This window comes from Danio aesculapii, chromosome 19 (assembly GCF_903798145.1).
Source record: "Danio aesculapii chromosome 19, fDanAes4.1, whole genome shotgun sequence".
Classification (NCBI taxonomy): Eukaryota; Metazoa; Chordata; class Actinopteri; order Cypriniformes; family Danionidae; genus Danio; species Danio aesculapii.
The window spans coordinates 25,205,856-25,277,944 of NC_079453.1; the positions used below are offsets into that span (position 1 = coordinate 25,205,856).

A 72,089-nucleotide genomic window follows, 5' to 3' on the forward strand; every position below is an offset into this window, starting at 1 on the left:
GATCATTTTCCCATCTAAAATACATTTGCGTCACAATATTATACTTTAGACGATAGTCCTTAATAACAATATCACTGCATGCAACAATGCGTCTGAACCTAGGTCTGAACAAAATGTTCATGAGGGATTAAATATTCACAATAGCTCCGAGTCTCTCAGGTGTCATGGGCTATTGGGAGAGTCGGTTCATACACAAAAGCCTAGAGTAATGATAGGAGGCCACGCCCCTTCGTCACAACACCGTTTAATAAACGCTCTGAAGCACCATTCATTTTGACAGAGTTGACGCGTTAGAATATTTTTTACGTACTGCGTTTATGCAAATACTATATAATAATACTCAATAGAGAGACTTTGATTATCTTTACGAATTGATTTCCAAGCGTTATTTCAATTTAAGTAGTTGACTGTTACTATAAGTCTTCTATTAGGCTATACGTTTAAGTATATTTGTGATTAGTATGTGTTGTTGGATTTTTTTAAAGTGTGTTTTACGCTTATTAAAATGACAATATTTTTATCTGACTGATACTGTGCTTATTCTAACCTATCGTCGACCTGTAAAGTTTTTTTATTACTATATATAAAGTTTAATAGAAAATGATAATAAATGCAATTGTTAATGTATAGATTACTTTAATAAATCAGATTAAAATAATTAAACGGTAAACATTAAAAAATAATTAAACATTACAAAAATCGTATAGAAGAACTATAGTCTGAAGGAAACACTAAAATAGATTAATTGTGATAATTGTCAAATAGTTAAATTTAGTGCACTACAGGATTCAAATAAATCAGTTTTAAATGTTAATAAATAACAATACGATTAAAATAATTCACGGAGATGTGCATGCGAAATGTGCGTGCTAGTTTGTACATCTTTCATTCAGATCACAGCGTTTAGTGAATTGTTTCGAATGAATCGTTAAAAGAGTCGACTCCAAAGAACGACTCGGACAATTAAGCATAGAAACCGCGGCGCTAGAGAGTTCACCTCAGTTCAGTCTGCCTGGAAGAGCGTCGACATGGACGCGGCTCCCTCCGCTGCCAGACTGAGAAAGCACGACGAATTCTGCTAAAACTGAGACGGACTTGTTTGTATGTCATGGTATGTGTGAAGTCGCAGCTTTAAATAACAAGTTCGTACATTTGGATTAGTCTATGTGCCACCAGGGTCTTCCACGCACAGCGTGTAACGTTAGCGGTCCGGACGGGTTTCATTCTCAGTTCGCGCGCTGAATCACCGACACACATGGGTGGGAATCTCGGGTGCCACCGGTCCATTCCCAAGGACCCTACGGACTTCTGCCAAGGCAAGCGCAAGTTCAGCGCGGCGTGCAACTTCAGCCACATCCTAGTGAATCAGGAGCGGCTGAACATCAACACCGCCACCGAGGAGGAGCTCATGACTCTACCGGGCGTAAACCGTGGGGTGGCTCAGAACATCGTGGAGTATCGGGACTGCATCGGCGGATTCAAGAAAGTAGAGGACCTGGCGCTGGTCAGCGGTGTCGGTGCGACTAAACTAGAGGCTATAAAACTAGAGATTTGCGTGTCGAGCAAGAACAGCTCGTCCAATCACTCGCCCTCGTCCCTGCGCAAAGAGCACGAGCACCTGCCGTGCACCGGCGTCAACATCAACACGGCCACCCCGCCGCAGCTCATGAGCGTCCGCGGCATCACCGAGAAAATCGCCAAGAACGTTGTAGAGTTCCGTTCCGTTCACGGCCCGTTCAAAAGCATCGAGGACCTGGTCAAAGTGGCCAACATCAACTCATCCCTGCTGGACCGCATCCGCTTCCAGGTGTTCGTGGAGCGCTCCAGGACACCATCCACCAACACTAATGGAGGGTTCACGCACCCGAGTCCCACGTCCTTCAGTGTCCAGAGCGATGAGCAGGACGTCCCGCTCGGTGGACCTCCGCTCGTCACCTCCGTCCGGCCGTGCGTGGAGCCTCCAGCGGGCACGCGAGATGGGAAGCCCGTGGTGCGGGTGGCCACCTGGAACCTGCAGCGCTGCTCCAGTGAGAAGGCAAACAACCCGGGGGTGAAAGAGGTGGTCTGTATGACCCTACTAGAAAACGAGTGAGTAAACTTACACGCATATTTTTTTTCTAATGTACAAGTAAGTTTGACAGCCTGCTTTGAAATATGTGGTCGTTTATGGGAAATGTATTATGGTAATTCAGTGTGTCTTGTTTGTACCACCTTCATGGTTTCAAACATGCACAATGTGCAATATTTTTGGGATATAGGCTGAAAATGTAACGTGTCCATGATTTTAAAGTATCCATGATGACGATTATCATGTTGCATTAATAAGTGAATCTGTCAGTACAGTCCCATGTCATTAAACTGCTATCACTACACATCAGCACTGTACAACCACTGAACTTCTCTGCAGGTATTTGGTCATTTTGAGCTGTTTAGCACAGATATTTAATATGTATTGTAAAAGATTTATATTCCTCAGTTGATTAATCAAAGTACTTTCAGAATAGATTTTCATTTTCAGAATTATTTTTATATAACATTTTTATTTTATTTATATTAAATGAAGCCAGGGTTGAAATTAGACTTTGTTGACATATTGAGTTAAAAGTTTTTACAGAGGGGATTGTTGATCTATTTTAGTACTCCATAAACCAGAAGTACTGTTAAAATTGTGCTAGGAAAAAGAAACCTCCAGAGTATAGGAATAAATGGTTGATATGTGAAAGTGAAACTGACATATTGTAACGCTACAGATAAATAAATCTGCAAAAAGTTATGTAATGTGTATATAGTGAATTAGTGCCTGTTCAGTTTTTAGCAGTGCTGGTTTTGGATGTATTTTACCTATTAGGTTTAAAAAAAACGTACTAAAGTACATAAACCAAACAGGGCAACAAAGGGGTTGTCGCTGGGTCAGTTGGCATGTGGAGTTTGCATGTTCTCCTCATGTTTGTATGGGTGTCCTCCAGGTGCTCTGGTTTCCACCACAGTCCAAAGACATGTGCTATAGGTGAATTGGATTAACTAAATTGTCCTTGGTGTGAGTGAGTGTGAGTTTCCCAGTGCTGGGTTGCAGCTGGAAGGGCATCAGCTGTGTAAAACAAATGCTGGATAAGTTGGTGGATCTTTGCGCTGTGGTGACTCCTGATGAATTAAGGGACTAAGCTGAAGGAAAATAAATGAATGAATGAATGAATGAATGAATAAACCAAACAAGGGTGAATGACAAAAAGACAAAAATGTGTGAATGTAATGAGAGAAAGAACCACAATCCCATAAGGGATTGGAAATGACAGAAACCTTTTTGCAACGCTACACTTCGAACGCATATCTTAATTGGTTCATTTCTCTTCCTGCTAATATGATTTAGTAGCTAAACAACCACGACAATCTCTTTAAAACGACTCACAAAGTGAAATTTTAAATTACTTTGGACTGCTACCTGATAAGATTGAAAAAAAAATGATGAAAAACCCAAAAGAGCAACAGGAAACATTGAAAAAAAAACAAACACTTAATATAGCCTAATTTTGTTGGGAAAAAATGCTCTTTTGTAACAAATTTCATTCTGTATAATTTGTATCTTTATATTTATGTATTTTTGTTGGTCAGATATCTACAAAATAAACAAATAGAATGGATAATTTTAGCTGAAGTGGGGTGCAAATAATATTTTTTGGCCTTAAGGGAATTATTTATTACATTTAAGTAGGCTTATTATAACATAAAATATAGGATTTCTGACCATTTTCTTTGTAATGCAGGTTATTTTTTGAGTTCTAATTTGAGTTGAATTTGAATTACAGTATTGCAATTCTACTTGGTATCATGATAATTTAGCTAGTATAGTATTGTAAGATTAATTAATGGTATCGCGACAACCTTAGTGCTTAGGAGTGGTTGGAACTGATCTTTTGGTACACATTATTTCCTACAGTGTCATGGGTAATCTAGTTTTTCTGCACAAATTACAGTATTAAATTAGATTATTTAAAAAAATTAATGAAATGTAAAAAATGTTAATGAATCAGGTTTTACAAAATCATGTGTATATATATATATATATATATATATGTACATACATTTCCTCAGAGCTCACAAGTCTGCGTTTAAAGATTTATCCATTACTGTTAAGATGGAAAATTAAGTTTTTACTTACGGAGCCTGACTTTTTGTACTCTGTTTTCACTTAAATCTACAGTAAAATATTTAAAGTATAGTAGAACAAACACTGTATTTTCTTTTCATTCGTTTAAAAGGAGACATGTTATGGAAGTAAGATAGCCCAGCATCTTAGATTAAATATAACTATCAAATGACAGTCCACAGATTGCCACTCTTTGGTTTCTCTGAATAATTTTATTTTCATCCAGCTGGATATTATTAGATATTTGAATGATCCAGTTTGTTCATCAAATTCTTTCATCTTTCTTTTAGGCCTTTTGTCAAGGATTGAGGTTTGTTTCTTTTACGAGTCTCATGATTTTTAGATACTCTGCATAGTAATTCTCAAGTTGTTATTTATTATATATTTTTGCAGCTTATAAGATTTTATAAGATCATATGTATACGCTTAAAAGGTCATTAGTGGACACAGGCTATGTGTGTTGCTGCTCTGGATCAGCATTATGGGCTTTACTGTACGTCTGACTGCACCTTATCAGATTTTTACTAAACCTCTCTGCCTATTTATTTATTTTTTTATTGTTAAATGACTCTAGAAGATAAATGTTTATACTGCTGGCTGTTTTATGGCACACACACACACACACACACACACACACACACACACACACACACACACACATACTCACATACTGTATTTCAGTCAGGTACGTGTCCTCATTCATGTCATGACTTTGGGAGGGTTGTTATATAAGACTGCGTGTGTGTGTGTGTGTTGATGGGGATTGAAACTGTAGTAAGAAGGATCTTCTTATCAGCAGGGTGAATATAGTGTTAGGAATTGCATCAGTGATGAAAGCTGTACACTGTTCAACTGCCATGCATGCAACGCAACCACCCCATTATAGCAGCAATCCTTAACGCAGAGGCTAAAGAAACAAAGTAAAACAAGGCATAAGGAAAAATCTCGAATCGGCTATGTTGACTGACTATACATAATGCCACACTTTAAAATTTGCATGGTAACTTGGTTTAGGTTGAATCAATTAACCCAATGAGTCACATTAGCTTAAATTACCTTCAACTGACTTAAAATGGCTTTTATAACTTATAAAAACTTGACATATGATTAAGTTATGATGAATTTAAAAAACATATGTGGTCAACTTATTAATCCATATATTCACTGTAAAACCCAACAGTCTACTTTATCAAATGAAATGAGTGTAGTTAACTCAATTTACTGAAAGTTATTTCTACTCATTTAAGAAAATGAAATACCTCATTAATTCAACTTAAATGGAGTAAGTTCACTGTACTCATATAGATTAGTTTTTTAACTCAAGTGGTTTGTAGCTATCGGTTTCCTCAAACGATTTAAGTTGACTTAACTTATTGAGTTTTACAATGCTCAGTAAGTAGGCTTGGACGGTATCCAAATTTTTATACCGTCAAAATCTCCTCCCTATTTTACCTCGGTATATGGTATTACCATGCATAATAAAAACAATTATGATGTAAGGCTCAGACAGCGTCACCAAACTGTTGGCTTGTGCCTAAACCATTCAGAAACTGAATACCGTATATGCGACATTCGCGGGGGAAGAGATAATGTGTTCGCGAACAGAAGAGCAAAACCAACCCAGCTAGACGATACAGAGTCCAGACAGCCCATAACAAGCTGACTGTATAAACACACACACACAGCATCACGCCCTCTTTCTCATTCACACACATATACACACACACACACATAGACCGCACCAAACAAGCGACACAGCATCACGCTCTCTCTCATTAACACACACACACAAACGGCGTGCGCGCTCGAGTTTTATTCTGAACTTTATTCCCGCACCGCAAGAAATCCGGTCTACTCCTGTGGTACAGCAGCGGGAATGCAGACCTCTAGTTCGTGTTTACCACATCTCCCTTCTCGTTCAGTCGAAACCTGAAATACTGCCAAACTGCAGAGGTTATGTTCTTTTTCGAGACCAGGGGCCTCATGTACGAAGACTTGAATTCATTGAATTCGTTGAATTCATACTAAAACATTGCGTGCGCATAAAGCTGTAAATGTGCGTACGCAGTAAAAAATTTAGATGTATGAAACGCTGCGTATGCGGAATCCCACGCATATTCTCTTTGTACATCCGAATTAACGTGAAACTGAGCGCAGGTGCACAAGCGCAAAACCCCTCCCTGCCTCCTCCCCCTAATAAATATGGTAATAACTCTACTTTGGCAAAACCAAATGAAAAAGCAAGCAAGCAAGCAAGAAGAGAAACTTCACTGAATGTTAATTGGAGGTGATCCTATCGGAGGTAGACCGGAGAAAAACAGTTATTTGCAAGTTTGTCCTCTGAAATTAATAACAAAAGAAAAAAAAAGGGTGGCAGAGTTTAGCTGACGCGGTTAACGCAGTGGGGTCTGAAGATTGCACTCAGTGAATTAAAAAAAGAAATGGTTCGTTGTTAAGAGGAGAACAGCGATGCACCGTCAAAGTGTGGACTGAACAGGCAGGGGAACGGGATGCTGAACTAACACCCTTTGAAAAGAGAGTTGCCTCAATTGTGGGCGACACAATTTTAGAGTTGATTTGAACATTTTATCTCAAATGGTGTCAGAGTTTAATTGACTTTTACAATTTTTACATTAAAAGATATTTAAAAATAAATAAACAGTGCTAATTACAAAAACAGAGTCTTGTGCAATAAGCAGGATATTTTTGGTACTGGTTTTATTGTATAATTTCGTATGGTTGAATTGTTTAATTCATTTGTATGGTTATTTTTTTTTTATCTTGAAATGAACCCTATTGCAACATAAAGGGCATTTATTTATGCCTATCTGACCTATTTTTGGCTCAAACTATAACAGGAGCAAAGAATTTAATAGGTTTGAAATCGAATGTCTAATGAATGTCAAGCGTCACACTAACTTTACCGCAGTTCAACTGCATGGAATGAAAACCTTATATACCTGCTAGACACACACACAAGAAATGCACGTACGCCAGACATGAAGTTGGCGTGGACCAACGCACATTCTCATGTTAATTTCATCATTAGTAAATCCAAACGTGAGCATGAAATATGGCATACGCAAAGTTTTTGTGTGTACGCAGCGTTGATACATGAGGCCCCAGGTCACTTGGTGCGTGACTCGCCATCTTCACCTCTCTCTCTCCTCCACACTGTCCCGTGATGACAATCACGCATACGCATACGCATTTTTTGGCATTAAATAAATGATATTTAATATTTAATCTCCTATATAAGTGCATTGTTTTTTATGATGGTATAACGATATTGAAACTGATACCGTTGCTATTTTTAGATCCTACGGTATACCATATTACAGTATTATTGCCCAAGTCTAGTACTCAGTTGGTTTGAATTCTATTCATTTATTGGGTTTTACATTATTATTATTATTATTATTATTATTATTATTATTATTATTATTATTATTATTATTATTATTATTATTATTATTTTCAGTAGAATTTTTTTGACTTTTTTTTTTTTTTTTTAACAAATCAATGTGTATAATTGATGATATTGATAATATATGGGTTTTTAGACTGACTAAAGTGTTGAACGTATCAGTGATGCATTTCTAGTTTAGTCTTTATGAAGCATAGTTGATATTGTTAATATTTTTGATGCTTGTGTATATAAATATATATGCCAACGTAATGGGTCTCATTTACTAAGATTTACTCATTTAAAAAAATAGGAACAACTGAAATGAAATGTTTGCAAAATACACACATTCTCCCCACTTTAATACCAGTGTTATGAATGATAAATTTAAACTTAGCTTGACATTATGTCTGTTATGTATAATTATTATATTTATTCTATAATACAAAATAATTGATATTATTAATGAAATTAAATATTTCATGTTAAATGTATTTCAGGCTGAGCAATTTAAGAGTAAGAAAAGAGCTACAAGGTTTCTTTGAATAGTGCTGATATATGCATGTGTATAGTGAAAGGCAAGGTGTGTATAAATCACAATCACTGATGGTTATTAGCAAATGAGACTAATGCTGGTTCAGACTGCATAATTTTAGGCCCAGTTTTGACTCTCCGACAGATTTTGAGATATCGCCAACAAATTCCTGAAATCACAGGCAAATCGGTAGGGCTTCTTTTCGGTCTATTTGGATGCATGAAATGGAGGAAAAACTAGTGGAAATTTGGCTGGAGCACCCATGTCCGTTTGACGTGTCATCTGAGCAATACCACAACCGGGTCAAAAAAGTTAAAGAGAAACTGCTAATTCCTTTCAAAAGCCAGGTTAGCAAAATAAGCACACAATCTACCAAAAGCTAGAAATAACAATAGATTTACTACATGACCTCACGTTGTTTCCATTTCCATTTCTCACGATGTTTCACTTTTTGCTTGCTTGTGTTTGGTTAAGACACATTTTCCAGACCGAGTTGTCTGCGATTCTCCTATTGTAAAGTCATGCAGTGAAACACCATCACCGATCTATCCTGCAGTGTAAACGCAGCACCAACAGAATGCTACCCCAGATAGTCATGCAGTGTGAAAACATCTGTGATGCGACTATTTTGATAATCATGCAGTCTGAATTCAGCATAAGTGTAGTTCAGTGTTCCTTAAGTCTGGGCCTCTGATATTAACAAGCATTTTCAGTGATCAATTCAGAAGCGGTCAAGTGGGCAACGCTGGCTTAAAGTACCCATCATTCTACCTCGCAAGGTCATATGCAGATTCTAAAATTGCTGTGCTAGAATTATTCGTTTTGAAGAAGCAGCATATTGCTGCATTTAAAAACTCAAGTCAGCTAATTAAACCGCTTCAATCATGTCTCAAGGTCAGTTTTTCACTGGTGGTGTCAGGAGTTTTTCTTAAGTGAGAAAACGCTTACAAACTTGAGTAGCTTGTCAAGTGCGTTGTATCAAAAATGCAAGCGAACCTTGTATTTGAAATGATTTTGTACAGTTAAAATCATCAGTTATTTCTTCAGTGTCTGCCCTCATTGCACTCTTTCACACATGACTCTGAATAGACCCGAGATGGGCCACACTTTTGCTTTCTTGGGCAAATTTTGGATGCTAGTGACAAAAAGAGTAGGACAGGAAATTCAACCAACATTTTTAGAATATATTGATTATAAAAGGCAGTTATTTACTGAGAAAATGGCATTATCTGTTGACATACAGTTTAGTCTGTGACAAGCGTTGAGAAACTTTAGAATCAATACAGTCTGTCCAGTAATTTGACCTTTTGACTAAACCATGAAAACTCGTGTAACTGACAGATTGAATTTGGGGCAAGAAAGTAGTTTTGAACAAATGAATGAAGGTTTACAGGAATGTCCTGATTTGTTTTCTGTCATAGTCATTAATGACAGTTGGATTCACCTAAAATATTAATTCAATTCAATTTAATAATTGCTTTTTTTTGACAAATGTTACAAATGTATTGCCAAAGCATTTATAAAGTTTACATTTATAAAGTTTACATTTAAAAAGAACATGCCTATATATATATATATATATATATATATATATATATATATATATATATATATATATATATATATATATATATATATATATATATATATATATATATATATATATATATATATATATATATATATATATATAAAAACTTAGTAAACGCATTATAATAATATTAAAACAACAAAATAATAATAATATGAATTATTAAAATATTAACCAAAAATATTACTTTATTATTAATAATTATTAAATAATAATAATTGCAACAAGTATGATTAAATATTTATTATTATTATTGTTATTTAATAATAAATATTATTCTTAAATAATAATTTAATATTATTATAAAATATTAATATTAATCCCAAAATATTATGTCAATTATATTCTTAAAAATTAATGCCAATGTAAAATTCACTCAAAATGAACATTACAACAGTTTTGAGCCTTTAAGAGATGTGGAATCGGACACTCAAGGCTAACACACTCGTATTTATTGAAAGGGGAAGAAAACCCTATTTGTGACTTGTGTAAGAATATTTTGACGATAAAAGTTTTAAAAGAATGTGTATTTTTAAATGGTATTAGAAAATGTTTTTATACAGGAAATATTTTAAGGGAGATGTTTGAAAGTGTCTTCTGGAGCAATTTTAGAATATTTATCTTTAAATTAAAGGATTGTTTATGACGCTCTTCAGGGTTGTTGCTATTTGTATGTTTTCTTGTTTGTACAATGAAGTTTTAAGAAAAAAAATAGCCTTTTCTTAAAATGATTTCTGGGGAATCAAATTGCAGAATGGTTACTGAAATTGTATCGTTTACAGACAAAAATTAAATAAAATAAATAAAAAAAATAAATAAATTAAAACATTTCAGAAAATTACTACTTGTTTGATCAAAAAGATTCAACCTTGTATAAAATATAATAACTTTTTATCTTTAGAAACTTTAGAAAGTCCCAAACATTTGAATGGTAGTGTATTATTCAGTAGAAGGCCACAGATGCAATCACTCTGTCTAACATAAACACCCTTTTGTCTGGATTCATAGCCTTACTCTCAACAAGCCACATAATTTGCAATATCATTCATCTCCAAATCCAAATAGCACCAGAGTTAATTACTTTAAGTTACAGGAAACATTTGACTAAGACAAACATCAAGGAGTCACTGTAGGTCACTTGAAGCCGCCCCCTCTTCCATCATCACTGTCATGATCACTACTGCTATGCGACACAACAGTCTCTCTCAGCTACTTATCTGATTTCAGTGTTGGTCTGTTTTGCCAAATTAAATGCTGTCCAGTAGGCAACTGATCTGTTATCAGTGTAAAAGGACGGATTAAAACCCACAGTTCTGAAGATGACCGGTTAAAATCCTTCAACACAGTGTGTAGGAAGCTGTCAGACGGCCTGATCAGAGGTTACTCTAGTTCACTCAGAAGAAAAAAAATGAAGTGTTCGCAGAGACGCCCTGTAGTAACCTCTCCATACACACAGTAAGTCAAACAATATGACTCATATCTGTCAGCGTCAGCTTACTTTTTGAGTTGTCGCACGTGTTTAGTCTCCACAGTGCTGTACCACATCATGATGACCCATCCACAAAAGAAGATTCAGATCTCTAGTGTGTACAAAAGTAAATATTTTGACTCGTGTGTTGGTCCCATCTTCTTGTGTGCTTACAGTTTTATCATTTAGCAGATCAAACCAGACCAAAACAACTTACAAACAAGGAGTATGAAAAGGAATTTATGATATACGATATCATAAAGTGTCTCTGTATGATGAATGTCTTCATATATTCCTCCTTGCATTGGAAGTTCTTTTGTATAAAAGCGTCTACTAAATCAAAACAAAGTGCTAGCACTACAAAGTTTCAGACATTAAGCTAGAACATGGAGGGGTTAAGGAAAGCATAGAGGTATTTTATTTTATTAGTGGAAGACTCTAGATAAGTCTTCAGTCTTTTTTTTATTGCATTTTATTTTGCATGTATCCTGGTATGTATCTTTTACTACTGCACATTTGAAATGTCTGTAAAGTGCCTTGAGATGCTACTTTTAAAGGTGCTATATAAAAATAAAGTTTATTATTGTTATAGTTGTCTCTATTAGTATGGATTCTGTATTTTAGATGGGTATGGGTAGATTACTACATCAGCAAGGAACAGTGAATGTGAAGGTTCTGGAAAGTGATTTTGTGTCTATTTGATGTTGTCAGGTTTTCCTCACGGTATAAAGTTGTGGTATACTGTAGGTGAACTAGATATAGTGAATTGGCTCTACCTGACGCCTAAGTCTTGATGCCTATTCAAGATTTAGGAACGACAAATAATAACTTGACTTCTAGTTGGTATCAAATATGGTATATTTGGTATCAGAAGTGGCTTATCTAAAAGGAAAAGGCCTCTAGATTATGCTTATTTTACCAAAATAAAATATGCTCATGTCTTGATTTTCAATTAACTAGAACAGTAAGGTCTGACTTTGCTTAGACAAAAGTCTTGTCAACAGAAATAACGTACAGTATAGGATCTAAAGTCATGGTGGAGTGGAAAAAGAATTAATATTATGGATCACTCCCATGAGCTTGGACGACTGCATCCATGCATCTCTGCAATGACTCAAACAACTTATTAATAAAGTCCTATGGGATGGCAAAGAAAGCATTTTTGCAGGACTCCCAGGGTTCATCAAGATTCTTTGGCTTCATCTTCAATGCCTCCTCCATCTTACCCCAGACATGCTTAATAATATTCATGTCTGGTGACTGGGCTGGCTAATCCTGGAGCACCTTGACCTTTGCTTTCAGGAACTTTGATGTGGAGGCTGAAGTATGAGGAGCGCTATTCTGCTGAAGAATTTGCCTTCTCCTGTGGTTTGTAATGTAATGGGCAGCACAAATGTTTTGATACCTCGGGATGTTGATGTTGCCATGTACTCTGTAGATCTCTCACATGCCCCCTTTCTGAATGTAACCCCAAATTATTTTTTTTTTCTTCACAAATCTTGACTGATTTCTGTGAGAATCTTGAGTCCTTGCGGGTTCTAATACGTCTTCTGCAGTATTTGTGATGATTTGGATACAGTTCAACAGATGATTCATCTGAAAAATCTACCTTCTGACACATTTCCATGGTCGATTAGAAGTCAAGTTATTATTTGTTGCTCTTACAACTTGGGTAACAAGACTTTTGTCAGGTAGTGTAAGTGTTTGTGTGTGTGTGTGCATGGCTGGGTTGCGGGAGAGGACAACAGCAGGTTAAACATATGGCCGAGTAATTGGTGGTGCATTTCGCTGTGGAGAACTCTGACGTAGAAGGGAATAATAATAAATAATAAAGGAAGTAAGGAAGTAATAATAAATATTTTTCTCCTTTTAACGAGTAATATTATTAAAATTTCAAGAAGTCTGCAAAAATAGTGTTTGCTGATCATCTAAATAACTGAACATATAAGCAGACTAGCATACTGTTACTGTGTGCATATAAACTACTTACAAGTCAATAAGTGTTGCATTGGTAAAACTACATGAACTGAAAACCACATTTACAATGTCATATTGGTGGTTGTAAGGTTGTTGTGTGGGTTGTTAGGTTGTAGATTATAGCCATGTGAAATCCATTAATGTTTCCCCAAATTCAGCTTTGCTATTGTAATTTTTCATTAGCAATCCTTCAGCAGGTTAAAGCCCTACTTGCGATTTATTTGTTCATTTTGTTAGAAAGCTGACTGTAAATTCCATGTGTGGTTTCAGCATTGCAAACTCACAAGGCCTTAGTCACACCTGCCATCATAACGCTTTAGTTTTTCCCTGGAGTCTCGCATATTTCACACCTATCTTAACACCTCCTCCTGTTTTTTTATTTCCCTGGGGAAACTCCAGTCACTTTTATGGCCCATACATAGTTATATGAATAATCACATCAATATTTTGTTCCAAGGTTGTCCAGATGCCAGATCTTGTATGAACTGCGGCGTTTGGGTTGTAGACTCAACCTACAACTCCACTGCACTGTTGATTTCTGTAAATGTGGGTATAGTTGAATCTACCATCAGTCGTAGAAATGAAAGAAACGTGTCAGGTGGTGTTCTTATGATTATTAATATTATTATTACTATTATTATCATTATTATCATCCTCATTAGGTATTCATCGTGCATGTACTTATTATGCACAATTATTATGTACACCAGCCCCCAAAGACCCCCAAAACTCCATGCATACAGTGTGCACTTGAATTGTGAACACAGATGCTCGACATGTTCACACATTTTTTTCAGTGCAAGTGATTTTTTCCTCAAAGTTATGTAGTGATAAAAATGTCTATGTACTCGTTTAGAGTGGAGTAGCATATATATCATTCCCCTCTCTCACACGCGCACACACACACACACAGGTTTGTTTTTGTGAATTGTGGGGACATTACATTTGTTTATTACTTTATAAAATGTATTTTCTATTGCCATCCCTAAAGCCAACCCTCACAGGATAGTGTAAAGTTTTACTTTCTGAAAAAAAAACTGTGATTAATACAGTGGTCGTCAACCACTGGCCTGCGGACTGGTACGGGTCTGTGAATCAATTGCTACCGGGCCGCACAGGAAATCATTAATTATGTGTGTTTTATTTATTATCTTAGTCTGAACAATCTTTTATTTTAAAAAATGATTGCATTCCCTCAGTTACATCTCGGTCACTTGAGCAGCCAAATATAACCCACAAGCAGCAAAAGGAGTAAGAAACAGACGTTTTTGGAAAAATTTTTTGCTAAGAGGAAAAGGCTCCCTGAAGAACCCGCGAACGGCAAGGAATAGATCCACAACCCATTTGTCAACAAATCAGGTGAATTCACCATGTCTGTGCAAGAAGATCAACTGCTGGAGATCGTAAATGAAGGCGGCCTTTTAGGGGCCGTTTGCATAATGCGTCTTCTAGAGTTCGCGCAAGTTTAGTATTTGAACAAATGCCGCAAGCGCACCGCGAGTCATGTGACAAGAACTGACCGATCTGCTTCAGCTTGTATGGAATATACACATTTCGGTAGACAAATTATCTAAGACAAACCAGAACACCCAAACACTGCAGTGCTTTGTAATAAAACGTGTATCAGAGTGACTGATTGTCTTGCTCTGAGAAAGCGGTTGATGGAACCCCCACAATGGTCCGCGGTAAATCGTTGACCAGTCTGCAGTGATAAAAAGGTTGTGGTCAACTGGATTAATAAGCTTTTTGAGAAATAAGGACATCAGTTATTCTCCACCTTCTTGTAATAACTGTCATACCCATGTCATTACACAAATGTTTGTCCTTATACTGCGTCACAAAAACGCATACACACTCAACACAAGCTGCTGTTGTTTCTACCTTCTTCAAAAGTTTGTGGATGTTTTTGTTCTGTTTCCTCTGTTTCTTTTCAGACTGTGAACAACAGCCTGGCTCAGTGTTCACACCCAGTGGACAGAATAATAATAATTACACTTTGGGCTCTGTTTCTCAGGATTAAGAGTTTGAGCACTAATAATAGTGTGCCCTCAGCACACACCAGCAATATTGGCGAACATTGGATGTAAAGTGTCAGTTTTGCAAGAGTTTTCATATTTATTGCTAAATGTTGTATTATGAAAGGTTTTATTGCAATTTCAAGAGTTAGCTGATAATAACTTAGCTGATGATCAATAAAGCGTATTTGGCATGCTGTCCCGGGAAAGAGCCCTGAGCTCGTAATATCCTCAAGCCCGGGGCTCCCTCCTGTTAGAAGGGCGAGAGGGGAGTTCGAGCTCAGGTAGGTCTCGAGAACTCCCCTGCTTGTCGCTGTGTGAGAAGTGTAAACTAAAGTTGTTTTAGGTGATAATTTGGTTTAGTTGATTGGCTATGGTTTGTTTTTGGACGGTAGGAGGAAACCGGGGAACCCGGGGGAAACCCACGCGGAAACGGGGAGAACAAGTAAACTCCGCACAGAAACACCAACCAGCCCAATAAGAGGTTATACCAGCGGTGTTCTTGCTGTGAGGCAACAGTGCTAGCCACTGGGCCACCGTGTCGCCCTATCGGAAAAGGGGGAGGAATTAGGGGTGGAAGGGGGGAAGCTTCAAGGCGAAGAAAACTGGAGTGAAAACTCTGGTTATTTATAATGCTTCCGTAATCATCTAATTGGTCAGATTACGGAGTTAATGAGGAGCCAGCCATGTTGATCATAAGCACGTGATCCTCTCAAAATTAGTAAACCACACTTAAAGGGGCAGACCTCCACAAAACAGAACATTCATCATATTTGTCACATATATATATATATATATATATATATATATATATATATATATATATATATATATATATATATATATATATATATATATATGAGAATTTTCCCTTTTAAGGTGTTGACGTGTTTGGGTTTGATTAGAATCAGAGATTGTGAGAGAGGCAGTTGCTGACAATCTATCCTAAAGACTGACCTCAGGGTCACAGACGCGCTTGGATCAAAGTCATCATTTTCAGTTCCCTGGAAACCTTCCTTTTACGCTGACACAACACAGCATTGCAGCATTATTATATAAACAAGTTTGGAAGTAGCACAATATGACAGGATGTGAAGACATATTTGCTGTGTGTCTGTGTGTATAAGACAATTTTCCATCCGCTTCCTTTAGTACTATAATGAACTGCCAAACACACTGAGAACTGCAGACTCACCGGTTACACTTTGACAGAGTTGGACCTTGTCTGTTTTCTTCAAAAGTCATGTTCTTATTGATTGAACTCTCTGTAAAGCTGTATTAGCGCTGAGCTGTTTGTTTGCTCTTTATGGTTCGTTGTTCACACCTTCAGAATGGTCTAAGAAAATGAATGCTATCCATTTGCTATTAGCATTTCCATTAAGACTGCACAATACATAGTTTCAGCATCGATATTCCAATGTGCGATTCTGCAATGTCGTGTTGGGCATGACCTATAACATGACCTGATCTAACATGTTCTAACGGTGTGAAAAACTCTCATTTGAATGTGTTTTTAAGGCCTGTGACTAAGATTTCATGCTAATTTAAACCATTTTGGTACAAGATATTATAAAGTTTGCCACTAACAAAGATGAAGTGTTTATTTATAAAAATGAAGAATATACCGTGTTAATTTACATTTGATTATTGCATTTTTAACATCAATGTTGTTAGACTTCACTGAAAACCATGAAGCACTTTCTATTTAATTTAACCATGAAGCATTGTCTATATTTAATTAACTTTTGTTCTAATGTTTTCATCTGTGCATTGTTACTATATTTTTGTATAATTTTTTTTAATAATTATATGCAGATGCACTCTAAATCCCAATCAATGTAAAATGATGAATTCTTTCCAAATAGTTACTCAAGCCATCTTGTGAAATTATGTTCATATCACAATTTATATCGCAGGAAAACAAAATATGGAAACATCAGTTTTCTCCAATATCATGCAGATCTAATGGTAGCTGCAAGCCCGGTGCAGATATTCCTACAAAATGATTTGAAGTCTTTCACATGATTAAACATGCAGGTTTTTGAAGTTGATCGCTTGATGCAAAGAATTAATATGACAAATGAAGACAAAGCCAATGTCATTCATGACTAATCGGAAGATATATTTATATAATCACACAAATAGGCCTTATGTTGAAAACAACTAGCTGTCTCTTTATTTTGACATTGTCTCTGTGTTTAGGTTTTGTTTGGTTTGAGATCAAACTTTGGTTTTATGTTGTACAGCATTTACATACTGTAGCACATGACTGGTGTGCTATGTGCTGCACGTGACCTTTGACGTTTTCTGTAACCTGCAAAAACGAGAGAGAGTTGTCAAAATTATGTAAATTTTTCTGCTTAGTATAATTTTAGAAGTATTTATATATGATAATTGATAATAATTATCAATAAATGTGAAAAAATATATCTGTAAGCGGGCAAACACTTTTTTTACACCACTGTATGTATAAAATTACTCTTATGGTTATGAAATACATTTAATGTGCACTTAAATTAAATATTGTGTCTTTTGGAAAACATTTACAGCAGATGCTCTTTGTATTTATTCAAATTTTTAACAAATAATGCATGAGCTACATTGAACAACGTGTGTTTAATGTGCTTCAAAGACAATTAAGTTTGACAAGCTCTCACTCAGTGTAATCACAATCACATCACAAGACCATGCAGAATGATTCAATTACAGTGAAAGTGTGAGAATGGTTTAGTCGGGTGATAGGGAGCATCATGTTATTTGTTGACCAGTAGTGTTTGTTTCACTGCTGAGCTACTCATTTGTTTTACTCTGTATTAATGCATGATGATCTGCAGTAGAAGTTGGTTCGGTAATATAATCCTATTCTTTACTGCATTCTGTTTAACTCTGAGAGTCCAGTTTCCTACCTGGAAAAGTGCAATGGAGCACCACTTGTTGGATTTCCTAGAAAACTTATTTGTATACCCATGGCTTTAATTTGCAGGTATGAACACAAAGCTAGTTACAGGGTTAATGCTAAACTATCCCTTTTAAGCAAATAAAATGTAATGTGGAGTCAATTCTTGTAATATAAGATTTTCGTCAGATTTTCGTTTATGATGCAGATGTGTGTAAATCACTATTAAATGACCTGCAAAACAGAAGACTCCACAATCTTTTGAAATTTAGATTACATGTTTATTTTCATGTATTTTTTTATTTTATTTTTTGTTCAAACAGGCAAGCATCTTTGGTAAGCCAAGATGCAATGGTTTGTTTAGCTTCTGATCGTGTACAATGCTTGTTTGGTGCTCAACCAATTCAGTCCATATGTGAGTAAATAAGAAGCTTTGTTTCACATTTCACATTCAAAGAGTGTCTTTAAATAGGAGGTACAGTAGGAAAACACATCTTCTTTATTTATAGCTTAGCCCCGGGTGACACTTGCAAAAAACAAAACAAAACACCATTTTTATTTGGCCTGTACTTTACACCAGTGGTTCTCAAACTGGGGGTCGCAGAATAATTTCAAGGGGTCGCGAGAGTGATTTAAAAATTGTGTAATTTTCAGTGATTATAATATATATTTTTCAGTATTACAAGTGAAAGCTTATATTTTTAGATTTTTAAAGATATTACTGATGAATTCAAAAAGTATTTAGGCAAAATTCACGCAGAATGCATCTTTGCACTTGAAACGCAGTGCTCAGGAACAGTTTAAAACTGTTGTCATGTCAACTTGCCGCAGTAAACAAATCCTGCAATGCTTGCCCCACCTTCTCGCTCGTCTTATTGGCCCACTGCTCTAGCACTGAACGCGAATGGATTGGTTAAAATCAGCTGTCAATCACTCAGTCAATGCCTCCTGTCTTCAGATGACAGGAGCTACAACTGCGAAAATGTAAAGTGCTGAAGATGAGAATGAAAACAACACTGACAGATTTTGTTTTAGAAACCACCTAAAGCTACAAATAATGGCACATCTGATTAGTGATCATTTGGTGAATGTTAATCCAACATCTACACTTTTCGAAGAGTGGATAAAAGACTTCCATTGGCTTCAAGTCCGCTATGAAAATAACTGAAGCATTCACTGTTAAGTCTGTGGGACGGAATTTTCAGGTAACTGTTTGCCACATCTACACATTTTAAGCACAAGAGGTTCTGTTTAATCCTTCATTTAATCGCCAGATGATGTCAGCTGTGCAGCTATATGTAAAAGTTAACACCACGTACACCATCGCAAAAGGGCTTGCATGGCTAAGATTAAACTAATATGGCAGCTCATGAAAAGACCGGTATTGCTATTGAAATGACGTATGCAAATATTAAGGTATCTGTCAAAAGCATCTGTGCAATATCAGACACCACCCATCCGTGTATCTTTTAGTCACTCAATTATGTAATAAGAATGTATTTTCTTGTGATAACAGGATTTCGTTGAGACATTTTCCTCATGCATGCATATTTTTTTGCTTGTTAGTTTTTATTAGTGTTGATTTCAAATGCAATAAATTTGTTTATAAAACTTGGAGTAACAGTGCGATAATTGGTGGGAGCCACTAAATTTTGTCTGGTGTGCCAAAATTTTTAAAGTTAGGAGCACCAGTGCAACCAAGCAAAAATGTTAATTTCGACCCCTGTAATGTATAGTAAATATAGTTAAAATATTGTGAGCTGCTTAAAAAAAAAAGTTATTTTTATTGTTTGTATATGCTTTGGTTGTAGGTAGTCACGAGTTCTCAACGATCTTACATTGGGGGTCGCTGGTTTAAAAGTTTGAATACCGCTTTACACTAAAAAAACATACAATAGTAGTAGTATTTTTATTTTAAATGGGTTAAACAAAGGCGTAAACCAGTTAAACCTATTTTAAATAAATATTGCTGACGAATCATTAAAAATCCGTTAAATTTACTGAAAAATACATGTAGCCGCAGTTGCCAGAATTTTTCTGTAAAAAATTGTTTTATAGAACTGTGTAAATTTACAGAAAATAACCGTATTTCATTAACTGATACAAAGTTCACTTTACAAATATGTAGCTTAGTTCACAAAAATGTAAAGTCACCAAATGCATTGTGTTCATGTGTGATTGCAATTACCAAGCAAACAGATTTTCACTGCATTAGTAACTATACAGTTACCTTTAAATAAATGAGGCAGCATAACATCTGATATTCTTAGTTTATCTTGGACTTGCACACAGACTCTACTATCCTCCACAATGGTGACACAAAGTTTTTACAGTATTTCGGTGGTGGTGTTTTTTTTTTCTTCTTGTTTTTACGGAGAAATACCAGCAGCTGTGGTTGCCAGTAATTTACTGTTTTTAACATTTCACATTCGTAAATTCAATTTACATATTATTTCTGTTAAAAGTACATTCCACAGTCTGTATTTTTCATGGAACACATTTAACCCCTTAAATCCCAGATCAACTACAGAAGCTTAAACACTAAGATGCATTTTAGTCTAAAATAGTATATTATGTACTATATTATATCAATAGACAAGTCATCATATGAAATTAACACCTGATTATTGTTATAAAATCAAAACTATAGAATTTTATGTATCATTTTTAATAAATTTGTGTATTATTTTTAAGAAATTGTATGTAATTTATGTAGGTAATTTTAGCAGGCATCCACTTGCTACTCGATCATAGTTGCAAAAAGTTAAAGCCATTTGCTACCAATGAATGTCATCTGTTGAGGTTATATAATATTTTTACTGTGTGTTTTATGTCTGCTAATGTTTATGAGACTTTTATTATTATTATTTTATGAGTGAGCAACTTCTTGCTTTTTAACCATAAGGTTTATTGATCCAAGTTTTGATAACTGGTCAAAGGTTTGAAAAGATCAGGTTTTATAACACACTCATTTACATACAAAATAAACACACACACACAGGCCATGTGCTTACCTATGAGGGAACAGGGTGTTGTCTGAATGTTTGTTCTCAAAACAGGATCTGTATAATCAGCTTCAACGTTAACTGCAAAATACAGATTAATTCTTATGCATCTCGTTTTCTGTTCTTCTCTTCCCTGAACAGTCACTGCAAATGTGTTTGTGACACCAGGAAGGTTTTATTTGTTCTTTTTTAAATAATAGATTTTAGTTTTATTAATTATCTGTTACATTTCTTCAGAAATTTACAACCATTTTCAGTGATGTTTCATGGATCCTTTGTCTCTCATTAGTCAAACAACATGTAGTGCCAACTCAAACTCACTCGGTTGTTTGAGTGTTGTTTTGCTTCTCTGAAATAAACCAAGCACATAAACTGGTTTACAGCAAATCCCTGTCTGCATAAATGAAATATTTTTGTAGGTCATCTGTAGGTTTGCTTCACTCTGGTTTCCTCAATAAAAACCCTGTAAGATTTATTTTTTTAATCTGTTTTTAGTGTCTGATTGTTATACATTTTGTTGGTGAAAATCTTTAACAGTGAAAACCTTTGAGAATTTTGAAGCCTAAATTCAATTAACAGAAGTAACACTTGTTATCCATTTAGAATTGTGTTGTAGATTTAGGGTACGTTTGCTCAAAAATATTCTTATTGTTATTCTTTGTGTTTTTACAAAAAAATTTAAAAATCACACTTCAGTACAACTTTGATCCACGAAAACTGCAAAAAACTACTTTACATGCCAGACCAATTGATGGCAATATAGTTTGTAAGGAAGTAAGTTGTTTTTATTTTTATGGTGCTTTTTACAGTGTATACTAGTCAAAGCCACTTTACATTATTGAGTAGAAAAATGATTTAAAGGCCATAACAGTATTTTAGTTTATTGGGATATATTTAACATTTCAACAGAAGGCAGAATAGTGGTAAAATCCTTGTGTAATTCTAGTTTATTCAAAACTGATTTAGTTCAGTTTTATTCAAATGTCAATGTTGAAGGATGGTCCACCAGAGTTGACAGTGGCAAGGAAACAAATCTCCACCAGTTGACAGAAATAGAGAAAACCTTGGGAGAAACCAGGCTCAGTCAAAGGAGTTTGTCTGTGGTTAAATGGAAAAAAGGCAGCGCATGCAGTCTAAGGACATACTCACACTATGCTATCCGAACCATGCCCAGGCCCGTTTCACGGATCGTTTGAGAAGTGTGAGTGCACAGGCTCAGGCGCGGTTCACTTGGCCGGCCCTGGCCCGGTTGGAAGAGGTGTGCCAGAGTGCGGTTCATTTGGGTACACTTGTAGTGCGAGTGCAAAGCGCTCCTGAGCCCGAAACTAAAGACGATACGTGACTTTTCAAGGACGGTTTCATATGGATTTATTAATCATTCTTACTGTTCAATGAACGCAAACTGTGGTAGATTTATTAAAGATGCAAACCCCTTACTGAACGTCAGCTGAACCTTCAGCAAACCTCCTAATTCCTGCAGCACGAGAACTTTACGGTTGTTTATGAGCGTCAAAAGTGGCTGATCTGTTCGGCGAAATATTTGACTGCGTGTCACTGCATATCAAACGACTAAAACGATATAACTGAAGAAAGCGCTTAATGAACAGCGCATCATCGGTGATGTAAGCGAGCCCAGGCCCGAATGTAATGTGAGTACGGGCCGTCGGGAGAGACTGGAGGGGGGGACTAGCGCGCTTCGGCCTGGTTCAAGGCAATTGTACATAGTGTGAGTACGCCCTAAAAAACATCAATGGTCTTGGTCCTGATGAGCGTCTGTTGTGGTGAAGGTGTAGGCTCAAGTTCCGTGCAAGTGTTGAGACTAACCACCTAGCCGCCTCCTCACCTGTGCTTGGAAGGCCGTTTTAAAGTTTAGGAACCAGATACTGTATGAAAAGGATCTACCACCTTTAAGCCATTTTTGATATTCCAGTCATAATCAATTGTCTAGAATTAATTGAAAGTAATAGACATGCAGGACTGTAAAACAACAGAAGTTTGCTCAAATACTGGGGAAGCAAGCCTTTCAGGGTTTTAAGTAATCAGTAGGATGTTACTTTTTACAATGCAGACCGAACAGGACTAATGTGATCCTATTTTTTAGTTCTAGTAAGCTGACCTGTTTAGGACTACAGGTATTCTTATATTATTGTTTTGTCTTAAGTACTAAAAGACTGCATGACATTATTTTTGACATTACTGCATAGTGTTCAACTGAGAATCAGAGTGTCTAGTTTCCTACGTGGGAAAACTTGTTTGTAAACCCACAGCCTTGATTTGCAGGTGTGAACACAAATGTAGTTACAGGGTTAATGCTAAACTATCTCTTTTGAAAGGCCTGCACGAATAATAATTTTTAAACCGAAATCGCGATTGCAAAAGATGCGATTTTCAAATTGCAAAAGCTGTTTTTTTTTTTGTTTTTTTTCACCCAGATTATTACTATGACGGGAGAGGTCAGCTTGAGTAGCACTCTAACACTCTAGCAGACAACTGTTACAGAAGAACCCATGAACCTCTATTTCACTGCTGATGAAAATTAAATCTGTAAACTCACTCTCTCTCTGGATATTTGACCTGCTTGCATGAAATAACGTTTCCTCTATCTCGGCTGTTACAGTGACACTTGTGGATCCAGATACATGACAGATAAGCTGTCATAACCGCGCATTATTATGCCCGTTCTTTTCTTAAACAGGCATTTAAGAACTCTCTCGACAACGCTCTAAAGGCAAGCAGGATATTATTTACATTAGTTTATTTGCTATAAATGCTCATGCTGTTTTATGCATGTATTTGAGTTCTGTTTGATGCACTCAAAAATAGTGTGTTTTTTTTTGAGCAGGTAAAATTAAAGGTACTGTTCATAAATCTGACTGCTTGTATTAAATATATAAAATAGGATTTAAATATATATCTATCTATCTATCTATCTATCTATCTATCTATCTATCTATCTATCTATCTATCTATCTATCTATGATTTTATGTAGAATTCATTTTACTGGATTTAAAATACTGAAGTTATTTTCTTAATTTGTCATGACAACTGACAACTTTATTGACATTTTTTTTAAATAAACAGTAGGATAGTGTAGCGTACTTTGATTATGCTTGGTCTTTATTTGGTGCTGTTAAAACCACCACATTAAACTTGCAGCTCTTTTATGAAATTATAGTAAATCACATTTTAAATTGCAATTTTGATCAGATATTTTTTTTTTTTTTAATCGTGCAGCCCAATCTTTTGAGCAAATAGAATGCATAACTGAGTCACTTTTCTTGTAATAATAGAAACTCTTTAACAAATGTTTTCAAATGCAGATACATGTAAAACATTGTAAATGTTCTTCAATACAGAAGATTTTAAAATCTTTTGAAATAAAGGTAGCAATGTTTTAAAAGGGGCATTTGGTAAGATAAGATGCAATGATGCAAAAACATTTGAACTTCTGATTATATACAATAGTTGTTTGGTGCTCAGCAACCCATTCATTCATAGTGAAGTAATAAGAGGGAAGTTGGATGTTCATTTGGCTTTTTCACATTTTACATGCAAAAATGTGTTTACATAGGGCACAGAAGCAAAACACATCTCGATTAATTCAAGAGGATAGAAACTGGCTGACTTGTGGTCTCTTTAAAACTTTAAAGAGTCTAATTTACTTTAAAAAAAACTTTAAAAATCTAATTTACATATTATGCTTATGTTTAAATATATTATTTTCAGATTTTATTTAGCTAAATTTGTTATTTTTAATAACAAACAAAGGTTAACTAGGCAGGATAGGGTAATTGGGCAAGTTATTGTATAATGATGGTTTGTTCCGTAGACATTCGAAAAAAAAATGAGCCTAAATGGGCTAATAATTTTGACCTTAAAATGGTTCATAAAAAATAAAAAACTGCTTTTATTGTAGCCGAAATAAAAAATATAAGACTTTCTCCAGAGGAAAAAATATTATCAGACATACTGTGAAAATTTCCTGCTGTGTTAAACTTAATTTGGGAAATATTTAAAAAAGAAAAAAAAATCTAAGGGGGGGTAAGATTAAACTGTATATATTAAAATAATACAAAAAAAAAACAACTAATGGACTTATTATGGAAATGGTAAATACAACCCGTTTGGCCTACAAAATTATATATTTGAACTTATAGATTGTGATAGAAATTAAGTATTTTAACATTTAAAAATGGCACATGGCTTTAGGATTTGTTGCTATGTTTTGCCATTTAGAGAAGTGATCATGAGGGCAGTGAACTCTGGGAAAGCCTGCAGGATTGTTCTGTGCCTCCTGACAGTACAGAATAATTGATTTGTGTTTATAGTTGGTCTCTGAGCTCTTCTCATCCATGACAACACTGTTCCAGTGGAGAGGATCGCTAACATTTTCTCCAGTTCACCTTAGAAAAGGTCAAAATCAAGTTCTGTGGTGTGCTAATATAATAAAAATGAATATGCAATATACCTTCCTTAAAATGTCGTTCATACTGTGAGTTGAAAACCTGATCTGCTTGATTATGCTTGAATCCTGACTACTTCGTCATCTATGAACAGAGTTTCCGCTCTGTCCTGCCATCTGCTCATGAATATTCACAAGTTGCAATTAAAGGGATAGTTCACCCCACAAATTAACATTTACTCACACTTAAGTAATGATAATTTTTTTTTTTATCTGTTGACTTTAAACTACACATTTTGAAGAATATTGGGAGGAAAACATTGAAATTCGTAGCAGGAACAAAAAAGGAAGTCAATAGCATTTTTTTTTTTTTTTTTTTTGTTTCCCCCCAAAAGTATTTTTCCCAAAATCTTTTGTGTTCAGCAGAAGAAAGAAACTCAAACCGGTTTGGAAAAAGTAGAGGATGTATAAATGATGACAATTAATTTTGGGGGGTGAACTATCCCTTTAAAATGAATGCTGGAGTGGGGATGATTGTTCAGCAGATCATTCTAATGACTTGTGAGAAGACAAACAGTATCACAAAATATTAGGGAAACTATTTCTTCTTGTTGTTGTATGTTTTTATTATTATTTTATATATTATTTTAGAGCTAAAATTAATATTAATATGACATTTGTTTGACAATAAAAAATGTTAATACTAGCAATAAACATATTTACAGTAGCACATGTAAGACAGTGGCCAGAATATATCGTTCAACCATGTCTGAATGTTATAAATTAATTATACTTTTTTTTTTCTTTTTACATATTGCTTTGTGATGTCCTTTTTTCTCCTCCGCCTGTATTGATGTTGTAAACTAAAACTAGTAAGAAGTGATTTCTTTAATTAAAATAAATCTGAAATCAAATAAGCATTGATCTGATTAATATAATACTCAACAGGCCATCATCAGTTTATTAACAGACTATTGTACATTGGTGCAGTTTTTTTAATTATATGAAAAGCCTAGAACATTAGAACTGTAGCCATGTCAATCAACTGAAAAAAATAAGGTTAAATTAAAATGCTATATTACTAAATACTGAATCTAAAAAAGGCACAGTGGGCAGCATGATGGCCTCACAGCAAGAAGCTCGCTGGTTCGAGCCTCGACTGGGTCAGTTGGCATTTCTGTGTGGAGTTTGCACGTTCTCCCCGTGTTCACATGAGTTTCCTCCAGGTGCTCCAGTTTCCACCACAAGTCCAAAGACATGTGGTATAGTTGAATTGGGTAAGCTAAAATTGTCCCTAGTGTATGTGTGTGAATGAGTGTGTATGGATGGTTCCCAGTGATAGGTTGCAGCTGGAGGGGCATATAGAAGGATATAAATAATTCAAAAATAACACTGTCCTGGACTAAGTGAATTTCAGAAGGTTGTTTATTTAGATAAAAACTGTATAACAGAAGCTTTGTTAAAGAAATGTGTCCTACAAAGTTTTTTGTAATCATCATTAAGGCATAAAACAAAGCATGTCCATTGTGTTCTGTGGGTTCAGAGGGCAGTGAGTTCTTGACTTTTGTCAAAGAAGCTGCTGACCTTCCTGCAGGGTGGCTTCTGTATCAAATCATCTTGCTGCAATTAACTGCTGAAACCTTTATCATGATACATGGTGTGATCATGATATTGACTTAAGCTGTGAAAAAGATGACTTTAACTGATACTTGGTGTACTGCTATATTGAACATTTTTAGGCATCAGCTAAGATTAATAAAGGCTGTTGTAACTGATTTTAACAAATGGGACTTTACTGTACGGAGTTAACACAAAAGGCATATAGAAAGTTGCAGAATTTTTAATGTTGTAGGCCAAATTAATAAAAAAATGGTCAGGTTCAAAAATAAATTGCATATCAAGTCTTCAGCATTTGGTGCTGTGATAAAAAACCACTGAAAAACAACAGTCTGAATATTCTTTAGACACTTAAAGTTAAAATTAATGAATAATTTTTTGATGTTTTGAAGTTCCCAGGGTATCAATATTGTGCATGTTCATTAGCATTATACATTAAATACCAGCTTATGTCTGTAATATAGGGCTTGATCAGTGAGCCATTTTCAGATTAAGCTATTAAAATTTTACATTTGCATGTCCGTGTGGTCAGCACACATTATCATGACATCTAAAGTTCAAACTAATTTTTTAATGAAAAGCACTGCTTTGACATTTTTTCCTGATTGATTGTTAAACTAAATACAACCATAATATTTAAAGAACCATCTGCTGTTATATTGTTCTAGCAATAACCCGAAGAAATAATTGGTAAACCAAACAGCTCAGTGGTTATTAGGGCTGTAAATATCAACACTGCATTGTCGTTTACTCCACTGTCGTCACCTTGTCTTTGAGATTGTTTGCAATCTATCTAATTTATGTTGAAGACATCTACCATAAGGCATTTGGTGAAATAAGTGTTTTAAAGGAGGCAGTTAAAGATGACAGGCAATGAGTTATTAATCTGTTTGTATGGTCTGAAGCAAACCTTCAATATGGTGTTGTCTATTTTTATTGTTCATTTGATTGATTTACTATCCAATTATGTTTTATGTAGTAGTGGTACTATTGTACTGTAAATCTCACATGGCTTGTTTTTTTTTTTCTCTCTTTTTTCCCAGCATTAAGCTGCTAGCGGTTCAAGACTTGGCCGATCGGGAGGCTCTAGACAAGGTAGTGTTACAATAATACAGACAAAATACACTCTTACAAATGAGCCTGCAGATAATGTTGTAAAATCTCTGCAATAAGAGACCATGCCAAAAGAAACCAAGAGACAACTAATGTTAAAATGGATGTACCTCAAATGGATGTTAAACTATTTTAAATAGAAAATAAAATCCATTTATTTTGTCCATATGGGAATTGATTTTTAAAAACTTTTTGATAATCATTAAAGACAAACGTCATCTATTATTTGTTTGACTCCTTCACCTCACATTAGTACTACATTAACGTAACTTACTTATTAACATATGCTAAAACCCTTGCCAAAACAAATGTCCTACCATTCAGATAAGGTAAAAACCTTTAACTGTTAAAAATGGACCAAACAGTACCCCAGAGGGTTTAGTACAGCATATCTAGTACACTTGTACATTTTGTCTTGTTCAAATTCCACATATTTTTTATTTATTTATTTATTTATTTTAATTTCACCAGAGTTAAAGTTGAAATGTGCTTCACCTTGTGAGCATTGTGGCAGAAATTGTTACACTGTTAATAAGGTACTGGAAATATTTCTCAGAGATATTGGTCCATATTGACATGATCACATCATGCAGTTGCTGCAGTTTTGTCATCTGCATATCTATGATGCAAATCTCCCATTCCACCAAATCCCAAGGGGGCTCTATTGGATTGAGGTCTGGTGGCCGTGGAGGCCATTTGAGTACATTGAACTCATTGTCATTTTCAAGAAACCAGTCTGAAACGATTCGTGCTTTGACATGGTGCGTTAGCCTGCTGGAAGTAGCCATCAGAAGATTGCTACACTGTGGTCATAATTCAATTCAATTCAGTTCACCTTTATTTGCATAGCGCTTTTACAATGTAGATTGTCAAAGCAGCTTCACATAGAAGATCATTGTAAATTAAAAAGGTGTCAGTTCAGTTTTCAGTGTTTAGGTTCATATCAATTTAGCTCAGTTCAGTGTGGTTAATAATCACTACTGAGAGTCCAAACTCTAAAGAGAAAATCCATCGATGTGCAGCTCTACAGATCCCGAACCATCCAAGCCAGAGGTGACAGCGGCGAGGAAAAAACTTCACCAATTGGCGAAAGTGACTAATTTAAAAACCTCGAGAGAAACCACACTTAGTTGGGCACGACCATTTCTCCTCTGGCCAAACGGTCATAAAGGGATGGACATGGTCCGCAACAATACTCAAGTAGGCTGTGGCGTTGACACGATGCTCAGTTGGTACTAATTAGGCCCAAAGTGTGCTAAGAAAATATCTCCTAAATATCCCCCACACCATTACACCACCAGCCTGTACCGTTGGTGCAAGGCAGGATGGATCCATGCTTTCATTTTGTTGACGCCAAATTCTACTCCTACCATCCGAGTGTTGCAGCAGAAATCGAGACTCATCAGACCAGGCAATGTTTTTCCAATCTTCTATTGTCAAATTTTAGTGAGCCTGTGCAAATTGTAGCCTCCGTTTCCTGTTCTTAGCTGACAACCCTTCTCTATAAACCCTAGCGATGGTTGAAAATCCCAGTAGATCAGCAGTTTCTGAAATACTCAGACCAGTATGTCTGGCAACAAACAACCATGCCACGTTCAAAGTCACTTAAATCACCTTTCTTCCCCATTCTGATGCTCGGTTCGAACTGCAGCATATCGTCTTGACTTTGTCTACATGCCTAAATGCGTTGAGCTGCTGCCATGTGATTGGCAGATTAGAAATTTGCATTAACGAACAGTTGGACAGGGGTAACTAATAAAGTGGCCGGTGGGGGTATACCGTATAAGGCTGAAAAGGATGTTTACACCGTTAAAAGGATTAGCAGAGTAAAATATGAAAGATCATTTAGAATTAATTAGGAAAAGTCTAAAATTAACTTGAGCCAATAATATCAAGTGTGGAGGAAAAGAAAAGCTTATGTCAATCTCTCTCTTTTAAATTAACCTATTCTTACCTATTCTTTTGCATTTGAAAAAAGTTGTTTTTATGTTCTATGTCCATCTGCTCTGGTCCAATGTGATCATGTACATGAATAGGTGTGTGTGTGTGTGCGTGTGTGTGCGTGTGTGTGTGTTGAGGTCTTCTCCGCACTTCTCCGTCTGATGCTGGGAATAGACTGGTAAAGTAGGTTAGCAGAGCAGCAGTTTGTCAGTGTAGGGCAGAATCACTGCATCTTTCTCCTTTTTTTTTTTGGTCTCTCATTGAAAACTAGAGCAGTACTCCTATGTGTCTTTTTAGGACACATTGTGTTGATTTGGTGTCACATAGTGGTTATAGTTCAAACTGGTTGTTGAACCTTTTTGCAGTGTGAAATCGATTAACCTGATCACCCTTGCACCCTTGAGGTCCAGGGCAGTTGTCTGTGTAAAGGAGGTTACAACCTATCAGCGACTGTCAATGACAGTGACCTGAAATGAATCTTTATTTCAGTAGCAATTTGAAGTGACATAAGACAATTAGTGCATTATTTTTTGTGCATTCATTTAATCATTCATTAGCTATGTTCCATCCAAATATGTAAATTAAATTAATGTGCAAAACTGGAATATCACATAAAAGATGTGCAAATAAGACAGCGTTTCCATCCAACTAGTCAAAGAGAACAAAATAGTCACTTCCTGATTAACTGGTGCCAAATATCAACAGTAAAAAACTGAATTTGCAGCGGTAGGAGAAGCTGCGTGAATTTTTTCCGTATTTAATAAATAACTTGCGCCTCGGAAAACAATGCCGACATTTAGTGAACGCGTGGTGGCATTGGAAGGCGGGAGAAGGGGAGCACAGACGCTCTTGACAGCTCTGGAGGTAATTAATAATATAATAACACTAAAGCCACCTTTCCACTGCACGCAACATTTGAACACGTCTGTCGGAATACTCCCCCTTGTGGCAGTCGCACAGAATTTTCAGTTTTATTGTACACCATGGGAGAGAAGCTGATTCTCGCGGTGTGCGAAAATAAAGGAGTCCAAAAGCAAGAGCCTTTATTCTCCATGCGTTCACCATGGTTGAATGAATACTAGAAACTCATACATACCATTTTGGCGGGAATTTGAAGACAACATAAATGTATTTTGTTTTGCTCATTTATGAATAGAAATGTTTTTTTTTAAATAGACTTTTTTCTGATTTAAAAAAATAACGGAAAAAACTACTCTTTTTCATCTCGCGCGCACAGACCTGCTTGGATAACACTGGAATACATCAAATCCAGTTCGCCGGTCGCACACGACCTAGTCGCAGGAGTTCAAATATTTAAACGGATCTCCAGCTCAAATTGGATCCGAATTTTCCGCATACGGAGGTGATTGGAATTCAACGCAGCTCCACATGATCTTTTTTTTTTTAATGCGCTTACTGAAATTTTGTTCGGTAAAAGTGTTTCCATCTAAGTTTATGCAAATCTTTTTTTTTTTTTTTTTTATCGAATAAGTTCATCCTACTCTGTTTATGCACTTTTTTTGCGCGTTTTCAAAGTTATGAATCTCTCCGTTTCCATCAACCGATTATTTATTTTTTTCAGTATTATTATTTTTTATTATTGTGCAGATCCAAAATGCGCATTAACATAGGTGGATGGAAACATAGCTATTGTTAATAGACCATATTCAGTTTAGCTGTAAAATGCATTGACAGCCCTTGGATAGTAGATCTAGACAGGTGATGCAGGTGGAGGTGGAGCGTGCCAGAGAAATTGCTTACAACACTGAACCAAAGTATGTATATATTAACTACATATTAACCTCAACTTGTGGAAAAGATGCTTTTGGTAAACTTTCTCTTTAATACAATGTTTTTTAGGTTATTTTCCGTACATTAAAAAGTAAACAACAGACTTTAGTGTATTGCATTAATTCATTTAATGAAACTACATACAATTTTCTTTTTATGATTCATTTCTCGCAACTAGGGCTGATTTATTTATTTTTTACTTTTGAGTACTTTAGTCTGGTATTTAATTGTCTATTTTCAGTCTCCCTTTTTTATACATTCTGTTAGCTTTTTCTGTTTCTTGTTTCTTTTTTCTTCTGGGTGCATTTTTTTGTGTGCAAGTGAGTCATATGGGGTGTGAAAGACTGCGTTTAACTGTGCTTCTGTCTGTTGGTGTTATGCCGCAGTGAACCCGACGTGCCATTCTTTTCTCCAGACTGCGTTCGCAAGTGCTGACTGGATGAACAGAGATGGAACGGCATGCTTCTTTGACTTTTGGCCCAGAATGAAATGGCTTGGTGTTCTGAATGTCTCTCTCTGGACTCTTGTTATCTAACATTAATTCTGCTCATAATTTGAGGAATGACTGAAATCTACATGCATTAGAGGCAGGATATTGTCTAAATTTAAATTGATGTGTGCCATTAAAAAAATAGTTGAGCACATATTAGTTGAATAATCAAAAATTCTGTGCTATTCTTGACATTTTATTTAGCTTGTACTTTTCAAATAGCCAGGAGACCCATTTTAGGTCACAGCCCAGCAAAACCTATTTTGCAACTGCTAGATATAGTCAGTAGTGATCTTTCAATTTCAGCCAGGGTATCTGCAGTGTTTTAAAAATTCTTAAAAGGTCTAAAATCTCAAACGCTAAATTTTAGGCACTGAAAAGTCTTAAATCTACTGAAATATTGTGTTGTAGGTCCTAAATCATTTTTTAAGAGGTCTTAATTTTTTTCGGTTCATGTATAGCTACCCAATCTGGCCATTATACAATCACGAACAATCCCAATCTCGATAAAACTTTAAACTTTTTAGTTAAAAATAGCATTTAATTGCTTACTGTAACTTTTGCTTAAGTTCTCCATTTATTTACTGTTGACGATCCTGACCTATATTTTTTATTAAATAATTATTATTGTATTAAGTAATTGACAGCTATGTTGTTCTATTCTTGGTAAGGGTTATAGGGTTTGCGAAAGGATACATTTGAAAATTAATAAAAATAATATTCAAACCAAATTATGATTATTGTATTATTACAGGGTGTCCGCAGGGTCTTAAAGTCTTAATGTCTTAAATTTCAAAAAGCAAAATTTAAGCTCTTAAAGTCTTAAATTCAGTAAAATATTGTGTTGTAGGGCTTAATTTTTTTAAAAGGTCTTAACTTTCCCCTGTCCAAATAAAGCTACTCCAACATCCATATATATAAATGACATTTTTACAGCAACGTGTCCAAATTTAATTCTTTAATCAGGGAAAGAAAACTAATAAACAATTACTCACTTCTCAATTCCTCATGATAATAACAGAGCTATATTTCCCTTTACATGATTTTCAGACAAAATATTTATAAATAAACATGGAATAAACAAGGTTTCATAAAAGAAATGCATTGTTGAAAAGGAGTTATACTCAATCCATTCAGACAAAAAGCCGACAAATATATGTATTTTAATCGCTCATGTAATTGTGTCCATAATAGACATATTTGTAACGTTAAACTTGTCATTTAGAAAAAAAAAGGAAATATTATGTTGAGGAAAAAAAAGCATATACAACTACAGTTTTTTTTTTTGACAAATTAAAGTATATATATATATATATATATATATATATATATATATATATATATATATATATATATATATATATATATATATATATATATATATATATATATATATATATATATATATATATATATATATATATATATATTTATTTATTTATTTATTTATTTATTTATTTATTTATTTATTTATTTATTTATTTATTTATTTATTTATTTATTTATTATTTTTTTTTTTTTTCTGTTCTGTGCAAGCAAAAAAAAAGGCCATTACACAAAACCTTCAGAAATCCTATATTAAATGTATTCAATTGTGCTAGTGAAAATCTTTGCTAACTGGGATATTTTAAAAAAATGTTCAAGTCTAAAATGTTTTAAATTTAACTTGGTGAAACTTACAGAAACCCTGTTCAACAAATTAACAATTTCAGCCTTTTTTTCTTTAGAGGAAAGCTGGGTTTCATGTTGGAACTAAGTTGTAAGTAGCAACAGATATTATGTTGTTTACTGTAAAACAAAAGAATAATTGAAAATAAAAAACATGTCTTGCAGAGACCCAAAATTTAATTTGTTCTACTAGAAGGCCAACATTACTCACCCCCTAAACTTCACTTCTATCTGGGTCACGGCACCAATGCAATTTCTGGTTCTGCTGTTTCTGGAGTTAGAGGATGGCACACTAACAAGGATGTTTTTTTTATTATTTATTATTTTTTATTATTTGTTTTTATATATATTTTATTGGTTCTATACATTTAGTTATTTTTGTGAACTAGGAGAGAATAAAAGTAAAAAAACTTCAAATTTAAACAGGCACTAATAAATCGTTGCACTTAAACATGCATTTAGAAAATAGGCTGAGTTCTGCTGCTGACTTGTAGGTTTGAAGACAGTTTGTTGTTTAGTTCACTAAACAAACATGGAGAGAAACCCACAACACTTGAATTTCTATTTGAACATTGCTGTGCTGTTTGTTTGAGGTCTTGGTTTCCATGGAGTCAGTGGTTTAGCTGTTGCACTACTGTAATGCATATTTCCACTGAACTCCTCATGACCAAAGAGATTTCCCTCAGACATCAGAGCAGTGCGTCATCCAGTTCATTAGCGGACAAACAGACCGCTCTTCAAAGAACCTCTCGAAATGCACACATTCTACCGTCTCTTTCACTTCCTCTCCCGCAGTCACATTGCATGATCTTGTGGAAATAGTCTGTCATTCATCACAGTTTTGTAGAATTATTTTAATGTTTTGTTCGTTTAAGCTTAGCTGAATACTAACATATACTGTTAAGCGAGCAACTATCTTTTAAAGTCTGTAGTTTGGGTTTCCCCTTCACTGTATTGATCTTTGTAGTGTGTAGTCAATATGTGGGTGGCATAAGGAAAAGATGACTAGAATGACCCTCAGACTCTGTAGAGGAAATATTGCTATATTTGGACTATAGTTGCAGGACCAGTCACCCGAGTAATTAGTAAATATTATGATCCCAGCCTATCAGTTGCTATAAGCAGAAAACTTCCCCAAAGAACATGATTGTGATTACTGAATCTTTCTCATGCTCATTTTAAAGGGTCCAGATACAGTCTTTACTGAAAAAGTTAGTAACAGATTATAAATTATTTAAATATGTAGTACAATATAAAATAATTTTCAGCATCTTGTGCATTTTTTTTAGCTATAAAAAGTTATTCACTTTTCACTTTTATTTGAATATCCACAATTTTAGATTTAAAGGGTTACTTCACCCAAAAATTACAATTCTGTTATTAATTACTATCCTTCGTTTCGTTCCAATCCCTTGAGACCTTTGTTTATGTTTGGAACACAAACTAAAAATACTTAGATGAAATGCTAGAGCTCTCTCATCCTCCATTTACAGCATCAGTTCAGAGTCCAGAAAAGGAACCAATAACATTGTCAAAACTTTCCATGTCTTCAGTGGTTCAGCTGTAAACATACAATGCTCCAAGAACACTTTTGTACATGTTTACCATGAATAATAGAATGTATTGTCATTAGAGTAACCTTGATCTGATGGGAATAATGGCTTTGGGTTAGGAATTACATGAGGGTGAGTAACTAATGAGAGAATTTTTATTTTTGGGTGAACTATTTCTTTAATGTTTGGGTAAACTATCACATTTAATTAGGGTGGGCAATTTCTGCCATTTGAAAATTGAGTTAAAGCTTTAAAAACTGAAAACTAAAGCAAAACATGTAATAAGTTCTATATAAGTACTAAAACCAAAAACAGCAACAAAAATAAAGCTAGTAGTTTTTTTTTTAAAGCAAAGACACATTTTTACGTGTAACATTGAGTCTTTAATGGTGCTGGGTAAAAATGAGAAAACGCAACAAATGGATAAGTGAAACAAAAATAACAATTTATTACACAAAGAATATCAAACAATGATTATATGAATTTAGAATGTAATTTTAAAGAACCAAATTAAACGAAAAGCAGGAGTGTTACTAAAACAAAGAAACAAAACAATCTAACTAATACCCAACCCACTAAACTTACTGACCAAAGAAATGCAGAAACAAAAGCGTAATCTTCAGAGTATGCGACACTTAACTAAACTTTTTAACCATTTAAAAACATGATTACAAATGTCGCAACTCCTCCATAAACTAAAAAAAAAAAAAAAACGATGCTCAAAATTACTAGAGTTCTGGTAAAGTACACACTGTTAGCCATTGGCATAACAAGAGCTTATCTGATAATCCAATTCTCATAAAGATCACTCGACTCCCTAATACTGAATAATAAATTGAGCTGCACAAACTTATCTAATAAATAAAGCACTTAAACAAGAGACAAATCAAACAACAACAGCGACAAAAATAATACATGCACAAAATAACAGGCTGGTCGACACAAGTGAGGAGTTTGGTGGTGAGCCAAATGGTTGCACACCTAGGACAGGACAGAGTACACAACGGAAGAGAGAAGAGAAAGCGAAACAAAACAAACACTAAACATACTTGAAACGTAACATGCATCAATTGAAAATCTCGCAAGGTATTGTAACGTTCTAATATTTTAGCGAATTAGTAGCTAATTCATTAATATGAAATGTAATATTTTTAGAAAAGTTCCACTATTACACATCCAGTGACTGGAGTGAAAGCTGACTTATCAAGTATAAAACTGATTTTCTTGTCAAATTCACAGGATTAGCCCCTAATTCACCATAAAAGTGTAACATATTTTAATTTATACACGATTTACCTTTAAAAATTTATTTTTTGTAAAAACTGATATCTTGAATCAAAGCTACAGTTATTCAGAATACTGTCAGTGGTTTAGAAATATTACCACATCAACACTGCTTTCCTGGATTATTGTTAGTGCAGTATTTTATAATTGCTGGGACCTTTAATTGTGAAGTGTTTCAAGTCAAGGTATTAAAATCATTGAGTGTAAGCTATTTTGCAGACAATGATTTTCATAGTACTTCATGTTAAATAGCATCATCTCCATCAGCATATGTGGAAATCAAATGATCAGCTTCCTCGCATTGTTCATGTTATTGGAAATTAGATTATACGTACATACTGTATCGAGTCCATCAGGAAATACAATGGCAAAGCCCTGTTTGACGTCATCACCTGTCTTTAGTTGCAGCGAGTACCTGACACCAGGCTTTCATTGTGCTATTTCCAGAGTTACTGGAAAACTGCATTGAATGTCTCTGTCCTGCTTGCATTCCTCAAGATCAGCTGATGATGGCCTTCTTCTGTTGAACTTCTGCCTCTGTCCCCTGGTAGCCTGCAGGAAACTCTCCCCCTACTGCTCCTGGTTAATTATAGGACATAACCGGGAGGGTCGGAGGTAATGGGAATGTCAGATGGAGTTATCAGATTTCCCTGCTCCTCTGAGTGTGCTCAGCACGTACTCTCCGCTAGTGTAATGTCAGGTTGTGTTTTCTGGAAGATTCACAGATCTGTGCAGCAGAGGTTGGTTTCGCTTCTCTGTCGTGACACGTTGACATTCATGCATTTGGTTACCCTTTTAGATATTTGAAAATGACTTTGATTGCATACATTTTTATTGATTGGTTTATTTATTCAGGGTTAGGGTTAAAGTCTTAAAGTTTTAATTTCAAAAAACTAATTTTAGGCCTTAAGTCTTAAGTCCACTGGAATATTGTGTTGTAGGTCTTAAATAATTTTGAACTGGTCTTAGCTTTCCTACGTCCATGTAAAGCTATACCCAATTCGGCCAACACTCTTTCAATCACTGACTTTATTTCAATGAAAGTTTTAAGAACTTTTTTATTTATTAACTCTATTTAGTTGTTAATATGTTTTAATTATCTTCCTTACAGTAGCATTTGTTTGTTTGTTTTTAAGGTTTTAACTTTGCCATTAAAAAAACTTTAGCGTTTAGCCTTGTGTAAGTCTGAAATTGGTCTTACAATGGTCTTAAAAAGGTCTTAAAGTCTTACATTTGACTTTGATAAAACCTGTAAGAACATGTTATTTATTTTATTTTATTTTATAAGTTCGCTGTTGCTTTACCTGGGAGTTTTACCTATGATCATTACATTAATATTTTTCTTCTGGAAAGGTGCAAGATGATCAAAATGCAAATGCATCAAAAAGATGTCTACATTTTAAATACACTTATAAGGGGAGGGAAGAAGTCACTTTCCCGAACTCTCGCATTCAATCTGCCTAGTTGGTGGAATGAACTCCCTAACTGCATCAGAACGGCAGAGTCACTTGCTGTCTTCAAGAAACGACTAAACTCAACTATTTAGTCTCCACCTTCCTTCCTAATCTGTAATTGCCTCTTTGGCTGTACCACTAACTGTACTCTCTCTCTCTCAAAAAAAAATTACATTACTAATGCTATACTTCTTAGACTTTACACACCTGAAACTTGCCTACAGCACTTATTCTCTGTTGCTCTTATAGTTGTGTAAATTGCTTCCTTGTCCTCATTTGTAAGTCGCTTTGGATAAAAGCGTCTGCTAAATGACTAAATGTAAATGTAAGTGACCCTAAACTCTACACATTTATGTACAGTTATGTAAGTGCATATCTACCTCCAACTGAATAGGACCGTTCATCTACAACTTATTATTCGGTCATCATTCACTATTGAATTCTTTCAAGCCTAATTAATAGAACAATTTAAGATTACTTTAAGAAATATTTTAAGGTTAATACGTTTACAATTAATCTTTGAAATGGTGCTTAGCTAAATAGTGTTGCTTGGTTGATCTGAGGCAGGCTCACAATATCAAAAAGGAGCATGCGTTTAAAATAAAACAAACTTATTTTGAACTCACCAGAAAGACTTTTTAAATGGAGAAGTCAAATAAATCTATAAATTAAAAAGAGGAAGTGAAAAACCCACAACAGTTTATTTTGGCAACGCGTTTTTAGCATGCAGCTCCTCAGCAAAAATAAAAAGTAAACAAGACTCCTTTTAATGCCAAGGCAAAATTTTTACATAGTCAAACAGCATCAGTAAATACACCAGTGTTATGAATAATATTCAGTGCATCCCTTATGTATTCATAGCGCTTCACTTTTTCCAATTTTTTTATGTTACAGCCTTATTCCAAAATGGATTAAATTCATTGATTTCCTCAAACTTCTACACACAATACCCCATAATGACAATGTGGAAAAAGGTTTTTTTGAAATTGTTGCAAATTTATTAAAAGTACAAAACCTCAAAAATCATATGTACATCAGTATTCACAGCCTTTGCCGTGAAGCTCTAAATTGAGCTCAGGTACATTCTGTTTCCACTGATCATTCTTGAGATGTTTCAGCAGCTTAATTGGAGTTCACCTCTGGTAAATTCAGTTGATCGGACTTGATTTGAAAAGGCAGACACCATACTGTACATCCATTATGGAATAAGGCTGTAACATATTAAAAGAAATGGGGAAAAAGTGAAGCGCTATGAATACTTTCTGGATGCACTGTAGAAATGTAAAATATGGCATGTTTGATGCGTTCTTTGTATTGTCATTGGTTATATTCATATGCAAGCAGCTTATAGACTGGATGAATTAACAAGACAAACATTTAAGGGATATGGTACTGTCCTAATAAATATTTTATATGGCATAAAAAATCATGGGGCTAAGAATGGAAAAATAATTACTAAATAGATTTGAGATGAAAGCATTTTTAAAATCAAAATTGTTTTAGTACAGAGAATCCTGTAATAGTAAACTGCACAAATATAGGATGAATCTGTCATGCATTTCTAGTAGAAATCTTATCAATGGGGATGTGTTTTATTGCATTTCTTAACCTTTGCTGATTTGCTGAAATTTGTTTTTAATGTTAGGTTACTGTGTAAAAATCAATGTTAATAGACACAAGAAAATGTTTCAAGTAAATGAGGATTAAAATTTTTTTTTATTATTCTGTAGTGGCATTCTTGCGTAATATTTAGTAATAAATTTGAGTTGCAGTAAGGTTTTTCTAATGCTGAGCTATGGAGAAAAAGAATCAAGGTGCCAACATCAGACAAGTTTTTCCTAGTTATTAAATGATTATTAATCCATTACAGTTACTGTCTGAGGGCATTCTTGAGGCAGTGTAATATTTGTTGATGTTTCACTGCTGATCAGCTGTACTTTGTGTGTGTGTGTGTTTGTCAGTTTTGTGCAGAGCTGAATCAGCCCACTCTCTGCAGTGTACGCAGATGGAAGAGCGCCAGAGGCCTGTGGAAATGTGCCGTTTCAGAGAAACCCAATGGAGTGTCCAATAGCGTGAGTTTACGTTCTTCTAGCATATAACAAATACAAATATGCAAACATTAAAACAAGTTTAACAACAGCCTCAACTAATCACTGAGTCTACAAGTGCTGAGGAAGCCACCAGAGCAGGGCACCAAAATTCAGATACAAGTTATTTTCTGGCATGTGCTTTAATAACCCATTTCCATGGAGTGGTACTATTCTGTACACTTTTATGGCCGTTTCCACTGAAAAGGTACCAAAAAGCAAACCGTACCGTACCACTTTTTAGGTACCCTTTCTGAAGGTTACCTAAAGGCAGAGCAAGATGCGCAGCTGAATGCTATTGGTTTACAGAGGTACGTCACTAGCTCGTACACAAGCCAGGAGAATGAAAACAAAGAAAGTGCTGCAGTATGCTATTTCACACTATATAGATCACTATTATAATCAAATCCTGTTCATAGAAAGGTTAATAAGGTTAGTGATCCGTACTGTACCACTCAGTGGAAACGGACCATAAGTGGTCGACCAATCACAAGAGAGCAGGAGTTTAGAGAGATTTGGGGCTGTATGCATTAAAGAGCCATTTCAACATAGTATATATTTTTTGAAGTTGTAAAATACAGAATATTTGTCCAAATTGTACACAAAGTTTATGAATGCAAACAGGCCAAAAAACCATGTGAAATTCAAGCAAGCATAGACATCAACAGAATATTCCTCTTATCAACTTTCATTGCAATATAAGATTTTCTTCTTTGTGACCAGCGTTTTCAAAATATCGTCTGTTGTGTTCAACAGAAGAACAAATTCAAAATAAGGCTTAAACAGACGGCAGGAAAGTGATTTAAGACTTTTCAATTTTGAACGATCCCTTTAACAACGCTTTAGTGAAGTTTTATACATGAAGCCTCCAATCCCCCGAACCAATCGTTTCAGACAATGAGAGAAAAGAGCTGATGCTGCAATGTATATAATGAGAAGATTAAAGTGATTTAGGTATTATTGTTAAACTGTTAACAAAACTAAATCAGGAACCTTTAAAAGCATTAATAGGTAGGGGGGCACTTTAAAACATAAAAATAAAAACATTAGCATGTGTACAAGCCTTACAGAAGTCCCTGTGAAATCAATAAAGAAAATGTTTAGATGTTAATATCAGTATGTTAGTCTTAAGAATATCTTCAATAATGTTTTCCAAAACAGAGACAAAGTTTGCATTCAGAGTGATATAAACATCTGAATCTTGCGGTTTGTTACTTCCAGCTAAATGGATCATTAATTTTTGCGACATCACCTCATACTTCAGTTTGTCATCAAATGTTCTTATCAATCAAATGCTCTCTAGTATCTTACATGCCCCGCCCTCTTCGACTCTTCTTATTTGATGCGCTTGTTCAATCACTCTTACTGGCAGTGCTGTGAGAAAAGCAAAACACTATTGGCTGTTTTAATAAGGGGAGGAGCTACTTTGTCCTTCCCTGTCTTCATGTTTCAGTTGAAATTGTCACACATTGAACAAAACGCACATTTCAAAACACTTAACGGGACATTGAACGATTTTTAACACTTTTGAAGATGTCTGTCCAAACGCTAGATGTTCTCTGCACACCTCTGTTTATACACGCACACACGTGGCAGATATAAACTCCAGAGAGACTGTGCTGTCATGGAGGATTAATGAATGTGATTACACAGGACAGTATGAATTCTCCATTCACACAGCTCTGCTTTTCATCACAGAGCATTACTGTAAATATTAATATGAATCGAGGTGCTCTGGGATGCTTTAGACCGGATATTCTCCTGTAGTTGAAGCATGCGTAATATCTGATTACTGTAAGTGTCTGTACGTCCTCATGTGTCGTTAAAAATTCACATTCTTGTTTTTGGATGTACATTTAGGCCAAATCCTGGTTCTCTTTTCCACTTGTACAAGCATCCATTTTCAACGCAAACTCCATTAGAGCTGCAGCGGATGACACTTTCAATAGAGAGGTGTTGTGAATCACATGAGCACCGTGTACTTTTCCCCTGATCTCTTATCAGTGTTTTCTCTGAGCATATAAACGGGACATCAGGCACAAAGGCTGAGCTTTCCTACATGTGAAACCAACCTGACACACTGCAGTCGTGATGATCCGGCTAAACACACCGCTAACATGAACAATAAACAGGGCATACACTCTCTGTCTATGCAAATCTAGAGTTACTGTGTCTTTTGCCAAAGGCAAACACGTGATTATACCATCTTACAATCATTGTTTCAAATGGTATTGGATCACTTATTTTACAGAATATTTATGATTATATTATTTTTGTAAATATTTTAAATTAGACATTATTTGAAAGTATAATTTGTTTAATTTGGTATTCTTTTTTTTTTTTTTTTTTTTTTTTTTTAAGTTTAGTTTATAGTATTAGTATGTTTAGTACATAAACTATTTTTGTTTTAGTTAGTCTTTTAGGTTAATTTACTTTACATTTTTTTGTTACTTAATCTAACTAATGAAAGCCTACATTAATCCAAATATTGGTTCAGTTTTAGTTAACAATAGAACGCTGTATTGGGTGTGCTGAATTCAGAAAATTAGGCCTTTTTTTTTAAACGAAAAACTTAAAAATATGTATCTATGTGTGTTTTTATATTTATTCATTTGTGTATTTATAGTCTCTGAAATAAAAAAATAGGTTGTGTATTTCTTCATTTGCAAATAATATTAAAATAAGATTACGTTTTAGTCCATCACACTAAGCTATCGAATAGCTTCAATAATTAAATGAGAATGTGGTGTTCAGACTACCCAGTGTCATTTATAAAATTAAAGGTGCTTTATGTAGGTTTTTGACTCTTCTAAAGCATAAAAATACCATAATATGTTTGCAGATGTTATGTTTAAGAAACGTGCTAACAGAAATCTAAATGCAGCCATTCAGAAGCACCGATGTACAGTATATGTGCACTTACTGCACCTCAACAAAATGGTAAGGTTTATAATCTAATTATTACATATTCAACCTCGCTAGCATTATAAAATGTAGCATTTAACACTGAATAAAGCATATGGTGTACCTGAGGTAAACATTGTCAGCTTATCCTGTTGTTCAGCTACAAGAAATAGAAGCCGTTTCTAAAATATAAATTTCAGGTGTTGGTTAGGACAAAAAGTCCTTTTAGCATGGAAAATATTCCTTCTATCGCGTGCTGTTTCTTTTATTTAGAACACAACCTAAATCAGCCTTTAGACTCTATTTAGGTACGCTTCTGTTGATGTCGGCAATCTGGCAACCTGTGCTGGCATTTGTTTTGAACTAGACATGCAATACCTAGTTCAACCACTGGGTGTCAAACTTAAATACTGCATGTGTCTGCGTTTAAAAGAGAAAATGGACAAGATAGTCCATAAGAGTTGTACAGGCTCCTTGTATGCTGTGTTGTTGTGTTCTGAATGCTTGTCATTATGCAGGTTTTTCTGTGCTCCTATAGGCTCCTGAGTTCTCTGGTTTTCTATGGGACTGCTCTTTTGGTATTGAAATGAAGGATTCTGCCATCTTGGAGAGTTTTACCACTAATGGTAATGGGAATCCTCACCCTCAGCCATACCTGGGACATTTTTGTGTAAGTAAACCTGCAATAAGGGTCTGTATTTATGAGTGTTGCTACATGCAGCTTTGGGGATCATAAGACACTTGTTTCTAAAACAAACCTTACCAGACTCAAATATCACAATATAAAAAATATCGCCTTTATCATCTCACCTAATAATGTGTGCACAGATGATCATTTGAACTAACTTGTTTTTTTTTCTGTGACAGATTGGATCAACTGAACTGACGCTGGTCAATGTGCTCCTAACCGCAGCGCCGTTGCCTACAGAAAACAAAAGGAAAAGCACTAGTGATGATCTGAAAGCTCACAAACTAAGCTCTGGTGTCCAGGAGACCCTCAAAGGTCTGTTTTAACACAACACTTAACGCACCATTGCAGAATTTAGTCTCTTATCAGTTGTGTGTTCATCTGTGCAGCTCCGTTGTGCTTTAAAACATGGTCTTTTTTATGGTCATATGAGCTGTATGTTATTGACTGATATTGTAGTGCTGGGCCAGAGATAAGCAAGACTGGTGGTTGTGTTGCAGGTGAGCGAGAGCTGCTGGTTTTGGGTCACTTCGGTGTGGCTCCTGACAGCTATGAGATGGAGATTTTGAGGAAAGAGAAACTGTCGGCTCTCCTCGCCCCGTCCGTCTTTACTAATATCAGCACCCGAACACCACAGGGGTCCCGAAGTCTGGATAACATCTGGGCCAGTCGATCACTCCGAAAGAGCTACACCGGTGAGTGGAGGAGGGTTTAAAGTGCCCTTATTGTGTTTTATATACAGTTGAAGTTAAAATTATAACCCCCCCCCTGTTAATTCCTTTCTCTTTTTATCTGGAGAAAGTCTTAATTGTTTAATTTCGACTACAATAAAATAAGTTTTTAATAAAAAAATAATCATTTTTAAGGTTAATATTATTAGCTTCCTTAAGATTTTTTTCTCCATTGTCCACAAAACAAACCGCTAATATACAGTGGTCCTTTGTTATTCACAGGAGTTATGTTCTAAAAATAACCCACAATAGGCGAAATCCACAAAAGAGTCAGCTTTATTTTTTACAATTATTATTATTAGGCATGCTCCGATCAGGACTTTTGCAGCCGATACCAAGTACCGATCCCTTGTCATGGTCATCGGTCAATACTGAGTACTGATTCTAATGCTTCAAGCTTTATAACGCATAAAGCACATTTTCCCTTCGAGTATGATACTTGGAGATCTCGCCTTACCTAAGAGAATAAATTAAGGATGCTGTATATAATCCCTTAAGCACATCTCTTTTAACTATTTAGGTGTGAACATGTCATGTCCAGAAGCAGCTTTACAGAAAATAATATAACACAGATATAAGAACTAGTAAGAAAAATGACAAACAATGCAATTTGTAAACATTGCAAACAATGAAAGAAAATTCAACTCCTCTCAATCAAGAAAAAGTTTGAAGCACATATTTGATGCATAAGTTAAAATGCACACCTATAAATCCATTACTTTTTTTACTAAAAGAAAATGGGCATATGAGCTACTGTTTATTTTAACTCATTTTGGGGATCACAGAGCCGGGATAAATAAGGTCATAAGGTTGGATGAGACACTAGATAGGGGCGATTGCTCCGCTCGTGTCACAGCAGCTCAAAACACTGGAAATGCAATGGTTGCACTTGTAAGAAAGAGAGCATCACTCACCAATAGACTCTGTAAACAGGTTGCACTGCATCTGTCTATATTTTAGCTGTTGTGATGCGAGTGCATCGATCGTGCTGCTGTATTCTATGTGTAATATAAGGGAGCGCACATGCGTCTTCCTCTGCTTGTAAACTCATTAACAAACCCCTGCGATCGGCCACATTGGCGAGTACCGATAAAGTCATTAAATGTGATTATCCGCCGATACCTATCTTCGGCCGATTGTTCGGAGCATCTCTTACTATTATTATAGATGTTTTAAGGCTGTAAAATTCCTCACTACACACTTTATACACTTTTCTCTCTTGTTTAAATGCTTATGTTTATCTCCTACTTTATGTAACGAACCGACAAATCATTTATTCCGTAAAGCGCCCTACAGTCATGTAACTTCTACCTTCCTTTAGCTTGTGCAGAAGTCCAACTTTTTGTGTGATGGTTCGCATCATCTTCTGCCTTTTGGGTGTTACAACAAGGTGCCTTTGAGGGTGCAGAATGTTTCATTAGCAGTGTGGCAGTGCTTTATTTGAGCCAGATCTTGCCGGATTCTGTTCCAGAAATTGTAAGATATTCATGTTTTGCGTTCCGGTATTTATTTTAATGGATCCAGCGTTAACTTTTGCCTGGTGAACGTGTGCGTGTGTGTGTGTGTGTGTGTGTGTGTGTGTGTGTGTGTATGAGAGAGAGAAAGAGAGAGAAAGAGAGAGAGAGAGAAAGAGAGAGAGAGAAAGCTGTGTGGATTGTGTGTGCATGCACAATGATAGTCACCATGCGCAAGTTAAAGCAGAAGTCACATTAAACTATTGGCCCTTTACAATATTTTCAGCCAATCGGCTTTCTTATGTTTTACAATCACTCTTATTGGTTGGTGATTGTTTCGCGTGCAATGAGCAGCGAAAATAAATAATGGCATAGTGGCCTACATAAATAATATTTGTATTTTCAAAATGGCAATGAGGCAGTCATTTTAAAACCCTGAGTAAATCTGATAATGAACCTGATAAAAAAAAAAACTTGAGAAGATTGAACTGCGTAAATGGATCAGGATAGCTGAACTGAAGCAAAGCAATCTAAAGTCAGCCAGAAAACATGACAGAGGAGATAACTGTGGGCTCTTCTTGAAGATTAGACTGAGTGAGTTATTATTATTTTTCACTTGCCACATAATAGTGAAGTGAACTGAATAGAGATTGTTCATATGATTTATGTTTGTAGCTACATGCTTTCATTATCCATGACTGACCCATAACTTTATATGGCACAAAATATTAAGACTGTTCAGAAATGTGATGCTTTTTTGCGCCATCACCGTTTAATGACGTCATGTTCCATGAAAACTGAAATTGTTTGGTGGACGTCAGTCACGGTAACTTTTATTTCCTGGTCTTGTTCATTGTTAATTTGCAAATTAAGCACTGCATTGTGGGGTTTGTTGAGGAGAAAACTTGCAAACATACAGTACAGCACTTCAGAGCCACACTGCTAGTGATTGAAGATGTAAATTTGACGCGCTGAACGCATTCTGTACTGTACAGGAGGCACGGAGGAGATTGATTGACAAACGCGGAACACAATGCCATGCAGAAAAAAGCATGTCAAATTGCTCTAAAAAAATCTGTGAAACTGCGGTCCTGTGTGTTGTATCGCTAAAACTGCATTATAGCGAGGGACCACTGTACAATCACTTGCCTAATTAACCTAGTTAAGCCTTTATATTGCACTTTAAGCTGAATAGTAGTATCTGGAAAAATATCTTGTAAATAATTATGTACTGTCATCATGGCAGAGATAAAAGAAATCACTTGACTGGAGTTAATCAACTAAGACTTCCAATGTTTGATCATCAGACACAGGCTCAAACTGAAGTAGTAAAATGAACACCGTTCTTCCAACGCTCTCACACCAATTCATAACTTTTTGATTCAGTGGACAATTAGTCTGAATTTGTACAGTCTCTTTCGTACATTTTAGTATGATTTGCTCATGGCCCAATGACGGTTGGGTTTAGCGGTGGGGTTTGGTGCCATGTCTATAAAAATCATACATTTTCATACGACTGAACTTGTATGAATTCGAGTCCCTAATCTGACAAAACGTGAAACAGATCAGGCTGATTTGTTTCCAATCTTTCAATGAAGCAATAGTCCTGTCAAATATGGTACTGGCCATTTTGTTTCTGACATGCGCTATTAGCTGTACACCAATAACAAGAGACTGGGCAATCTGACCAATCAGAGTAGTGCAGGCTTTTAGGTAGGAGCGCTTTAGAAAGAATGAATCTTCAAATGAATGAAACTAATCCTTTAAGACCCTTTGAAAAATTATTTTAAATGGATATCATGAGAAAATGAACGTGTTTTTTTTATCTTGCACGCATGCAAAATGGATAGCTCACCCAAAAATAAAATGTCGTCATCACTTGTTCCAAGCAAGTTTCTTCCTTCATAACGGAAGATGTACAGTAGAATGAATGAAAAAATAAAACAGCCCTTAGCTTCAATTTAGTATTTTTCCTACTATGGATGCTAATGGCTACTTCTTCTTATCTGGAATATCTTGTTTTGTGTTCAACACTTGAGTGTGGTAAACATTCCCTTTAAAGGTGCAGTATGTAAGTTTGACACCCCGTGGTTGAACTAGGTATCAAAACAAAAGCAAGCACAGCTTGCCATATTGAGGACCAACTAGGCTAATTTAGGTCGTGTTCTAAATAAAAGCAACGGCATGCAACAGAAGAAATATTTTCCATATTAAAGGGAGTTTTTGTTCTAACCAACATCTCAAATTTATATTTTAGAAACAGCTTCTATTTCTCACAGGTCAGGTGAACATCAGAAAACTAAAAATGTACACCTCATGTGCTTTATTCAGTGTTAAATGCTAACAATGTGAGTTTGAATGCCATTTTATGTGACATTTATTGCCATACTACTGAAAGCAGCAGCAGATGGTTCACCTCAGATCTTGGAAAAAAAAATAAACCATTGAAATTGAACTTTATAACTGAAATAACGCAAACCAACACGTATCAGTGATTTCAGCATCTACATTTAATAATATTAAAGATGTTTAATATGTATTAATTAGATTATAAACCTTCCCATTTCATGAGTAAATACACTATTCTGTGCTTCTGAATGGCTGTATTCAAATTTCTGTCGTGTTTCGTCTGGTGCAAACAGCCCAACTGCTTATCACTGCAAATCTCTTCATGTAGTGTGTTGTTACGACATGCGGTTACAATGTAACCTGCTCACCTAATGTTTACATTCACAATATTTATATTATTTGCTAATTAATAACCCCGTGTGGAACTCTGAGTCTGCTACTGTCCACCGGAGGTCGTATTTCGGTCGCGAGCGCATGCCTTGCGAGCCTTCCTGTCTGAATGAATGAAATATGCGATTTTCCATGAAGGCAACCCGGGGAGCTAAAATATAAATGATTAAACTGGCATTGAGCGGATTGAATAACTAAAACAAAGACAGAGTTCCGGCACGGAAAACACATTTTCAAAGCAGAATATCTGACTTAGGCACTTGGCATGTTTCTTAAATATCTGCAAACATATTATGGCATTTTTATGCTTTAGAGTCAAAAACTTACATACAGCACCTTTAACTTATTGTAGGAAACTTCCAAAACAAACCACAGAACATTTTCAATGGCGTTCATTTTTATAATTTGTTTAAATTTAAAGTTTAAATTCATTCAAAATGATCACAAAAATTATTGCTTCATTAAAGAGTCCTAAAAAGGAATTGTGTTCTCGAAAATATTAAGCAGAACAGCTGTTTTCAACATTGATAATAGAAATAATAATAAACGTTTGAGCAACGAATCAACAGTTTGGAATTGGATTTTTGAAGAATCGTGACAGAGGACTGGAGTGGTAATGCTGTAATTATTTTGGATCAGGAATAAATTACATTTTAAAACATTTCCAGGTGGAAAATAATGAGCTTAATTCACTGTTTTGCTGTAAATAACTGCACCCTTGTCTTTCAGTTGGTTGGATATCAGTATATTTGTGTCTGTCTGCCCTCTGCAGGTCAGTGTTCGGTAGTGCGCGAGGGTCTCACCAACCCCTGGATACCTGATAACTGGTCATGGGGCGGTGTGGCCTCTGAACATTGTCCTGTAGTTGCCGAGTTCTTCCTGGATGTCCTGAAGGAGCGCCGGTGCAGCGGGCCTGCAATGCCAGTGGTGGAGAGAGGGGACTCTATGTCCAAACATGAGCGATGAATGAATGAATGAACACACATGAAGAGAAGGACTGAGGTGCACCATGATTGCCTTTGGTTTGTCTGCTCAATGTACAGTACACATTCTATAGCAACAAACAGTTGATTTTAATATAGAGCAATATAATGAGACTTATTTAAACTCAGATTTATTAAACATGTATATAAGAAGTAAATGATATATGTGCCAAAACTTTTTAAATGCAAATAATAAATGATTATTTACAACCTGAGTGTGTCTAAAGCTGTGATTTAAAATTTTATATATATATATATATATATATATATATATATATATATATATATATATATATATATATATATATATATATATATATATCAGGCAGTAATCCTAGTCACTCTGCATGTGGCCTATTTGTATTTCAGCCACAAGGTCACACAGGCTGAGGGGAGTGTTGTAGATTTAGTTTGTTTATTGCTGCATTTGTTTTAGTTGTTTTTTGCTCTCATTGTGTTCTCTCCATCGCACACCGATTAATAAACTGCATTTACTATTAAAAACCAGCAGCACCAAACAAATACTTCTCCATTTTCACATTATAAATGTCCTGCACAGAATCAGAATCGTTTCTGTTCATTCTGAATGGCAGCGCTGAATGCTAGTTTTGTCAGTATTAGCTAAGTGTTTGGCGTGATGATGATATACTTAATTTTGCTGCCACATCAGATGAAAGTATGCTATAATCAGTTAATATTTCAACCTTTATATTGTCATTCCTTTTATGTACAACTTGCATTACATAAAAACACAATATCAAACTCTAAATAATCAATTCTGGGTCATTCTCAACCTTGGGTAAATTAGCTTTTCCTTTCATACTGCTTATAATTTACTAGGTAATCCAGGGTTAAGAACAGTGTGGAAAAATTCCTCATTTAAAAAAATTCTTATAAATAAAACTGAGTGTTGATTTGACAAAAGTTTACAACTGATCAAAGGTTAAAGGTCATTTAGGCCTTATGCGGTTTCAACACTGAACCAACTGTTATGAAATGACGTTGGCCACTGTTATGAAATGAACCAACTTTCTTTCCTTTTCAAGCAGAATGGCTAGTGTCTGTCCTCTAGTGGCCACTGACTGTTACTGTCTGAACTTGCATTTTTATTCAATCTTATAGATGTGGAGATGACAGACCAGTCAATTTTGACTTTGTGGAATCTTTTTATGAGTAAATTGGCCCCTACGATAGGGTAGAAGGATGGAAAATACAGTCTGTACAGTATAAACATCATTACTTCTATATCCTCCTAAAGAGAGCTGTGCAAGTGTCTCTCTCTCTGTGTGTATGTGAGAGTGTGTCTGCCCTCTCTGTTTTTTGGAAATTCACATTTTTCTACATTGTGTTGTAATTACTAAATTTGTTCACAATTTCCCAAAACTTTGCTCAGCTACAATCACGTCAGTTTAGAAGTGTGTGTGAGAGTGTGTATGTGTGTAGCTGTCTTGATGTTTAAGTGTTCAAGTGGTGTGTTTAAGTGTTTCATTCACTGGTCTGCTTTTTCAGCATCTTGGCTGATTTGATTGATTTTTGATGAAAACAGGACTGGTGCAACAGTTTTTTTATTCATGTTTTTATTCACAAATGTTTTCCTTTGTTGGGGCTGTGCCCTTTTCTCAGGATCCTCTGTGCCTTTTGTAGGATCCTCTCTTTCAGCTCAGTGGTGCAAATAATCTTTCCCATTCATTTGCACTACATTCCTGATTTCTTATTCCTTGACCTGAATCATACAGACACACACAAAACCAAGGTTATTGATTCAGATTCTTCACAATAAACAAATAACATAAAAATGTACAATAAAAACCTTTTTCAAATGAAAGGAGAATCTATTTTCACAATCATTAGAAGCTGATCTACAGTTCAGTACCTCAAACCATTGATGGAGGAGGATTTCTTCCAGAGGAATCCGCTGGCTTGGGTTTTCCTCCAGGAGAGCTTGAATCAAATGACAGCATTCTGTGCAGAACGATGGTGGGAAGAGGTGAGAGAAACACATTATTAACTTCAACTTTACATCTGCTGTCAGTTTATTCATCTATAAGATCTGACTCGACTTTCCTTTAGAATCAGAACATTGTCACCATTATCCAATATCCAACTCTTAGTTTTAATCTATCATTTTGTATGATTTAAACTACAACTGCTCGTCTATGATGTGATGAATGACGTCTTACCTTCTGACAATCCAGGCTCAGTCCAGTTTCCATCATTGATCTTCTGCATGTCCGTGGCTTCAGGAAATCGTTGACACAGCAGCAGGAATAACAGAACTCCCAAAGACCATACAGTGGATGGTTCTGCGTGGTATTCGTTGCTCAGGAAGTACTCCGGTGGGAAGTACTCCTTTGTGCCTGAAGGAACAAGATTTGGTCTCAGCATGAAATACTAAAGCATGTTTTCTCTGTATCCGTTAAGATGAAAATACATGATTGACCAAATTCACAGTCCAGACTACAGGTGTTCTGTTTAATACATACCACAGAAACTGTCATAGCCAAATTCTTGGAGAAGAACCCCACAGCCAAAGTCAATTAGCTTGACCTCAAGCGTGTCCGTGTTGACTAGCAGGTTCTCCAGCTTTATGTCGCGGTGAAAAACCCCACGTCTGCAGCACATGAGACCGGCCATTGTTGCCTGCGCCATGATCCCTTGAGCCTGGCGCTCACTGATGGAGCCGAGAGACATTGTGAAGTCGAACAGATCTACACATGGTGAAGGTCGTTCCAGGATCATGATGTAATAATCCTGCTGGTCCTGCCAGTCCAGCAGCTCAATGATCTCTGGAACCTTGCCGCCTCTATGAGCCAGTATCAACAGGCCGATCTCTAAAGGAAGGGGCTCAGGATGACCAGCCTAGAAGAAAGATTAGTTAGGCGGTGTTGCTTTCCCAGATATACTGTTGTCATTGCCTTTACATGTTTAAGTCTACTTACGATGTAGATGTATTTCATGTTCGATGGCTTTCTGGCAATTTTTACAGCCACCTGTTCAACAAAACAACACTTCTGTTATAATCACATCAAGTGCACTAAAAAGTGAACATAATATATGTTAAAGGGATTATTCACCTCAAGGCCATCCTCCAAGCGCTTCCCTTCATACACGCTGCCAAATCCTCCCTCTCCAATCTCCTCGCCGAGTTCATACCGGTATTCAATCAAATATTGATATTTATACCATTTTTATATTTCAGTAATATTATTAAGAATATGCAATGATTAAATGATTTGTGGACAATACAGTTTGTTGTAAAGTTTTCTCTTTTAGTAGATATATAATGAGAAACTTTGATTACCAAACAATTGGTTCTACTTAGATTTGTGGTACAAACCTAAAATAAGTAAAAAAGTTTTATTTTTTATTGTTTGTGTTCAGTTTTTAGTTACTATACTCTCAAAATCATTCCTCATAAATCTGCAAAAATAGCAAAACATGTCCACAGAATCTGTCTGGCCCTATATGTATATGTACAGAGATCTAGTAAACACAAAACATTGTCAGATTGTCAAACAGTGACTGGATTTACCCTCAGTGTAAAGGGAGAGCGGCTTGTGAAAACTCTCCCACCTCCTCTTCTTTCTCACTTGTATCTCAATCTCCTCTCCAACACCAACAGGAGAATGGTTCTCAGCCACATTGGTGCTGGATGTCGGAGGTGTACGAAGATAGGAATCATACACTTTAGTGTCTTGAGAACAACGCTTTCTTTTCAATGCCATAATAACAGAATTCACTGGGAAAACTACTATTACTAACTGCAATGAGAAGACGCAATGAGGAGATTCTGAACTGTCTTCTACTTTTAATGCTGCATTCTTCTGTTTCTATGACAGCGCATTCCGGAACACTTGTTTACATTCAAAATCAACATTCAAAAACACCATTATGGACTAGATATCTACATATATAACTAGATATATAATAGACAGACAGGCAGATATAAGCTATAATCTTTAATCTTTCACTTCCCAATAATAAAGAACAGTATTTTCACCACAAATATCTAAATAAATCCAAGAAAAAAACTTGTAAATACAACACCAAACTAATTCTGAAACATTATTATACAGCAACTAAATAAAACACTATAATTTTAAGAGTAGATAGATTTTATGTACAAAAATTTGGCTTTAATTGAAGAAAAAAATATGAAATGTTGAAGTTGCTTGCAGAACAAACTCAAAATGACATTATTAGGCCCACATTTAGTCATGGGATGTAAAACATCTGTTTTTGCATGTTTTTTGTTAATTGCAAATACAATTATGAGGAAGGTGACCACCTCTATCAAATTTTGTACAACATCCACCTTTTGACAAAAACTGGTAGATAAGATTGATAAATTTGCAAGAATAATCCAAATATGTTTATTTCAAGTAGCAAACATGTCATGATGGCACTACTAAATGAATAATGCCTGAATAGTGTCATGTGCTCATTCAAACTTTTATCTAAGCATTGTCAGTTGTAGTTGCTAAGCAGTGTATAAAAGAGTTTGTGTTTATGTGGTAAAATGTTTTGTGTATGAAATATTTGACCTCTCAGATGAGTGTCACTTTTACCTCAGGGTGGAGCTTCCCGCACCTCCACAACACAGGAACGTCCAAAAGATTTATCCCGACAGAACCAACAGATAAAGACTTTCACCTTCATTTTTTCAGCCATTTTTCCACACTAAAGATATAAGATTTCTGCTGATTTTCTTCTGCCATTTTCCTCTTTTTTTTTTATTACCATTTTTACCCTCACGCTCTCATTTGGCTCAAGTTTCAGCGGGAGGTTCCTCCACTGCCTCCTGCTGGCAGATTCAGGGAAGTGCAGGACCAGTTTCTTTTATTTAGTTGAAATTTCCATAGACATGAGTTTTACACTGCACAAAATGTGTATTGGATTGGATTATAAAATTTGAATAAACTAAAAGATAATGTTTGAAATTGTACAATTTGTACAACAATTATAAACCTTAATAGTTACTAAATTAGGCCATATACATTATAATAAGATTTTTTCAAATTGATTAATAAGTTGAAGGTTTTTTCACAGTAGCCTACTTGACTCTGAAATCTGGAGATGAAGCAGCGGCTGTAAGAGAAGCTGCACGGGCCTGCACTGCTGGAGACTGAGCAGCCAGATGCACATGTGTTCATCACAGAGAGCAGATCCATGTCCATCAAAGAGCTGCTGCCCAAGGAGGCCAGGAGAAAGAAGCCCAGGCACTGAGCCATTCTAGTGCCAGATGGAGGATCAAGGGTGCGTATGTAATACTGTATTGTATATAGTTATAGAATAAGTTTGCAACACATCATTCAAGTTTTATCACATTGCTGGATGTTTTGGTGATTGTCAGTGCTGTTGATATTCAGCTCTTGGGTTGTTGAGTTCTTTTGGATAGTTTGCTGTATGTTGACATGCGTGTAGCAAGGTTTTCTAGGCAGTATCTTGCTTGTTGCTGGTCTCCTCTGAGTGGTTTCACAGATGTGAGTTTTACACTGCACAAAATGTGTATTGGATTGGATTATAAATTTGAATTACTTAAAGATAATGGGCGATGCGGTTGGCGGTTCATTCCGCTGTGGCGTCCCCGGATTAAAAAAGGGACTAAGCCGAAAAGAAAATGAATGAATAAAAGATAATGTTTGAAATTGTACAATTTGTACAACAATTATGAAACTGTTATAAAATTAGGCCATATACATTATCACAAGATTAATTCAAAATGATTAATAAGTTGAAGGTTTTTTCACAGTACTTGGCTCTGATTGCAGACAATAGTTGAGTTTTGAAGTTAGAAAAAAAAAAAATCAGAAAGCACCTTGGGTTAGGGTTTGTGTTGGGCACCAGATTTCTGACATGGAAACGTATGCTGATTTCAAAAGTAAAAATATCATAATTAAGAAATCGAGGACTATATTTATCTGTTTAGATATGTGGGCCCGCTATTATTATACCTAATCATTTTTAAGATATTTTCTGTATTTAATAACTAAAAAAAATGTCCCTTACACAATACAGCTCGTGCTGCTCTAATTGACTTAACGCCTAAATCAATTATTGTGTACCTTTAAATGACCCTTAGTCATTCTGTCACTACGGCAACTTGAGTTGGTTTATAAAAATACACAACAATCTATAAAGTTATCAATCCTGATCATCATGCTACAAAACTCTGAACAAATCTCCCGTTGGCTAAGTTTGATCGGTTTGAGAAGTTTTAAAATTGTTTGTGATGACGCTGTGGCGCTCAAGAAGGACCAGGACTCTCCCCGGACACCTCAAGGACTTTTTGCTGAAGCGCATCTCTTCCGTTGAGGAGTGCTCAGTAGTGGCCAGGCCGGACACCAACAGCTGTATGTCGGACACTTCTGTGGAGAAGCGACACATGAGGAACGCGGCTTTCCTGTCCTTCGTCCCACAGCCTCAGTCTCCTTAGTGAGTGTCCGCAGAAGGCGCTGCTTGACATCCATGGCCGTGTGCAGGACTATCAGCACATCTACCATAGTGTGATGGGCTCCTCCATGAAGAGGTGAGCTGGCCGATACAGCCTCCAGAGAGGCCTGGAGATAAAGCAGGGGCTGTGTGAGAAGCTGGACCGACCTGCATTGCTGAAGACCGAGCAGCCTGATGGACGTGAGTTCATCACAGAGAGCAGATCCGGGTCCAGTGTCACTCTTCAAATCTTGGTGAACATCAGCAAAAAGTCGCTGCCCAAGGAGCCCCGGAGAAAGAAGCCCGGGCGCTGAACCATTCTAGTGTCAGATGGAGGATCAAAGGCACGTCTGTACATACTGTATATATTGTATATAGTTATAGAATCAGTTTGCAATACATCATTAAGTTTTATCACATTGCTGGATGTTTTGATGAATGCCAGTGCGGTTGATATTCGGCTCTTGGGTTGTTGGGTTGTTTTGCATGGTCTGCCGTATCTTGACATGCGTTTAGCAAGGTTTTCTAGGCGGTCTCTTGCTTGTTGCTAGTCTCCTCTGAGTGGTTTTTGGCACATTGCTGGTTGTTTGGTTTGATAGTGCTGGCCATTGGATTAGGGTAGGTTAAGGTCCCTCACACAGTTTGCAGCCTGATGTGCTGTGAGGACTAGTGTGCATCAGTGATGCTGAGAGCTACTCCACTGTTACTTCACAGCTACCGGTAGGTTCACCCATAGTGGACAGGTCTCAGGTGAAATACCCGACCAAGACACACTTGAAAAACCACCAGACTCTGGACAGCAGAAGATTGGCTTGATGCTCCAGACAGAACATGTCACCTGAATGACCAGTAGGAACTGCTTATGTGGAGTTACAGATGGACCAATCCAAGCTATTGTTAGCTCTTCTCTCTAAATATAAAACACACACACATACACAAAATGAATAAATCTTGCAGACGTTTAAGAATTAAATATTTATTGTTAAAATATTTATTAATTACCTTAATTTAAAGAACATTTTATATATTTCTGAAAAAACACTTTTCAGTGTCTTGAAATGAGTGAGTCTACGTTCACATGAATAAAATGAAAAGGTTATTTTATCAAACAGGTAATAATTACGGCCCTGAGGAAAAATATAACCACTTAAAATTATTATTGGTTATCCTGAATTTAATTAATGCAAATCATTGTGGAAATTATATTATTAATTGTAAGATTATTGTTATACTGAAAATGTTTACTGTTATGAAAATTGACTCAGAAATCACCACAGAAACTAAATTTGACCTCATTTACAACATGTGTATTTCTAAATCTTTGTGTGGTTATGAGCATAAGATCTGAGTTCAGAGTTTTAGTTTAAAAGCTATTTTTGACCTAGATTTTACTATTACTACATTACTCCTGCTATTAGTGAGGGGTGAAGCCGGACATATTAAAATAAGTGGACCTTGGTGAAATAGGGTTAGGCCTTAGTGCCTACTCTTAAACCAAGTGTATCATAACTAGTTTCTTATATTTATGATCTATGATAATACAGTAATTGATGTAACGAGTGACATGTTTGTATCCAATCCTCATTTTTAAATAAATAAATTGCAAAAGCGTGCAGAGAATCTGAAATCATTCACTTTGTCACGAGGCCAATAGAGAACTGACCTCGTCATTCAGCAATAAATATATAAATATAAGCATTTTTAAACTGATTCTGCCATTTAAATATTTTTCCTTTATTAAGCTAGAAACAACAACAACAAAACACACACAATGAAAATATGACAACATAAACAAGATGTTAATTTGCTTTATAACAGACTGGGCTAAACTGATTGTCAATTAAATTATTGGCAATAACGGCAGATATGGTGATCCATACGGTGGCCATTAGCTAGCTTGAGTAATTGTTTATTTCAATTAGATTTATTATTTTAACATACGAATTAAATACATAATTAAAACATATCTTTACTTTGTGAAATTATGCTGCATTATTCACCCCTGTAGAAAACACTTTGCAGAATAAAAAAGCTAAACCATTCTCCTCCAGTAGGTGGCGAACACAGATCAGTAATGATTACCAGTGAAGTCTCTACACATTTGAGGGCACTTATTTTCCTCCTTTTTCAAGATTTAATTAAAACATAGTATTTGAAAGTTACTATGCTAAGCTGTTAACATTTAGGCAGATCTCCTACTGCACCTTTAGATAACAGTCATACAAACATCTTTTCCGAAGCCTCTCTACTTGACGGTTGGTCTCGCGCATCCATCATGTTTGTAGTTTATTTACACTTTTCACTCACGTTTGTAGTTTTATTCGAATCACGTTCAATGCACAATGAACTGTGGGCAATATCAACAGTTAGAATATGGATGGTTCTACACTAAAATTTTTACCAGGAATAGAAAACCATCCTGGAACCTTTGGCATACTCTTTTCACCATACTATGGTTTGAGACATACTCATTCTATTTTCAAATACTATTTAGGATAGATAGTATGCGAGTTGGGGCACAGCATGTGTTTTGCTTCTGTTATCAACTTGTTATAAGCAATGGTATTAAGAAAACAAAACAACTCAGCTGATTGTTTTCAGAATAGACAATGATTATGAAAAGGAAAACTTTGAAACTTGATAAAAGACTCTGTAAAACTAGGTGAAACTGGCCAAAGGATGTTGAGTTTAGCAAGCTTGAGTATGAGTATTCATATCTATCATACAATGTTTGTGGTCTTCAGGTACAATTTGATCCCTGTTGTATGAATATTGTCACTGACCTCTGGAATGTGTTATTTCATTACAAATTGCTAAGTGAAATGTTAAACGTTACAGAAGTCAATAATGCTGAGTGAATCAGATGAAAAGAGGATGTAGACTATGGGATGAGCTTTAATGGATCAGTTACGGGCTCTGTCTGCTATGCGTAATGATGACTTCTTTTCCTGATTTGGATTACTCTCTGGAATAATAATAATTTTAAAAGGGTTTAATAATTTGTAGCTGTGAAATTGAAGACTGCCATCCATATTGGGTTAAAAACCCATGCCTAAATTCAACTGAGGATCCAAAGTTAAATTACAGTTAACGCTTTGCTATCTGAATGTTAGAAGGTAAAAATTTTAGACTTGATGGCATTTCAAGAGTTCACACTTAGCTGATGATTCGTTAAAAGCTTGTTTGGCATGCTGTCCCGGGAGAGAGCCCCGAGCTCAAGGGATCCTCGAGCCCAGGGCTTCCTCCCGTTTGCAGAGCGAGAGGGGAGCCTGAGCTCGGTGGATCTCAGAACTCCCCGCCTGCAGTAGCTAAGGGAACATGTGAGGAAAAAAGGGGGCTAGACAAATGCTTGATTGTTATGCATGATGTATATATTTGGATGGTGGGAGGAAACCGGAGAACCCGGGGAAAACCCACACGGACACGGGGAGAATATACAAACTCCTCACAGAAACACCTACCGACCTGGCAGGACCAGGGCTGGCAGTGTTCTTGCTGTGGGGCTAATAGTGCTAACCACTGGGCCTCCGTGCCGCCCGATCTATAGTGAAGGAGGAGAACGGGGAGGAAGGGGGGTTTCTTCCAAACGAAGATAAAGTGAACTGAAAACTGTGGTTATTTATAGTAGCTTATGGCTCATATGATTGGATGATACTGATTAGCTTAATATGAGACCGGCTGTGATAAATCATAAGCACGTGATCCTCTCGAAATTAGTTTATGAATAAACCTCACTTCAAGAGTTCACACTTAGCTGATGATTCATTAAAAGCTTGTTTGGCATGCTGTCCCGCGAGAGAGCCCCGAGCTCAAGGGATCCTCGAGCCCGGGGCTTCCTCCTGTTTGCAGAGCGAGAGGGGAGCCTGAGCTCGGTGGATCTCAGAACTCCCCAAAATGCAGTAATTAATCGCTCGGGACAGCAGCCACGTATTTACGAGAAAACCCCCCAAAAAGCAAGGAAAACTCCTGCGGGAGTTAGAGCTCTGGGAGACCCCTGCGGGGGTCGGAGCTTCTTGTAGAGGTAAGGAGAGTTAGAAGCGGAAAAGGGGACATATCTGGACATGTGTAAGTACGAATGTACTCAAATGTACAAATGAGTACCCAGGCATGGACACATATACACACACACACACACACACACACACACACACACGCACACACGCATCCTTGCGCACACACACATACATACATACATACATACATACATACATACATACATGCACAGAAAGCAAACGTGCATGCGCACATGCACGTGCATGCAGCCACACGCAAACATGAATTTACACAAATGCATATAACTATTTATTTATGGATAGCTCCTGCGGGAATCTGGCTGTTGTGACAAAGAGCCTTGAGGGGCTGAGAAGTAGACAGTAAACTGCTTGGGGGGGGGGGGGGGGGGGGGGGGGGGTTGGCTGGGTGGGACTCTTGCGAGACTCGCGGCTCTAATTTGACTCTTGCGGGAAGTCGGAGGCAGACATGGGGAGAGGAAATGATGCTCTTGCTAAAGGAGTTATAGAAGGAGAGGGGGGGGGGGTGGATTCAGGTTTGCCTAGAACCTTAGCGAGGGAGTGTGGGGAGCAGAAAACCAGCTGTAAGTAACACTAATATGCTATACAATTATATATAATAAACAACTACACAAAAAGAAAGATACTAATGCAGCGGGAGCCCACAACGCTGATAAGGGGAAAGAAAAGTGGAGAGCTGTTAAAGTAACAAGGTTACTAAGCAAAATACATAATATCATAAACATGAAATGCTAATGAACTACTATGCAGAATAAATACGTTAATGCCAAAACTGGTGAAAAACTATACAAAATAAATAAACTGATGCAGAGAAAGCACTCGACACTGGCAGGGCAAATAGGAAGCTGAGGGCGATAGGTGAGGCTCTTGCGAGAGCCAAAGCTCATATTGACTCCTGCGGGAGTCAGAGCTTAGCATGATGCTAAGGTGGAGGAAGGATGTTAGATGAGTGTCAAAGGCAAGGGGTAAAGGCTGGGAGAAAACAGCAAAAGCACTCAATGCTGGCAAGGGAAAAGGTGCTGGACGTAACGTGATTATGCAGAAATACACAAAATATTAATTAACTACTATGCAGAATAAACACATAATGTAGATATTGGTTTAATGACTATATGGAAAACAAATAAAACTGGTACAGCGGAAGCCCTCTACACTGGCAGGGGAAACAGGAAGGTGAGGGCGATAGGTGAGGCTCTGGCAAGAGCCAAAGCTTGTATTGACTCCTGCGGGAGTCAGAGCTTAGGGTGATGCTAGGGTGGAGGAAGGACGTTAGATGAGTGTCAAAGGTAAGGAGTAAAGGCTGGGAGAAAACCGCAAAGCACTCAATGCTGGCCAGGGAAAAGGTGCTGGAAGTAACATGATTATGCAGAAATACACAATATTATACACAAAATACTAAATGGACTAATATGCAGAATAAACACTATGTAGATATTTGTTTAATGACTATATGGAAAACAAATAAACTGGTACAGTGGAAGCACTCCACTCTGGAATGGGAAAAGAGGAAGGTAGCTGGAACACAGATATACTATACAATTATGCAAATGATACAATACAAGACATGAAGAGATAATAGTAAGCTACTGTGCAAAATAAATGAATTGAAGCAGCAGAGACACTCGATGCTGGTAGGAAAAAAATAATAATAAAAAAGGGGGAAGAGCAGCTGCAAGTAACGAATATCCTATACAGAATATACAAACTATCCAAAAGCAGCGGGAGCACACAACGCTGGCAGGGGAAAATAACAGGGGAGAGCTGTTGGAGGAAACGCGATTACTATGCAAAGTACAGAATATAACAACATAAATGCTAATGAACTATGATGCAGGATAAACAATGTAAATACTGGTGAATGACTATACAGAATAATTAAACTGATGCAGCGGAAGCACTCAATTCTGGCAGTGGAAACAGGAAGGTGAGGGTGATAGGTGAGGCTTCTGCGAGAGCCGAAACTCATGTTGACTCCTGTGGGAGTCTGAGCTTAGGGTGATGTTTAGATGGAGCAAGGAGGTTGAATGAGAGACAAAAGGCAAGGGGTAAAGAGCTTGGAGGGAACAACAGAAGCACTCAACGCTGACAGGGGGAAAAGAAAGGAGAGGGTGAAAGGTGAGACTCTTCCCAAAGCCAAATCTCGTGTTGACTCCTGCAGAAGTCTGAGCTTAGGGTGATGCTAAGATGGAGCAAGAAGGTTAGATGGGTCAAAGGCAAGGGGTAAAGAGCTGGGAGTGAAACAGTGGAAGTACTCAATGTTGGCTGGGGGAATGGGAAAGGTGAGGCTCTTGTGGTGATGCAGATGGAGCAAGGAAATTAGGAGAGAGTCAAAGGCGAGGGGTAAAGAGCTAGGAGGGAACAGCGGAAGCACTCAACGCTGGCAGGGGGAACAGAAGGGAGAGGGTGAAAGTGAGGTTCTTGCAAGAGCCAAAGCTTGTGTTGACCCCTGTGGGAGTCTGGGCTTAGGGTGATGCTGATGGGGCAAGGAGGTTACATGAGAGTCAAAGGCAAAGGGTAAAGAGCTAGGAGGGAACAGTGGAAGCACTCAATGCTGGCAGGGGGAACAGAAAGGTGAGGTTGATAGGTGAGGCTCTGCAAGAGCTGAAGCTCATATTTACTCCTGCGGGAGTCTGAGCCATAGAGGGGGTTGCTAGGAGTGGACAGATAGATGGCTTTGGCTAGAGTATAAAATTGTGGCCGAGATGGCTGAGAGGTTTAATAGAACCGACTGGGGTTGTTATAGATGAAAAGACGAATGTAGGATTTAAAAAGCTTCAGAGGACTAACGACCGAGGGTCTGGCTCTGATGCTGGGAAAGCCTGTTAATGGCTGCTGTGGTGGCATGCCAGTTCTGAATGAATGGCTGGAAAATGGTTCAGGAAGGAATCCTGAGAGGCGGAGGACTTTGAGGTGTTCTGGAACAAGAGACATGATACTGGACGATTAGCGTCGTCAGTAAAAAAGGGGGTCTAGGGGGTTGTTTCTTGAGATCCCCTTAAGTGTAGGTATGTTAGAAGGGTCCGGAGGGCATGGGTGAGGGCATGGATGTTGAAGATGTAAATGAAATGTTCAGTCGAATTAATCTCTTACTTTGCAGGATGAGGAAACCCTTTCTTTCCTCATCAAGCAAGATTAGATCTGCTATAGTGTGCTGGAGTGAGGGTTTGAGTTAGAATATGTTCCATGCTGTGATGTGATATGTTCCGTTCTGAGGGCTACTACTTGGAGGATAAGCGATATGGGGTTTGGTGGAGGTTATAAAGGGGGTGGCTTAAGGTAATGTCACTTCTGGAAAGGGAGGGACAGGCGTTGGGTTGGGATCCACTTCTGGAGCCAATGACCAGAATTTCTGGAAAGAAAATGAGAAAGTCATTGATTTGGTTTTTGCAACCTGCAAGTGTTCAGCAGACATGATACATTATTCTTTGGCTGATGTCCAAATAAGACATCTTTTTCGGGTTAGGTCGGGATTAGGACAGAAAAAAAATGAATGGAAGGGAGAGCTGAGAGTCCCGGGTGGAATCTGTGGGTTAGACCTGAAATGAGAAAGTCAGAAAAATTAGTGTCAGGGTGAGAACGCAGTTCTCTAGTGAGGTGAGGAATATTTACATGAATCAACAAAATTCCTCCATGAGATGGTGATGGGATGGAGAGCTAAAGATATGGAGCATGGCTTGGCTGGTGGTCCTGGAAATACCTCTAAGGCGGAGTAGGTGAAGTGAGAAGTTTAAATTCCTGTGGCATATTGCAATCAGACTTCTATGTTTGATGTGTAGAATTTCATTAGCTGGGTAATTTTCAGAAGTTAAATTGCTATCGGAAGTGGCTGGGTTTATTTATTTATTTTATTATTTTTTTTTTTTTTACTTCAAAAATGATGTTGACATTTAATTTATACTTGAACTGTACTTATTAGAAACTGTCAATGAAATGTTTGCTACAGGCTTTACTTTTATCCATGATTAAATAACATTAAGTTTGGAATCTTAACATTATTAAAATCAGAAGCATAACTGGCCCAATTCATTCACAAAGTCTTTGCAACTGTGTCTGTTCATAAACATCGGGAGAGAGGGCGGGACCATCTCATGTTCTGAGAGCTCTTGGACGGTGACACTTCTTTCAGCTATTGGCTCAGTGAAGTGTCCATCAAAAGTGCAAAGGTCGGTGGCCATTTTATTAAACAAATTACGAGTGTTTATGTCTGAAAGATGCTACTTACAGAACGCAGTACAGCGACTAGTTTGGATGACTGCAGTGTATCCATGGATGTTTATCAACATATGTTGTGGACTAATGTTTTACGGATTGGATTGCTTTAATCCTTGCAGTCGAATTATCCAGGCTGTTAAAATGTTAGGGACCTGTGGACGGGCAGGAAGCTTGAGGTGGGTTTATTTGGTTTGTTAAAATCTCTGGTTGTTTACAGTTCAACAGAGGACACCAAGTTCATAGTGTTTGTGTCCTTAAAATGATTTCAATTATTTTAGTTATGCGAGTCTTGCTTTCTAAAGATATACTAAATGTTTAGTTTTGTTGGAGAGTAGTTATTTTGCAAGGTTTCCTCTTAAAGCATGCTATGTACATTACCACAGGTGGACCGCTAAGAGAGCGGTGAGAGTTTGGCTTCATTGCAGTGGCTGAAGTCTCGGGGAGAGCAGGGCTCAGGTTGCAGTTGTAGAAGTTTGTTGGCTATTTCAATATTGATATGCTGAAAAGCGAAATGTTGTAAAAGCTTCTTTAGAGCTGAAGCTTTTTAGCAGCCGGAAGCTTTCTTCCAAACGAAGATAAAGTGGACTGAAAACTGTGGTTATTTATAGTAGCTTATGGCTCATATGATTGGATGATACTGATTAGCTTAATATGAGACCGGCTGTGATAAATCATAAGCACGTGATCCTCTCGAAATTAGTTTATGAATGAAGGTGCGGTTACACTTGACTTTTCCTTCCATAGACTTCCATTCATACGCACGCGAATGCGCCAGACCAGAAACGCAAGGGCCTGCGTTAAGTTTCGCAGGTTGCTGCGGTGCAAAGTTCAAGCTTGGTGAACTCTAACCTGCTAAATCGCATCACTTGACTGCATGAGACCAATCGAGGATCAAAACAGCACCTCTCTGGGCAGAAATTTAAAGCATGGAGCAATCACTGGCTTTTTTTAATGTCTAATCATCTTGTTTAATCCCGCCCCTTTTCGCAGCGCCGCACAACAGAATTTCGCACACACAAAGCCCAGTGTGACCGTAGCTTAAACCTCACTTAAACAGTGACAATGGCTTTGTGTTGATCGTAGATGGAAGTGAATACCGGTGGGGAGGGCGATGTCGCGGATGTAAGTGAAGAGCGGGGATGGGGGGAGGTTATTTCATGGATGAAAGTGTGTTTTAATGAATATTTGGCAGTTTATATCAAAGTAAGAGTCTTGTTTATATGCGGTGATAGAATTATTAAATCAGTCTGTTCTTGTTCAATTGGTGAAAAGTTTTACTGCCAAATGACAAATATGAAAGATTTTCAAATAATCGAGATTTTGAGCAGGTAGCTAACCTGTGAGCGTTTCTAACTGACCAGACAGTGAGCATCAAATAAATTTCTAACAAGGTTGTAATCGATAAAAGTGAAGCTCTATGAATACTTTCCGGATGCACTGTATTGAGATATCGTTCAGAATTATACGTGCACACACACCTGGAAATTGTGTAAGTCTGTCTGTGTTTTAACCAATCAAGTTAAAACACGTGTATGTATGATGCAGTTGATGACGTTGTGTGAGAGTATAATTGTTGTTGATTTGAGATTGTGAGCAGAACAACCTACAAACTCTTTGTGGGTGTTGAAGCTGTTTTCTGCTGATGAAACTGCAAACTATCTTCAGTAAACTTTATTTTAGTTAAATCTCTGACTCCGACTCTTCTTCATCTGACATTTTTGGGTTAAAACCATTGGTCCCGCTACACAGTCTTCCATTTTTTTATTGTATCCTTTAGAAATTCACACTTTCATCACTGTAATTACTAAATTTGTTCATAGTTTCACAAAGCTTTGCTCAGCTACAGTCATGTCAGTTCATAAGTGTGTGTGAGAGTGTGTATCTGTTTAGCTGTCTTGATGTTTAAGTGTTTCATTAACTGCTGTCTGCTTTTTCAGCATCTTGGCTGATTTGATTGATTTTTGATGAAAACAGGACTGGTGCGACAGTTTTTTTTTTATTCATGTTTTTTTTCACAAATGTTTTCCTTTGTTGGGGCTGTGCCCTTTTCTCAGGATCATCTGTGCCTTTTGTAGGATCCTCTCTTTCAGCTGTGCCTTTTTCCAGGATCTTTTCTTGAGCCTGGACCTTTTTCAGGATCCTCTGTTGTTGCTGTGTCCTTTTTTTAAGTTCTTCTGTTGCGGCTATGACCTTGTTTTCTGGATTCTTTGTTGCTGCTGTGTCCTTTTTTGCGTCAGGAACTGTGGTGCTCAGTAGTGCAAATAATCTTTCCCAATCATTTGCACCACGCTGCTTATTTCTTATTCCTTGACCTGAATCATACAGACACACACAAAATCAAGGTTATTGATTCAGATTCTTCACCATAAACAAATAACATAAAAATGTACAATAAAAACCTTTTTCAAATGAAAGGAGAATCTATTTTCACAATCATTAGAAGCTGATCTACAGTTCAGTACCTCAAACCATTGATGGAGGAGGATTTCTTCCAGAGGAATCCGCTGGCTTGGGTTTTCCTCCAGGAGAGCTTGAATCAAATGACAGCATTCTGTGCAGAACGATGGTGGGAAGAGGTGAGAGAAACACATTATTAACTTCAACTTTACATCTGCTGTCAGTTTATTCATCTATAAGATCTGACTCGACTTTCCTTTAGAATCAGAACATTGTCACCATTATCCAATATCCAACTCTTAGTTTTAATCCATCATTTTGTATGATTTAAACTACAACTGCTCGTCTATGATGTGATGAATGACGTCTTACCTTCTGACAATCCAGGCTCAGTCCAGTTTCCATCATTGATCTTTTGCATGTCCGTGGCTTCAGGAAATCGTTGACACAGCAGCAGGAACAACAGAACTCCCAAAGACCATACAGTGGATGGTTCTGCGTGGTATTCGTTGCTCAGGAAGTACTCCGGTGGGAAGTACTCCTTTGTGCCTGAAGGAACAAGATTTGGTCTTAGCATGAAATACTAAAGCATGTTTTCTCTGTAGCCGTTAAGATGAAAATACATGATTGACCAAATTCACAGTCCAGACTACAGGTGTTCTGTTTAATACATACCACAGAAACTGTCATAGCCAAATTCTTGGAGAAGAACCCCACAGCCAAAGTCAATTAGCTTGACCTCAAGCGTGTCCGTGTTGACTAGCAGGTTCTCCAGCTTTATGTCGCGGTGAAAAACCCCACGTCTGCAGCACATGAGACCGGCCATCGTTGCCTGCGCCATGATCCCTTGAGCCTGGCGCTCACTGATGGAGCCCAGAGACATTGTGAAGTCGAACAGATCTACACATGGTGAAGGTCGTTCCAGGATCATGATGTAACAATCCTGCTGGTCCTGCCAGTCCAGCAGCTCAATGATCTCTGGAACCTTGCCGCCTCTATGAGCCAGTATCAACAGGCCGATCTCTAAAGGAAGGGGCTCAGGATGACCAGCCTAGAAGAAAGATTAGTTAGGCGGTGTTGCTTTCCCAGATATACTGTTGTCAGTGCCTTTACATGTTGAAGTCTACTTACGATGTAGATGTATTTCATGTTCGATGGCTTTCTGGCAATTTTTACAGCCACCTGTTCAACAAAACAACACTTCTGTTATAATCACATCAAGTGCACTAAAAAGTGAACATAATATATGTTAAAGGGATTATTCACCTCAAGGCCATCCTCCAAGCGCTTCCCTTCATAGACGCTGCCAAATCCTCCCTCTCCAATCTCCTCGCCGAGTTCGTACCGGTCCAGAATGTCACCTGTTAAAAGATGAATAATCGCAGCTGATGTGAAATGTCAAGCACTGACAGAAGTGTGTGTAATGTTTGAGGTAATGGCAGTAAAAACTCACCCTCGGTCCACCTGTAGTGGACTGAAGCTGGAGGGGTTCGATCCTGCTGATCTTCTGGAGAAGGGACTTTCATACCACTAGAAAGAGGTTCAACATCTAAAGAGGGGAATACACATATGTCTATATTCAATAATTCAATATACCGTGAAAATGAACCTGCACAATATTGATATAGTGAACACTTCAAAATAAAGTGAACAATGATTGAAACTTCTTGAGTGCTTTTTAAAAATATTCAGATTGTAATAGCAGTGGTGTTCATAACAGCATCAAATGCTTGGACACTTCATTGGTTAATTAACTTAATAGTTCAAACATTTTCACATGTTAATCTGGCCTAATGCATGCTGAAATTGTTATGAAGCGGACAGGAGACAGAGGTAAGGAAACGTTAGGGTGTTTATTAAATGACAACAAGGAGCACATGAAGGATAGCCAGGAGGATCAGGAATGATGTTGGGGTCTTTTCCTCCGTGGCTGGGTAACAGGAATACACGAGGATGGACAGCACACACCAGATACAGCTGACAGAGGATGACACAGACTTGGAAGGACTGGAAGACAGGACGATTCGGGTGGACCAGGAAGACTAGGAGGAATACAAAGAGAACAGGTAAGTAAAGCGTTTGTTTTAGCTGAGGATGACTACGCTGAGTGGTCGCTCAGTTGTCCGCTTTCGTCGAGACGAGCCCGGACAATGAGCGACTGGAGTGCTGTGCTTTTATCTGGTGCTCGTGAATGTGATGCAGCTGTGTGCTCATTAGAAGTCAGGTGATGGTGATCTTCGTGAGTGGGGGTCGTGAGAGCCTGACCAATCCATGACAGTACCCCCCTCCCCAGGGCCCGCTCCTGAGGGCCGACACCTCCGACGCCGTGGTGGTCTCCCTCTGCCTCTAGGCGCTGGGAACTCAGGGTGGCTCTCATGAAACTCCACCATGAGACTAGGATCGAGAATATCAGCTCTGGGAACCCATGTCCTTTCTTCGGGGCCGTACCCTTCCCAGTCCACCAGGTACTCCAACTGGCCACCACGACGTCGGGAACGCAAGATCTCCTTCACTGCGTAGACGGCTCCTTCTTCTAGGAGCAGTGGAGGAGGGGGTTCCTCTTCGTGGTCAGGCTCTGTGGAGGGAAGAACAGGATCGTGATAGGGTTTCAGGAGTGATACGTGGAATGTAGGGTGAATACGGTAGTGAGAGGGTAATTGTAGTTTGTAGGTGACGGGGTTAACCTGTTCCACGATGGTGAAGGGACCAACAAATCGGGGACTTAACTTGCGAGAGGGCAGTCGCATGCGTATGTCCCGGGTGGATAGCCACACCTTTTGTCCGGGTGTGTATCTGGGTTCTTCAGACCTTCTTCTATCGGCGGTTACCTTGCTTCGACGGACTGCCCTCTGCAGATGTTGATGAGCCTCGTCCCAGACTCTCTCGCTCTCCCGGAACCAGTGATCCACTGCGGGGACATCAGATGGTTCGCCATCCCAGGGAAAGAGCGGTGGTTGGAAGCCCAGGACGCACTGGAATGGCGTGAGTCCGGTGGAGGGTTGCCGCAGTGAATTTTGGGCATATTCTGCCCAGCCCAAATACTGGCTCCAGGAGCTCTGGTGACCACTGCAGAAGGTCCTCAGGAACCGTCCCACCTCCTGAATCTTCCTCTCTGTCTGCCCGTTGGTTTGGGGATGATATCCAGAAGAGAGGCTGACGGCCACACCTAGGAGCTTGAAGAAGGCTTTCCATAGACGTGAGATGAACTGTGGACCTCTGTCCGACACAATATCTTCTGGAATACCAAATGACCTGAAGACTTGATTAAAGATATTGTCGGCTGTTTCAAAGGCTGTGGGAAGACCTTTCAGAGGGATTAGTTTGACAAACTTTGAGAATCTATCTACGATGACTAGAATACAGGTATTACCTTCTGACGAGGGGAGGTCAGTGATAAAGTCCACTCCTAGGTGTGACCAGGGACGGTTCGGAATCGGCAAGGGATGGAGCTTTCCAGCGGGTAGATGACGTGGGCTCTTGGATTGGGCACAGTCCTTACAGCCCTGAACATATTGCCTCACATCCCTTGCCATGTTTGGCCACCAGAATCGTTGGGATACTAGCGAGAGAGTATTGTTGATCCCTGGATGTCCAGTGCCTAGCGAGGTATGTAAGGAGTGGATCAGATCTACCCGGTGTTCAGGTGGTATGAACTGCCGATGAGGAGGGCATCCCGGCGGAGCAGGGGCTTCCGGAGTGGCAACGACTGGAGGAGCGTTCCAGGTGATCGGACAAATGGAGATGTGTTCGGGAAGAATCTTCGTTGGGAGTTCTTCATGATCGTGATGCTCGTGTAAACGAGAGAGAGCGTCTGCTCTTAGATTCTTGGGTCCTGGACGATAGGAAATGGAGAAATCAAAACGTGAGAAGAAAAGTGACCATCTGGCTTGACGTGGACATAGTCTCTTGGCCTCTTTGATATATTGGAGGTTTTTGTGATCTGTGATCACCTGGAACGGATGTTTGGCTCCCTCCAACCAGTGACGCCACTCCTCCAAGGCTAGCTTGATTGCTAGAAGCTCCCTGTCTCCTATGCTGTAATTCTGCTCCGCCGGGCTCAACTTCCGAGAGAAATAGGCACAGGGATGCAGTCGGGGCGGTGTATCATGATGTTGGGATAATACTGCCCCGACGCCGGTGGTGGATGCGTCCACTTCCACCACGAAAGGAAGATTTGGGTCAGGATGAGTCAGGAGTGGGGCCCTTGTGAACTCCTTCTTAAGAAGGCGGAAGGCTGCGGCTGCTTCTTTGGTCCACTCCAGTCCTTTGGGTTTACCCTTGAGGAGATTAGTGAGAGGTGATGTAATCCTGCTGTAGTCCTTGATAAACCGTCTATAAAAGTTAGCAAACCCAAGAAACCTCTGGAGCTCCTTAATGGAAGTGGGTTCTGACCAGGATAGAACAGCCTCAATTTTCTTCCCATCCATACGTATACCGGTTTGGTCAATGATGTATCCCAAGAAATGAATCGACTTCTGGTGGAATGAGCATTTCTCCGCTTTGAGGTAGAGGTGATGTTCTCTCAATGTGTGTAGGACCTCCGCAACGTGTTGGCGATGTTCGGCCTCACTCCGGGAGTAAATGAGGATGTCATCTATGTACACTATTACAAAGTGGTGAAGAAACTCCCGGAGGACTTCATGAATGAAGTTTTGGAATACGGAGGGGGCGTTGACCAGACCGTAAGGCATGACCTCATATTCATAGTGGCCAGTAGGGGTCACGAATGCTGTCTTCCATTGGTCCCCCTCACGTATTCTTATCAGATTATACGCGCTGCGGAGGTCCAATTTAGTGAAGACTTTAGCTTCTCGGAGCTGTTCCAAAGCGGCTGGTACCAGAGGAAGGGGATATCGGTATTTTACTGTACCGTTATTTAGGACCCTGTAGTCGATGCATGGACGCAGCCCTCCGTCCTTCTTGGCCACAAAGAAGAAGCTTGAGGCGGCTGGTGATTTTGAGTGACGTATGTACCCCTGACTCAGAGCCTCCCTTATGTAATCTTCCATTGCCTGATTCTCTGGAAGCGAGAGCGGGTAGATCCTACCTCTTGGCAACTGGGCATCTGGAACTAGGTCGA

General features: G+C 37.3%; 3 protein-coding genes across 3 annotated transcripts in view; 1 reads left to right on the forward strand and 2 right to left on the reverse strand.

Moving 5' to 3' along the window:
- Positions 1 to 993: 993 nt before the first annotated feature.
- On the forward strand, positions 994 to 50,087 carry eepd1 (endonuclease/exonuclease/phosphatase family domain containing 1). The gene is made up of 7 exons (XM_056480177.1): positions 994 to 2,088; positions 28,101 to 28,152; positions 40,313 to 40,423; positions 43,881 to 44,012; positions 44,210 to 44,345; positions 44,531 to 44,725; positions 49,727 to 50,087. Exons 1-7 carry the CDS (start codon positions 1,256 to 1,258, stop codon positions 49,918 to 49,920), a joined length of 1,653 nt encoding a protein of 550 aa, XP_056336152.1. The 5' UTR covers positions 994 to 1,255; the 3' UTR covers positions 49,921 to 50,087.
- A 2,004-nt stretch (positions 50,088 to 52,091) lies between these two features.
- Positions 52,092 to 55,168, reverse strand: LOC130246300 (serine/threonine-protein kinase pim-2-like). Its single transcript, XM_056479183.1, has 6 exons — positions 54,995 to 55,168; positions 53,528 to 53,698; positions 53,012 to 53,101; positions 52,877 to 52,927; positions 52,421 to 52,796; positions 52,092 to 52,294 (listed from the first exon to the last, which is right to left on the reverse strand). The coding sequence occupies exons 1-6, from the start codon at positions 55,166 to 55,168 to the stop codon at positions 52,092 to 52,094; spliced, it is 1,065 nt and encodes a 354-aa protein (XP_056335158.1).
- Positions 55,169 to 62,890: 7,722 nt separating this feature from the next.
- LOC130246301 (uncharacterized) overlaps positions 62,891 to 72,089 on the reverse strand; it is a 12,133-nt gene continuing 2,934 nt past the window's right edge. The window contains exons 3-13 of the mRNA XM_056479184.1: positions 68,276 to 68,370; positions 68,141 to 68,191; positions 67,685 to 68,060; positions 67,382 to 67,558; positions 67,065 to 67,163; positions 66,656 to 66,924; positions 64,991 to 65,092; positions 63,687 to 63,749; positions 63,491 to 63,551; positions 63,188 to 63,315; positions 62,891 to 63,106 (exon numbers count right to left, since the gene is read on the reverse strand). Of these exons, the coding sequence (XP_056335159.1) occupies positions 62,891 to 63,106; positions 63,188 to 63,315; positions 63,491 to 63,551; positions 63,687 to 63,749; positions 64,991 to 65,092; positions 66,656 to 66,924; positions 67,065 to 67,163; positions 67,382 to 67,558; positions 67,685 to 68,060; positions 68,141 to 68,191; positions 68,276 to 68,370 (1,637 nt within the window). The remainder of the gene's footprint in view (positions 63,107 to 63,187; positions 63,316 to 63,490; positions 63,552 to 63,686; positions 63,750 to 64,990; positions 65,093 to 66,655; positions 66,925 to 67,064; positions 67,164 to 67,381; positions 67,559 to 67,684; positions 68,061 to 68,140; positions 68,192 to 68,275; positions 68,371 to 72,089) is intronic.

Excerpts from the sequence above, each read along its gene's own strand:
- LOC130246300 (XM_056479183.1), bottom strand. The coding sequence starts at position 55,168 with ATGGCTCAGTGCCTGGGCTTCTTTCTCCTGGCCTCCTTGGGCAGCAGC. Across the intron at positions 53,102-53,527 it reads GAGAGGAGATTGAGATACAA|ATTGAATACCGGTATGAACT; the intron begins GTGAGAAAGAAG and ends TATCAATATTTG. Across the intron at positions 52,797-52,876 it reads ACATGAAATACATCTACATC|GCTGGTCATCCTGAGCCCCT; the intron begins GTAAGTAGACTT and ends TCTTTCTTCTAG.
- eepd1 (XM_056480177.1), top strand. The coding sequence starts at position 1,256 with ATGGGTGGGAATCTCGGGTGCCACCGGTCCATTCCCAAGGACCCTACG. Across the intron at positions 40,424-43,880 it reads CCAATGGAGTGTCCAATAGC|GCTCCTGAGTTCTCTGGTTT; the intron begins GTGAGTTTACGT and ends GTGCTCCTATAG. Across the intron at positions 44,346-44,530 it reads TGTCCAGGAGACCCTCAAAG|GTGAGCGAGAGCTGCTGGTT; the intron begins GTCTGTTTTAAC and ends GTTGTGTTGCAG.